Raw genomic sequence first — 72089 nt, 5'->3', positions numbered from 1 at the left:
TTAACAGGAATATATTAAGTTTAAATTCATGAAATTCCAGGTGTTGAGTAAAGTGTTGGATTTAGATTTATTGAGACTCAGGCCATAATGAGCTCAGTGCTTTAGAGGCCCAAATCTGGGAAAGAAAAGAACCTCTGGATTCCTGAGGAATGATGTCTAGAGGCTGACCCAGGTAGAGACAGGATCCAGGGTGAAGGGACTGTTGTGGGCTGAACTGTGTCACCCAACCCCAGAATTCATGGGTTGAAGTCCTGATCTCCATTGCCTCAGATGTGACTGTATTTGGAAATAGGTTCTTCAAGGAGGTAATTAAGATTAAAGAAAGTCATAGGGGTGGGCCTTAATCCAATATGACTCGTGTCCTTATAGGAAGGGGCCATTTGGACACAGATATGCACAGAGGAAAGACCATGTGTAGACCCTGCAAGATGATGATCATCTACAAGCCAAGGAAAGAGGGCTCAGAAGAAACCAATGCTGCTGGCACCTTGGTATTGGATTGCCAGCCTCCAGGACTGTGAGAAAATTAATTTATGCTGTCCAAGCCTCCCAGCCTGTGGTATTTGCTCTGGCAGCCGTAGCGGATGGATACAGGGGCCAAGGAGCGTGAATGGAAGCTGATCCTGAGTCCTTTGGCGTCATCACAGGTGTTGATAAATTCACTCAGTGTGGTCCATAGTAACCACGTTTTTGCAAAAGATCTTCAGTTCTTTAGGTGACGTCTTCAGCCACAGAAGTTTTCTCACATCTATCTCAGCCATGTTATTCAGTTGGAACTACATTCATTGCATGGAAAAGTGCTGGCAAGACTTACTAAATGAAGATCCCGTGGACCTGAACTAGCTGGCAGTGATTGATTCTCATCTCAAGGCAGAAGCTGACACACACGGCTCTTCCCTGAAAATAGGAAGGTTATCATTGAGGCGCCCAACTCGGCCCCCAATAATGCATGAAACAGGAAGCTCTTTTTTCTGTGTTACAGACCCCAATCGTCTACCTTTGGTTCAATACATGTTGGGTAGAGGCTCCAAGCTGAAAGTTCAGGTGGCATCCATGTCCTTTACTAAACCGAGTCTTAGGCAATTGCAGTGAACGCCTTGACGTTTCCTCAGTCGTTGGCGGCTCCTCGGATTCAGCACATCCGGTGCAGTTTCACCCAGCCCAGATTCCATTTGCGGCAGGGATTCCGTTTCCTCGGTTTCCGCCCTCAGGGCGCCCTCCCGCGTCTTCCGGCTGCCACCATACTGCTCACTCAGCTCTGACCTTGTCTGGGCCTGACCAGCCCGCCCCTCCTCTCTGCTCCACTGTAAAAATCGGCTCACAACCTCTAAATGTAAAACCAGCCTGCAGATGAGTCAGCCCAGGTGGAAATGTCAGCAGGAGTAAAGGGATGTTTTTCGTTTTACAATTATGGGGGTAAAATATATTGTCTCCCTCTCAAAAGTAAAAGAAACCCCGACCACAAAACCCCTAAATTACACATTTTAACCTACAACCGAGGAAGAGGCCTTTTTTTTTTTTTTTTTTTAAACCCATAAAAGCACTGTGTAATAGAAATGCTATGGAAGTTACGGGAACAGCATGGGTTCTGTCTGGGACTTCCAGAAGGCTTCCAAGATCAGGAAACCCAGGAGCTGAGCATGTGAAGACATATTTCAGGTGGGGAGAGGGACATATGTGCACATGTGTGTGTGTGTGCTGCAGAAGTGGCTGGAGATGAGGGTAGATGAGGCAGTGGTCACATTAAGACATGAGAATCCAACAAAGGGATTCCAGCAAGGAGTGACATGGTCAGACCAAGCTGACTCCTCTCTGAGATAGGCTGCCTCTCTTCTTGCTACTACTCCCATTTCCTTATATCTGCTTTGCTTCATTTTTAAATCCCACACAGTCCTCTAATTTCTTGATTCCTCCCTTTTCTTTCCATCTGTCTTCAGGCTCCGATTATTTCCCCAGCCAGCCTAAACCCCATAATGTGTCACCAAAACAATTCTCCTGCTGAGGTCCTTGTCCTTTTGCTTCCTTGTGCCACATCCAAGCTATAACACACCACATGGGGTTCAGTCCAGCCCTTCTTCGTAATTTGCAGATGGCCAAGGATTGATGGCAGAGTTCCACCATCTGTGGTCTGGTGCTATTGCAAATTCAATGGTTTTCCAAATCAACCGGGCTTTCACTATGACTGTCAAAGCAAAAATGGCTCTGGACAAAGTTAAATAAGCAAAGACAACTTTGTTCAGGGCTATTGCAACGGGGGAGAAAGGCCAGAATTCAAGTCTGGGACTGAGTCCACTGAAACAAAGGGCAGGAGTGTATTTAAGAGGTGGGGTAGGTTACTATTGTCCATCTGTGTCTGCTAATTGGCTTAACCCCGCCACCCCCCTCACCCCAAAAAAGTAAATTTCTTGTATGGTCATTGCATAAAGGAGTTTTGTAACTTGGTGTAAGGTACTCACTGAAGTTAGACTTCCATTCTTCCACAGATGCTGGGAGGTAAGGGCACTATTGTCTTTTATGAGTATCTTTCACAGGGATGGTTCCCAGGTGCTTGAGAAGGACATCCTGACAAACTGACAAAAGGCTTTTGAAAATGATTTACATTTCAAAGGGCCAGAGAAAGAATTTACACTGACAGTTTTCTGTGGTAGATGTTCTAAGGAAAGGGAGGTCAGGGGCCTAGAGGGAGGAAGACACAGCTCTAAAGTTTAGTCAAACTGGGGTTGTGGGGGAATGGTAAGGCCATCTTAGGTCAAGGCCAAGTTCTCCCTTCTAGGTGAACTTAGCAGCTTCTCCTTGGTGTGGACTCCAGGCTGGGGCTTGTTTTAGAGCTGCCACAGGGCCTTCATTCTCACTGCCCTCACCTTCTTTCTGCTGCTTTCACCACCTAAGAGGTTTTCCAGCTTCTAATCCCTTCCTGTTTGAACATGCCTTGCATATCATTGCCATATTTTTCCTCAAGAATTTATTTTTACCATTATAATTGGGTTATAAATTGCTCCTGGGTTCCCATTACCTATCAAGTCCCCAACCTGGGAAGCAGGGCCCTCCATGATCCAGTCCCTTCCTGCCTCTTGGGGTAACTTGTGTTCTACACACTGCAGGCACATTGACTTCCCTTCCATGGCTTAGGCAAACTTTACCATTTTCTGTTTTCACATCTCTCTCTACTGCTTCATTTAGAATGGTGCCCTTATCCCCATCGAGATCAAGACCCACTTCATGTGCTTCCTCCTACATGGACCATTCTCAGATCAGTCTAGTCCAAGCTATGCCCTCCTCTGTCTGAGCATCCGTAGCATGTTGTGTCTCTCCCAGTGGTGGAGTGTGCACCTTGTTCCCCCGTGAATTGTACTTACCACATGTGCTTCATCTTTGCACAATGCTGGCTTCTCCTTTAGGAAAAAATCAGCACATTGCTTCTACCCTTTGAATTTTTTGCAGTACCTGACATAGAACTTTGCATCTAGAAGGTATTCTCTGGATAACTTTGAATGGCTAAGATCTATGTCAAACTCTGAGATCCTGATACCCTATTTATCAGATACAAAATCTATATGAAGTTGTTAACCAGGAACTTACTTCTAAACAGACCCAGACGAATCTCATGTTTGTTTATTTACTAATGTAAATTCTCTACCCTAAAGCTCAGAACAGACCCTTGCTGTGATTATTTAACTATCATTTAGCCACTTAGATTTACAATTTTCAGATAATGATGTAGTGGATACCTAAAAGAGGGATTAAAAGGAATTTTTGGGTACAGCTGTAGTCTACATCTGTCATCAACTGAAAGTAATAGTCAGTGTCACTATTGCTAATTGGCTTTACCTGCATACCCCCCCACCCCCCGCAACACACACACAAAAGTAAACTTTCTTGTATCTTCATTGCATAAAGCAGTTTTGTAACTTGATACAAGGTGCTCACTGGAGTTAGGCTTCCATCCTTCCACAGAGGCTGGGAGGTAGGGGTCAGAATCTTGGAGTGGTTGGGCTTCCATTCCCAATTATTTCTCAGGCTCTCACAGGTGATGTTGGAAGAAATTTTGCCCCTCCACATTTGTTTTCCAATTTATGTTCATTGTATACATGTCCATAATCACTGGTCTCTTTCAAAATTACAGATATTTATTATTTTTGTTTGTTTGTTTTGGTCTATTTTCTTGTCTATCTTTAGTCAACTCTCTAAGTGTTTATGTTAGAATTGGATCCACAGAAGGGGTGAACTTAATAAGCATCTGGAGGTAAAACCCCAGTGAAAGTTAAGTCATGATTAAGTAGGGAAGGGAACATAAATTGCCATTTATTTGAAAAGAATCCTGAAGGCTATGTTAAATACATTGCTCTTTGCTTGGCCAACAACTGAGTAAAAGACCAAGGTCAGAGCCTCTGGAGTCTCTTTTTTCCAATGTCATTATTTTTAAGTTGTGCCTCCCTCTCTAGGTCCCTGTTTTAAAACAATTATCTTTAAGATTGCTTCTAATCTTGTATCTGCAATTCCATGATTCTGGGAGATACTACTTTGAGATCCTGGTCTGGCATATTAACCATATCTAGGATGTGCTTTAAGTTGATAAAAATATGTTTAAAGAGCTTAGCAGTATATCATACACTATTAAAGTTTAATATACATTCTTTAAGGTAAAAAGTGGATTCTTCTTAAGTTACAATTTAACTTGGGCATTTCCTTTATTGCCTAGTTTTGTTTTGCCTAGTTTTGGAAGAAGTTATTTCGTTCTTTCTTAATAGAGAGTTTCTGCTACCTTAGTGAATTACTGCAGACAATAATGTACTCTGTAAGAGAGGAAGATTGGGAAATATCAAAATGTCAGCATTGAGATTCTTGCATCACATGGCAGATTGAGTCTCATGACATCTACAAGCCTTGACACCTTAAAATCCTGGACTTCCATCCCAGGCAGATTGCATCATAATTACCTGAGGAGATTTAAAAAATATATCCTAGGCTCCACCTAGGGAGATTTTTATCCTGTAGGTTTGGGGTGGAGTCAGGTAATCTATTTTTTTCTCAAGCATTCAAGGTGGGTTGATTTTCCAGAGTCTGGAATCCCTGTCCAAGTATAACTTCCGGTTATTTCAAAATCTCTTCCTTCTTAAAATACTTATTTCTCAGATTCATGCAACTTTATCAGAGTCCAGTATGAACAATGAAAACCACTCTAGGCACTTTAATCAAAAAAAAGGTTTTCATACAGGAAATTAGGTCTTAGAAAATTATTGGAAGGGCTGACAATGGGTTCAAAGTTGGGCCTCCAGGGATAATTCTAGAACCAACTAGAACTGACCCACCATGGGAGCTATGCTAGGACCAAAAATATTGATTGAAATCACCAACTGCTAGTGGTGGCACTGTTGCCACCACTTCAGCCACCTCTGGACTATCCAGAAACGGGAAAAGAGCAGCCTATAGCTGCTACCTAGGGATTAGAAAGACTCATCCAGAGGCCCCAATAACGCATTACCCCTTGAAGCTAGAGATGGATGTAGAGTGCTAGCAGAAAAACCTCATGTATTCGTGGCTTTGCCAGCTAGCAAAAACCAGAAAGAAGACATGTAAAGATGACCTTGTCTTATTTCTACTCTCCAAATCTTGAACAAAAACATCCAGTAGGTGGGTCACATCACATCCAGCACCCTAGCTGAATGGGAGTTTGCAAAATGTTGCTTTTGCTTTCCAGCCTCTTCAATTAGAAGAAGGAAGGTAGAGCGGGGGTTGAGTCAGCCATCTCTAGCTTCTATCACATTGGGAGAACAAACGAGCCTTTGGTATAGAGGGTGTTTCTATAAGTAGAACAGAGTCATTTGTCTGAGTGTTGTGCGGAATATAAATAGGAGTCTGTCAGAAGGTGTGCAGACTTAGGATTTGATTCTAAACCATGGAAGGATGAAAGACATGACCTGATCTTTTTTGAACCTCACTTTGGCTTCAGGGGATGAGATGGATTAGAGGTGACCAGGAGTAGAAGAAACCAAGTACACTAGTGTTACTCACTGTGACTAGAACCATAGTTTTGTTTATATCTTCAAATAACATTTTATATGTATATTGGTTTGATACTGTCATTTAAATTATCTATTTATTTATTTATTGACTTTATTGGGTCCTCATTGCAGCACACAGGCTTTCTCTAGTTGTGGTGAGCGGGGGCTACTCTTCATTGTGGTACGTGGGCTCCTCATTGTGGTGGCTTCTCTTGTTGTGGAGCACGGGCTCTAGGCTCGAGGGCTTCAGTAGTTGCGGCACACAGGCTCAATAGTTGTGGCTCTCGGGCTCTAGGGCACAGGCTCAGTAATTGTGGTGCACAGGATTAGTTGCTAAGCGGCATGTGGAATCTTCCCAGCCCAGGGATCAAACCCAAATCCCCTGCATTGGTAGGTGGATTCTTAACCACTGTGCCACCAGGGTCATTTAAATTTAAATTTTATTTTTTTTGGCTGCACCATGACATGCAGAATCTTAGTACTCCTACCAGGGATTGAACCTGTGCCCCCCCAGTGGAAGCACAGAGTCTTAACCACTGGACCACCAGGGAAGCCCCCAGTACTGTCATTTTTAAATTATACTCTTATGAGTTTTAACATTATATTATTCATTACTGTTCATTCTTTTTGTTAAAATTTTTACTGTAAAAGTTTTCAAACATGCAGAAAAGTTGAAAGGCTAGTATGATGAACACTATGCACCTAACAATTAGTTTTAACACTCCTAAACATTTTGCTGTGTTGTTCTCTTGTGTTCTCTCTCTCTCTGATTTATTTTGATGATTTATTCAAAGTAATTTGCAAACATAATGCTACTTTACCCTAAGAATTCAGCAATCATCTCCTAAAGCAATGAAATTCTCCTCCATAATAAATAGGTCAATATCACACCTGATAAAATAAACAATCATTTTCTAATATATCTAGTGCCTAAAATCCACATTATACATCCTCAAATTGTACTCCACATCTCTTTTTTTTTTGGCTATATTTTCTTCCAAATTAATTTCTGACAGTGGTTTACACATTGCACTTGATTGATATCTCTTTTAGGAGAGAAATTGTGCCAGACCTCCCCCATTTATTTTTTTCATCATGCGGACTGAATAATTGTTTTATCAAATTGTACATTCTGAATTTGATGATTGTTTCTTTTAATTTCACTTGCTCTCTGTCTTCTATATTTCCATTAGACTGGAAGTTAAGTCTATAAATTGATTAGATTCAGGTAATATTTTCTGACATAATTTCATAGTTGAGGTTTACATGCTTCCCTTTACCATGCACACAATGTCAGTTTGTTCCATAATTAGTGATGCTAATTTGGTCACTTGGCTAGGGTGGTGACAGACATCTCTGGTATTTACCTTTGAAAACAGTAAACAACCTGTGCGGTAATGCTTCAACATCATGCCAATATTCACATTATAATTTACCTAGTAGGTTTATATCCACTGAAGATCTTTCATGAATCAATTATTTCTTTTGTGGTTGTAAGTATCTTATTATTCTTTCTATGTTATTAGCTGGAATTCTGTTGTAAAGAGCTTTCCCTCAGCACCTGGCATGATGTATAATTCTTCCCCCAAAGTTATTCATTTTCAGAGCAGGGATTTGGTGTAATAGACACTGCCAGTGATAGCAAATGTGTCCTTTTCTCTTTCTGTGAGTAGCAGTGTGGATTTCTATTTATTCAATGTGTCACAATCACTTACTTTTTGAGGTACCCATATTTTCCTAAAATTTGACACATGTCCACTCATCTGTGAGCATTCCTTGCTTTCTGTAACAAGATGTCCCAGGCTTGTCTTGCTCTTTCTCTTCCTCAGACCTGGAATCAGCTATTTCTCCAAGAAGCCATAGTTATGTTTGGGAGGCAAGTATGGTATGTAGAAACGAAGATCTTCATTCTCTAAGGTACTGACTCATTGTAACTAAGTGCACTGCTTCTAACACCTTTCAGAGAAGAAGAACTAGAAAATGTAATTCTAAAAATGTATGAGTTCATACTGATATTTCCCATTAAAGTGTAGTATTACAGAAATTTTACTCAGCCTCTTGGATTTTAGTTTTGATCTCTTATCTTTTCACACTATCTAGAATGTGCACCATCAGAGCCCCAGCCCAGTGTTCTTTCTGTTCTACAAAGTCTCTGCCATTTAATCATGCATTTTCCCCCTTAGTGATGACATTCTCTTCTTCCAAAAAGTTGCTTATTGCTGACTTTTAAAAAATAGCATGGCTCACCAGATGGGCAAACGTGTGCATTCTGAGTGACATCTTAATCTCTTTTTTGTTCAACTGACTCATAACTATAATTCACTAAGAAGTACTCCTTCATCAATTAGGAAAGACTTTTATGAGGGTTGTAGGGACCGATAACTGGACAGATTGAAGCATGGAGCATCTTTCTTTTTTCATATCTCAAACACTTTTTGAGAGTGTTAGAACAATTTACAAAATTTTTCTGCTGACAAATATTCTTTCTTTCTATCAACTTTTGCGGAATTTCTTCTTAAAGGGAATAACTTCTCTGATAGACATGTACTTCATATTGAATCTGAAGAACGCTTTCTAATACACTTTATCTAAAAGAGGAAATATTAAAGATGAAAGTTTAAAGATGATAATTTTAAACCAGCTTAGCACAGAGGCCTTAACCAATGGCATTTATAGAGTGCTAACACATACATTCAGTTAACATCTGAATTAAGGGAAACATTTGTTTGTAGGTGGGGAAATTTTTATTAGGAATACTTCACTGGTATTAAAAAAAAATCCTTGAACATGAGTTTATAAGTGGCAGTTCTTTTATACTTTATAACTTCACTCCATATCACTTTTACTACCACTCTAGTAAATGATCTCCAGAGAAGTATAAAGACTCAGTGTTAGGTCTGTCCAAAACTTTCCTTTTTCACATCTTTTAATTAAAAGAAATCAATCTGTGAAGACTTGTAGTTTTAGAAACTTTTACTGGTGGACATCTATTAATATACTGGGGTGAGTATAAGGGGGGGTGCTCCACAAGATAGGTAGGGATGCACTGTGTGTAACCTGTCTCCAGAGTAGGAGAATTCCATACAGTCACCTGGTAAGTTCAAGTCTCCTGAATCCAGAGCTGCTTTATGAGGCCGAGATGGAAAGTCCCCTCCTGAGCTCAGGAATGTGGACGCTAAGTGGGCACCCTTCATCCTCATCTTGGGGTTGAAGGCATTGGCTGGGTGATGTACTGCAGTCTACCTCACTCTGCTCTGTACAAACCTTGCCCTTTACACCAGCAGTATTAATGGAGTAAATCTTTTTCCATATTAAAGAAAAAGAAAATTTCAGAGTAAATGTCGTCCACGCACACTTGACCAAAGTCCTCCTAAGGTAGATCCTTGGAAAATTTTCAGATGTGGGATGAATCTGTAATGATTCATAAGCAGAAGGGAATTTTAAGAATTAACAAATGCTTGGGAATGTCTTTTAAAAGCCAGTCAACTGGGTAGTTTCAGGCATACAGAGATGAAGATGCCCAACCCTGCCCAGAGGATGGGCCAAGTTTGGCAAAGCTGTGGAACAAAGGAATTCCTGTAGATGGCGAGTGGGAATATAAATTGTCACCACCTCTTTGGAAAACAGTTTGGCATTTTTTACAAACCCCAAGCATAAGCACACACTGTGACTCAGCAGTGCTGTCCCATTCACACCCTGGGGACATGTGGGCATACCTGTGCCAAGATTCTTGTACAAGAATGTTCTCAGCAGCACTATTTATAGTAGCTCCAAACTGGTTCATCAACTTTAGAATGGATAAATTTGGAATATTGTATGCAATGGAGATCTAAAAGCAACAATAGCCTAGAATTTTTAAAAAATTTTTATTTTGTATTGAAGTGTAGTTGATTTACAATGTTGTGTTAGTTTCGGGTGTACAGCAAAGTGATTCAGTTTTACATACACATATATCTATTCTTTTCCAGATTCTTTTCCCATTTAGGTTATTACAGAATATTGAGTTAAGTTCCCTGTAGGGAACAGTAGGTCCTTGTTGATTATCTATTTTATATATAGTAGTGTGTATATGCTAATCCCAAACTCCTAAATTATCCCCTTCCCCCAGTCTTTCCCCTTTGGTAACCATAAGTTTGTTTTCTAAGTCTGTGAGTCTGCTTCTGCTTTGTAAATAAGATCATTTGTATCACATTGTTTTTTTTTTCTTTTAAATTCCACATATAAGTGATATCATATAATATCTGTCCTTCTCTGTCTAGCTTACTTCACTTAATATGATAATCTCTAGGTCCATCCATGTTGCTGCAAATGGCATTATTTCATTCTTTTTTAATGGAATAGCGTAGAATCTTAAACATAGCATTGAATGAAATGAAAAGGACAAGAGAGTGCAATATACAGGATCTATCTACAGATGATCCCATTTTTATAAATTCAAAAACAGGAAAAAATTAAACTTTATTGTTTAGGTACGCATATGAAGGTGGTAAAACTAAAGAAAATTGAGGAAATGATTAGCATAAAGGCACTTATTTTCAGGAGAGAGTAAGGAGAATGTGACCAGAACAGCATACCATGGGGTTTGGGGGAGTGCTAAGCTGGGTGGAGAGTCTATGAATTTTTAAAAATAATTGTCCAGTACACTACACATTTGTCTTATGCATTCCTTTCATATGTTGTTATATCTGACTTTTTTAAGGTTAAATTTACATTTCTGCTTTGAATTTTGATTGATCAGGAGGTTAAACTCATGAGGTGATAGTAGCAGAGATGTCACTTGACTAACCAGGCTAAGAAGGTGGAGGGGGAAGGTGACAGATAATTCTTCGGTGAACAGTGGAAGTTAAAGAAAGGAGGGAAGCATTTCAGGCCAAGGTAAGACTGGCTCCTGGAGAGTAAGCAAGTGGTCTTGGCGGCCGGACACCAGGTTTGTGTGTGAGAAACAGGCCAGCAAGAAAGTTCAGAGGCCAGAAGATGGTCTGTTCATGTCTAGGAGATTTACTGGAAATTTTTTTTAATTAAAAAATCAAGATTTTATTTGTTACTGGAAGAGGAAAAGGTGATGTAGGTGGGAGAACTGTTGAATTCAATAATGATGGGATTTTTTTTAATTTATTTTATTTTTATTCATTTATTTATTTTTATTGGCATATAGTTGCTTTACAATATTGTGTTAGTTTCTGCTGTACAGTAAAGTGAATCAGCCACACATATACATATATCCCCTCTTCCTTGGATTTCCTTCCCATTTAGGTCACCACAGAGTTCCCTGTGCTATACAGTTGGTTCTCATTAGTTATCTATTTTATACATAGTAGTATATATATGTCAATTCCAATCTCCCAATCCATCCCAAGCCCCTTCTCCTCCAAGGACATTTTTTTTTTAATGAAGCAAAAACAGGAAGACCTTAAAAAAGAAGATGAAACTAAGGAAAACTTAGAATAGGAAACTGAGGCATAGACAGGAGAAGAGAGGAAGAGAATGAGTTAGGAGGAAGACAGAGAAAAGATATTCAAGACACAGAAACTAAAAATACAGGCAAGAGCTAAAGAGTGAAAAAAGGGAAGAAGGAAACAAAGAAGATCCAAGAAGCTGGTTGTTAACACAATATCCCCTGAGGTGAAGGAAGGGGAAAAATAAATGAAAGAGAAGGGAGAAATAAAGTTTTAACAGAAAAAATGAGAGAAATTGATCACAAATGTATAATGGGGATGCGAAAATTAAAAGTTCAAAAGGCAAGAATAAAATGAGGCTTATTTTGAAAAGGACAAACATTTATAGAAAACCAAGAAGGTCCAAATTTCAAAGATCAACAAAACCAAGTAATGGAAAAACCTTTAGAAAAGAAAAAAGAACGCATAAGAGAAAAATCCTAATAGTTTAATTATTTAAAGATGTTAAGGGAAATACTCAGGTGAAAGGATCAAAAAAAAATTTGAGTTATGATGAAAGTGAAAATGTAGAAGAAGAAGGAAAGGTTGAAAACTGTTAGATTTTCTAAATTTCAGGTCTCTTTGCATGTTACTCTACTAAAAATGAAAGAAAAATAGAAGGAGAAGATGAAAAACACCACAAAGCCATCCATTTTGAGTCACTCCAAGTCATTAAAACAGGGGAAAACCAACCATTGCAGGAAGGAATGGGGAACCTGGTAAAAGTTGGGAGAAGAATGGGAAAATAAAAGTAGAGAGATGTCAAAATCATGAGTTCACTTTTCCTCGGGGGTGTGACTCTCCCTTGACTGGAAAGTCAAGTTCCATTCAAGCTAAGGGAGAAGCTAGGAAGTGACTTCATGAAAATCTTCCTCTGCTCTGGGGTAATTTGTGCCTTTCATGATTTAACTCAGTCTACCACATCTTGACCTAGTTGAAAACTGGGTCAGGCCATTTTTTTTGTAGCGGAAGCCTAAAAACCACCCTCCTTTAAACAAATTCATATTTTGCGCTATATTCTATGTTCAGTTTCTTTTCTATCTTTTTGGAGATGTTAACAAAAGCTGCTTGAGCCAGCTGAAAACCCTGGTGTTTTAAATCCAGAGAGAACTGAAAAGAAATCTGGGCTTTCCCAAAGTAGTAGGAAGACTGACTTGCAGCCTCTCCTTGTATGATCGTGGATGTTAATTTATATGACACCCAGCTCATTTTGGTCCTGACATTTGTCCTTCTCTGGGCCATTCCAGAGGTCCAGATGAGTTCCGTTTTGGCTCAAAGATTTATATGAGGTGCTGATGGAAGACAGTGTGGCAGGAGTTGGGAAGTGTGGAGTGAGTCGTAAATGAGGTTGCAGAAATAAGTTAGGGGCAGAGATTCTTAGGCAACGTAAATGTGTTTGGAAGGATTATAAAAAGAGTGGTACTATGCACAGATTAATGTTTTGAAGCAGATTAAGAAGGGGCTAGAGTGGCTGGCAGAGTGATGTGGGAGAATTTGTCCTGCGTGTAGAGCTGGTCAGTGAGTAGACTATCACCCTGGCCTGGACCATAAATGCCCCTTAGAGAATGGTTATTCATGCTCTTTTTCCCATCTGGCTGGTTGGAATGGGTATGACCCCCAAGGAAGCTTGCCAGATAAAATAGAGGCTACCCAGTTAATTGTGAATTTCAGAAAAGCAATACACTTTTTTAGTGTTATTGTGTCACATGCAATACTTGGAGCATACTTATACTAAAAGTATTATGTGCTGTTTATCTGATATTCAAAACTAATGGGGTGTCCTGTATTTTCATTGGCTAAATCTGGCAATTGTATCCCTAAGGCAGTCTTGGCAGCCACAAGTAGAAGAAGATATAATCAAAAGATGGAAAGAGCCTGGATCTCTGAATCAAATGCATCTCTGAATCAAAACCTGCGTGAAAATTGCACAGGAGGGCTGCGTAGATTTTAGGACTTCCAACCTCCAGAAATGTAAGAGAAAAAATTTATGATTTAAGCCAAGAAGTTTGCAGTACTTTGATACAGTGACCATAGTAAGAGAATAGATAGTCTAATATTTTGGAATTAGTGAACTTCTTTTCATCTCTCTTTTCCTTTTTCTCCTTCATTATGTACCCCATACACACAAAGAATGCCAGAGCTGGAAAGGACATGGGAGATAATCAGAATCAATTCGCTTGTTTGCAGAGGAGGAAACTGAAAACAAAATCACTATTTAATTCACTTGCAGAGTAACACTCAGCATTTTTTCCCTCAGTGCTATATACACACTCCCTTATGTTTCTCGTCCTGTTTCTCCTCATCTAATTATTTTCCTCTTTCCAATTCTTTCTAGTCTTCCTATTTCCATCCCCTTCCTTGTCTCCATCAGTTATCCAAACTCTATCCATCCATCCAACATTCTCTTCTCTGCTTTGTTCATTATTCCAAAGAAGCATTTTTCAAATTCATGAATCCCTGCTTCCCCCAAATACTCAGTCATTTTGATGTGTTACTTGTTATAGATCGATTTGAGTAAAGAAACTTGCTTTTTATCTTTAGTTTGTCCAGTTTTCATATGCAAAAAACATCTGGGGCACTGGTTAAGATGCCAGTATTTTGGAGATACTCATTTTTGTATACAAATATTTGAATGTGGTTTAAGTACTTTGTATATTTGTATATTGTTTAAATACAGAGGGTCCATGACTTAACGATGGTTTGACTTGAGATTTTTCAACTTCACCATGGTGCTCTACGCATTCAGTAGAGACTGTACTTTGAGTTGAATTTTGGTCTTTTCCTGGGCAAGTGACCTGCGTGGGACAGTCGTCTCGTGGTCCTGGGCAGCAGCAGTGAGCCTCAGCTCCCCATTGGTCATGCGGTCATGAGGGGAAACAACCGACACACTTACAGCCCTTCTGACCCAGACTACCAACCTGCTTTTCACTTTCAGTACGGTATTCCAGAAACTACATGAGGTATTCAACACTTTAGTATAAAACAGGCTTTGTGTTGGGCAATTTTGTGTTCTAATGTAAGTGTTCTGAGCACGTTTAAGGTAGGAGGCTAAGTTATGATGTTGGCTAGATTAGATGTATTAAAACCATTTTTGACTTCTGATATTTTCAACTTGCAATGGGTTTATGGGGGCATAACCCCATCATAAGTCAAGGATGATCTGTACCCAGAAAAGCACTTTGCAAATGCTGCCTTTTTCCCAGACTCTGGGATTTTACAGATCAATTTTTAAAAAGGCATGTGTGTGGAGGGAGGGATACATTGGGAGATTGTGATTGACATATACACACTACTATATACAAAATAGATAACTAACAAGAACTTGCCGTGTATCACAAGGGGCTCTACTCAATATTCTGTAATGGCCTATATGGGAAAAGAATCTTAAAAAAAAAGAGAGTGGATACATGTATATGTACACCTGAATGTGCAGCATAGTGAATCAGTTATACATATACATGTATGTATAGCATTCACTATGCTAACAAAACATTGTAAATCAACTATACTCCAATAAAAATTTTTAAAAAAGGTGTGGGAGATGCACTGTGAAGGGAGGTTGATGAACAGAGTTACCAATCCTTTATTTTTTCAAAGCAAGGTCATTAAAAACAAATGAGTGAGCAAATACACCATCATTTCATTAAAGAAAGGGTATTTTCGCATCTTAAGTATGGGAAGAACAATTTCAGAGTAATGGGAAATTCATCTTAAGAAGCATAGGAAGTAAAGTTATGTTGATACCTAAATGTCTTTTTTTAAAAAAAGGAATATATTAAAGAATTTAGATAGATAAAAATAGCAACATGGCAGTTTATCTTACTTTATTTGAGTGTACTTTGTTTTATACAAGCTTGTCAATTTGCACATCTATATTTGGTGTGGTGTGAAATGAAGTGACAATATCCTATTTCTTCCTGGGTTTAATCTTTATCAGTATTGTTGAAAATCTGTTCTCACATGCATATATTGACGGAAATAGACACAACTTTCCTAGAGCTATTTTACTGAATCTAAAATGTTTGTGATAAATATAAAAAAGGGACTTCCTGGCTCCAAACATGTCTCCCAGCTTTCTCATTCTCAGTGACAGAAGCTGCTCTGGTTGGTGTTTTTCCTGATTGAGAAGGAAAGAGCCAGAGGCTGTAGGGCTCCCTCTCTTCCTGGTAGCACCTCTTCCAGGGGTGCCCCCTGCCCCTCCCCCCTCTTGGGTGTGGGGAGTTAAGCACCAGCATCTGGGTCCAGATGAGAGGAGTCCGAACAGGGGAAAACATCATCCCTGATAAGATACCACATCTCAGACTACTGTTTGGGAGCCAACTTTTCTTAATCACCTTTGGAAAGGTGATGAAAACTTGCTGTCCAATGGTTTTCCAAAGCACATCAGAATCACTTGTATAGCTTTGGAAACACAGAGGTACTTGGTCCCACTTCAGATCTATGGGATCAGAGTTTCTGGGAGGGACGTCTTGGTACACACACACACACACACACACACACACACAGAACCACGCAAGTGATCTGATGCTCCCCCTCGGTAAGAAACTTGGTCTGTATCATTGGTTCTCACCCATGGGTCCCCATTATACTTATTTGGGGAGCAATTCCTTGGCCCTACCCCAGGCTGTATATACTAGGATATCTGATAGAGGGGGACAGCCTCGGCATTCGTCCTTTTAAAAAGTTTTGCAGATGATTCTAGTGTGTAGCCAAGGTTGAGATTTCAGGGAAAAAAAAAATTGTATCCATATAATTTTGCATATCATTGCAGGAGCCTGCTATTAAGGATAAGGAATCCTGCCATTGACGCTTTTGGAGTCAGCCACTCTTTGGCGTGATTTTGTAAATCACATGGGCTTTCTTAGGAGGCAGAGGCAGGGTAAGCTTTATAATAGTAGCTAATGCTTCCCGAGTGCCTAGCCCTGTTCTAGGGGTTTACATGCATTGCTGTGTCTCACAAGGGTACCAGGACGTTTGCACTATTATTCTCCTTATTTTACAGGAGAAGGAATGGAGGTGAACTCGGTTGCCTGGATTCATGCAGTTGAGTCTCGATGCAGCCTGGCTTGGCACTGGCCTTCTTCACCAGAATGCTGTGCAAGAGGAAGAAGTTTGCTGGGAAAGGGTTTGGAAGCAGATTGTTAAGGAAGGCAGCTAATGTAGAGGCTTGCAACACGTTGGCAACTGGAGTGAGTCCAGGAAGACCTTTGCAAATGGCAGATGCTGAAGGAAAAAAGCATGGAGAAATCCCTGGTGGGGAGGCAAGTGAAGAGAGCTGAGATTGAGCTACAGACAAACGTCCTTGTCCTGTTCCAACAATGTCCCAGAGCTTTGTATCCAGGGAAGGGGAGGGAAACTGCTTTTCGTGTGAGGCGTGTAACCTGTAAACTGCTCCTCGATGCTGAGCTTTTCCTATTCCCACATGGCTGCCCAAAGAAAAGTCATTTGAATTGAAGGTACAGCATGCCATTTGTGGTCTCTAGAACGAGGGAGATAACAGTCCCTTTCCTTTGCACTATTCAGACCACACCGAGGGAATGAGCCCTACTTCGAAAAGAAGAAGAGCAATGGGTTTTCAGAGGGCAGGGTCATCTTGAAGAGGGGACAGGACAGTGGTGTGAGGAAGCAGTGGGGTTTCAGGGTGGACACATATGGCCAGCTCCTGCAGGGCTGTCCCGTAGAAGACGGATTCGATTTGCCAGGTCCAGTCTCAAGGGCTGAACTGGTGGTGGATGCCTGCTAAGAATTTATCTTATTAGAAGAAAGCGCTCCCTAACTGCCAAAATAAGCTGAACAATGACTGGGGAGGCGGGTACCTGTCAATGTCTTTGCACCTGTGGTTGCAAAGAAGAACCAACTGCTGTGGTTCTGTGATGTTTCCCTACCCTCATTCAATGATTGAACAGGGCTTATTGTCCTTGAGCTAGGCACGAGAGGTACAGTGGTGAATACAGTCTTGGAAAACAGAGAAGAAAGAGAAATAAACAGTTTCACTCCTACACTTATGATCACTTGCTCCCGAAACCTAGAATTAGAATTTAGCTTATTTAGCACTGTTTCCTATTATATTTTAGACTTACCATCTCTCTCTCTCCCTCTCTCTCTCTGGCTTTGTTCATATGCCCTATATTTTTCTCTTCCTCTTTGTCTACTTTTAGTGCCTCTTTCCTCCTTCTTGACCATATGTCTTAGTTATTTTTTTCTCTCTTTTATCCTCCATTCTCCCCTTTACCTCCTTCTTATCCTCCATTAATAAATAGGTGAAATTAATAGATTTATTAAACAATAGCTAAGTACTGTACTTATACAGGTATATACCTAAATATCAGTTCATTGTTTTAATATTCCTCGTTATATTAGAAGAATCAAATGAACGTAGTCTGCAAATATTTAAATATGACACACAACTTTCTTTAAGCTCATGAAATATTTTAATAAAAGAGAAGATAAGTTCCTTGTCTCCTCGAAACCAGTTCTCAAACGTGAACTTCCTCCCCTCACCTTGGGCATGGGAAGTACTAAGCAGTTTATAACAGAAAATTCATTGTATATTTTGTTACCTGATACTGAATAGATTCTTGTTCTCCTCTGGATTATCAGATACCAAAGATTTACAGAACAATAGCCTCCGCAAGATTGCCAGTCCAGAAAGCTGACTTCACTTTATTGTTTCAAAAGTGGTGGTTTCCACTGTGAAGAAACACAGTTTGAATTTTTATTCTTTTCACCTCTGCAGGTTCAAGCCATGAGTGAATTCTGAGAACAAGCAATTCAAATAGTTCTGCGTTAGCATGAAAGTGAAGAGCATGTAACAACATATTTTAGGAACTTTAACTTGGAAAGTACGAAAATAAAATCACTCTAGGCAATTGCTATGCATTAAATAGCACTTCCTGCTCCGAGAAAGAGAGAGAGAGAGAGAGAGAGAGAGAAGTCAAGATGTTAGAGGAATTGGGGCAGGGGGGGCGGGGCTACTCCAAAACACAGTTCTATGACCTGTAAAGTACTTAACTAACACATCTGGTTAAACAGTGACGTGCTCTAACGTTTAAATGTGATATTGGCCCTAGATTCTAATGGGGGCTTTAGTCCGGATAACTTTCTACTTCTAAAAAGAAATTGGATCCTAGTTGGAGTGATATCTTTCCTGGCTTTATGCCCAGTTAGATAATGTCATTAATGTTTTTTGTTTCCTTCCTGCAGTGTTGCACATTTTTCACTTGATGTATCTGAGGAAAAGACATGACTAGTTGCCAAACTGCCAAACAGATCCGTCAATTGTTGGGGGATGAGGAACCAAGCTTTGGTAGTGTGTGCCAGGTACTATACCAGGTGGTTTACACTCATGATCTCTCATATTTCTCACGCTAATTTTCCCAGGGAGGGGTTATCATGATATGCATGGGATGCCGAGAAAGTCAGGAAATCGCCCACATTCTCATAGGATTTGGTAGCAGCATAGGGATTCAAACTCCCATCTTTCTGACTCTAACATGTCTGCACTTTCTCTTGTAGCTGAGAACACAGCCAAGCCTGCGTTTAAACACTTCTTCCCCCATTCTTTTTTACAGACGGCTAGGGTGGCAAGGTCATCTGGGAAACCTGAGCTAGAAAGATGTCTGGGAAATGTAGTCTTAAGTTTCTCAGCCCCCAGCTTGCAGTAAGGCTTCCTACAATCAATACAAGGGTCTTGGAATGCCCTTGCTGGAGCCAGTATCCAATTCTTGCCATAGATGACATCTTTGGCTATTGGCAACACCCATGAATTCCCTTCTTCCCTCACAAGCTTTCAAATCACAACAATTGCAGCAAAAGTGCACCCATTATTGTAATGAAACCATCCCTCATGCAAATGAGAATACATTCAACTTCCCCCCAAAGCAGAGACCTCCAATGTCACCATATGCAGCATTCATCTCTGGGTGTTGGCCTTTCCCCCTTTAGTTTAACCAAGTTTTGATCGTTACACTATAACATGTGGAGAAAATTAAGCCCTGTGTAAAATAGTAGAGAAAAAGGAGAGAAAAAAATAAAAATATGACATAAAATGGAGAGAAGAAATATGTTAGCTACAACAATATTGATTTCTGCAACTGATCATGAGTATTTGATCCTTGTATCTTGCTTGCTGCCCTGCCCATTCTATTTTGCTTCTGCCTTCAACCAGCCTCTCATCAGGTTAGGATTCTTTATTCAGGGGGTAACCCAAACCTTCCCTTCTGAAGGGTATGAATCTTAGGGAGGTCCCTGTTATATTGGGACCTCCCTTATACATCTCGTCATCTTCCATTGTTTTTTACCACTTGACATGGCATGAAGTGGGGTCCCCATAGAATTTCTTGGTTTGAGGACTATTTTCCCATTGTCTGCCTAATTTAACAGGAATTCCCTTTCCCCTTGATAACTGATCTACTCTCCCCAGTAAATGTGGTCACCCTCCTTTCTTACCTGTTTATCTAGGGACACAAGAACCTGAAATGGCCAAAGGGCAGCTCTTAGCTATGGGAACATGATTGTGTCTAATGGAATCATTTCGTCCTGGGAACTCAGACTTCTAAATCAGCAAAACCACAATTGAAAAGATGATAATCAAACTTTTGTGAGTGAATTATTAGGCGGAATGTTAACAGATGCCACTCTAATTTCCATCCCTTGGATTCCAGAACAATGTATTCTAACTATGGGAAAATCAGCACCCAATATGGTTGCTGGTTCAGGGCAAATAACCACATGAGGAACAGACACAACAGTCTAACCAAGTATTGCTTTCCACCTGGCCCTGGAACTAAGAGCTCTGTAGGCCAGTGGCTTCCAGGTTGTGAGGTTGTGGTAAGAAGAGCTGAGAACTCTTTGACCACCTTAATTCTCTCTTTTTTTAAGGGAAATAATAGTCAATTTATTTATTTGTTTATTTATTTTTAATTTTTTCTGGCCATATCATGCAGCTTGTAGTATCTTTGTTCCCCAACCAGGGATCAAACCCCAGGCCCAAGGTAGTGAAATCACGGAGTCCTAACCACTGGACCACCAGGGAATTCTGACCGCCTTAATTCTTCAGCATGTACATGGTGTTGTGCTCAGTAGCAACATTGTTAGGACATCACGATGATGCAAATCTTAGTCTGTGCTGCTATAACAAATACCACCGACTGGGCGGCTTATAAACAACAGAAATTTATTTCTTACTGAGCTGGAAGCCTGAGACTAGGGTGCCAGCATGGTTGGATGAGGGCCTTCTTCCAGCTTTTTGCTGTGTCCTCACATGGGAGAAGGGGCTAGGGACCTCTCTCTCTCCCTGACCTCTTTTTAAAGGGCATTAATCTCATTCATAAGGGCTCACTCTCATGATCTAATCATCTCCCAAAGTTCCCACCTCCTAATACCATCACACTTGGCATATACATTTTGCGGGGACACACATATTCAGCTTACAGCAATGCATGAGGCAGACTGTGCGGCAGGAGGGAGCATGGTAGGAAGAGAGGGAAAAATCTTATCCAGCATCAGGGTCTTTTCCACTGAGGGCAATTTTCTGTCCCCTCCATCCTACCAGGAAGAAAAAACAGAACTGAGTGAGCCAAGCTGTCAGCTCTGCCAAAGTGGCCAAGTAAGAGTTTCGGAAACAAAAGGACTTATCAGCTGATTAAATATGAGAAAAAAGAGAATGGAAATTCTTTGAAGAGGAACTGGTTTTGGAAGAGGATGCTGTCACGTAGGTTGAGTTGGAGATGGCAACGTGGGACTGAAACACCAGAAAGAGAGAAATAGATCAGAAGGGCAGGAGGAAGCCAATGAAGCTTTGAGAAGGAAGTGCCAATGGGGTCAGAGAAAGAGAAAGGAGAAAAGATGTGGAACCCCACCTACGGCAGATCAGCTACATCTTCTCGGAATTACCCACAATTATTGCTACTCTGAGATGCTGGAAAGGGGATTTAAGTCCTGGGGAAAAAGATAACAGCAACGACAGCAATAATAATAGCACTATAGGTCTCAAAAGTTTTTATTTTTAAAAGTGTTTTTGTATATATTCCTATGGAAAACAAAACAAAATAAGAGCAGTTTGATTTTCTTTCTGTTTTAAAATACTACTTTTTTTAGCAACCGTATATTCAATACAGTAGGCACATGTGAAGTTAAAATCCTGGTTGAGAGGTAGCCAAGCTCTCATGGTCTTAGAGTTTGTTAGATATTATACAGTGAGTCCTGCAGGGACCATGGCTCTTGAGTTGGCACAGACTCACCTCAGGACAGTGGTATTATAAGAAGTTCTTCATTCATGATGAAAGCACTACATTCTTAAAAAAAGAGAGGTGGAAGAAAATAGAATTTTATTTTTTTTGTTTTTTTAATATTTATTTATTTATTTTGGCGGCATTGGGTCTTCATTGATGTGCACGGGCTTTCTCTAGTTGTGGCGAGCGGGGGCTACTCTTCATTGCAGTGCACGGACTGCTCAATGTGGTGGCTGCTCTTGTTGCGGAGCATGGGCCCTAGGCGCAAGGGCTTCAGTAGTTGTGGCACGTGGGCTCAGTAGTTGTGGTTCGAGGGCTCTAGAGCGCAGGCTCAATAGTTGTGGCGCACAGGCTTAGTTGCTCTGTGGCGTGTGGGATCTTCCCATGGATCGAACCCGTGTCCTCTGGATTGGCAGGCAGATTCTAAACCACTGTGCCACCAGGGAAGTCCCTAATTTTTTTTAAAACAATAAAAATTTTAGACTAAAAGGCCAGCAAAAAGTTGGTTAAACAAAAGAACTATTTTAAAAGTCCATAACAGGCAGAGGGAGTCTCAAACTATCGTATCCTCTCAAAACCTCAGTTTCTCATCTGTAAAATGAGCATCATCCTTACTTGATAGAGGTTTTGTGAATATTAAATCAGGTGATAAATTGTGCGATGCACTTAACCCAGTGCCTGGCACAAAATAGGCACTCAGTAAATGTTAACTAGTATTGTTGCCATTGCTATCATATTTGCATGTCATTAGCAAGGCTATTCAAGTCACATGTTTTGATTTCTTATAGCTACGTCACCTATAATTATCATTATTTTATTATACATTCAAAAATTGACAGTTTTTTTCACTCAAATTATGATTAAGGATACAGCAAAATAACACATAAGGAAAGTTAAATGCAATAGAAAACAACAACACAAAAATCTACCTCACCAATCTTGAATAGCCTTTCCAAAAAACAAGAACACTTTCAAATCACAAAACCTTAACAAATAAGTACAAAATTATAAAGATAAAAGAAATAAGAATCTGTTTTCTGGACTGTTTTGGTATATCCAGGGAATGACTCTCAAAGATAGGTTTTGGGAAGCCAGAAGAAAGGTGTGTTCTCGGCACACATCTTACACTCCTTTGTTGGACCCTGGCTCTGAACTTTGAAAGGAAACAAGCATTACAGTTCATCTAGAACATATGCATACTGCTGCCCCCTGATGCCAACAGGTTGCTTAGCAGCTAAGTAACCATAACTGGATCTTGAAAAATCCCTCAAAGTGATATTTTATTTTGAACAGATGGTTGGATAAATTGTGCATGTATGTATTCCAGAGTTAGATAATTCAGTTATAGAGGCAGATAACTGCAGCATAAAGTTTACAATAATTTAGGTGCCTACAAATTTAAAGGGGTACACAAGTGCACTGCATATAATTGCGTCACTGAATCTCTAGAAGAAACCCACGAGGCGGATACTATTAACATCCCCTCTGTAAGTGGAGGAAACTGAGGTTTGAAAATTTACTTGGCTAATAAGTGGCAGAACTGCCATTCAGTCTTCAAAATCCTCTGACTCCTATTCGCATCCTTTCTAGGCCACGATGTCTCCCTGAAGAGAACATAGTCACCCACTTTGTCCATAGAAAGTGTGACTCTTGGCAAGTCTAACCGAATTGTGTGGTATGCTACTTTCCCTCACTTTCTTTTGCTTTGAAAAGGAGCTTGAAGGCAAATGCACTGCAGTAGAGTACGTGCCAAATAGGGAGGTGTAGAGGGGTCGAGGCTTCTGTGTGAGCAGATTGTAAGGATGAACAATCTCCTGGACGTGAGTGGAGGACTGCTGCGGCTGATGGGTTCGGCAGGCAGTCTGGTCAGCCCGCTGAGCCCTGCCAGGGAGGATGCGTTGGGGGAAAACCTGGCTCGTGCTCATCTTGGGTTGACCAGCCGTGGGAGTGCCCCCTTTAAGCCTGGCCCTAGAGGCCCAGGATGGGTAAAGAGATACCTTTGTAATCCTTCAACCCAGAGGTGACACCGTTTTATAATTTGTCCAAAGGCATGGCTTTTGTTGTTGGTGGCACTAAATAAAGCCCTGCTGGATATATTTACCTGCCTGCCCATAATTCACAAGACTAACAGGGGCCTTTTTTCTCAGGCAGGCAGAGGGCATCAGCAAACTGATTTTAAGCCAATCCCATCCCCCAACCTCAGCACCGCTATCACTAGCATATTTAGAAAATGACCCTTTCATCTGGGTAAAGAGAGGAAGGATGGAGAGAGTTCATTATGGGAGAGATGAGGGAGGGTGGGGGAGAGCATCTTTGGAGTTTTGGGATCCAAAAAGAAAAGAGGAATGATACCAAGCTTCCCTGAAATGATACTGGAATCCAGCAAGCCTGACTAAGGAGCTTTCATGATTCACAGAAATGGGTGGAAATCGGGTAGAAATGGTCTTTCAATGTAGACTGGAAAGAGCCACCTAGCTTCTCCTGGTCAATCTGGCAAGTTTAGATACTTGAAAGATTGCAAGACCCCCTAGTAAGGCATGGAAATTAACAAAGAGCTAGAGGGCCTTCCAGGTCTCCTGGCCTAGAGGAGGAAATCCAGAGGTGATATGCAGTGGACCGTCCAGCTGGGACCCAAAGCAGGACATAGTTACATCTCGGCAGTTGGCTCCATCAAGATGGCAGGGAGCACCCTGACAAGCGGAGGGAGGGTTATAAATGCAAGTAGGAGCCCAGGACCAAGGATAATCAAGACTGAGAATTTCAGGCTTTTTCTCCATCAGTCCATAAGAAGTGGCTATTGTGTAAGACCCCTCAGGAGTTTAGAATAAATTCCATTGGAGGAAGAAAAAACAGTATCTCTGAAGGTAATGTGGTTTTAAAGATGAAATGACTGAGGAATCATTGGGTTCACGTGAATTTACCTGAGAGTGGCCAGATGCAGCCTTCCACATGGTGGCTTGAGACAGGAATTGCCTGGTAGGAATAATTCAAAGTCTGTATTGTGAAACCCCGCCCACCGCACATTGTTGTATTGAATTGAATCAAGCCTGTGGAGAAGGTGATTCTAGCCTGGTAAGACTTCGGAACAGATGAAGTGGGAGGCTTATCAGGTGGAAAGAACGACAAGAATAAAAGCTCAGAGCGTGAATAAGCTAGTTGTGGTATGCTGAAGCTGCATGGAATGAAAGAGAGTGATTTACAGATGAGTAACCGAGGTTTGGAAGCACAGATGACTTTCTTAAAGATCATTGATGAGACAGCCAAGGTTGGAACTTCTGTCTTCCAACTAGCAATCTACCATTGTTCACCTTTCCACATTTATTCTCTTATAAAAACACAGACAGCATAAAATCACGGAATCATAGCATCAAAAGGGGATTCAGACCTCTCTTATCTAGCCCTGTCCCTCAGCCAATTTAATAGCACTGTGTTCTACAGTAATCCTGGCAGCTGGGCAAACTGGCTCAGCTAGAACATTTCCTGTGCTGGGAAATTCTCAGTGCTTTTTGAGACATTACTGGACACAGTGGCACAAAATTCTTTATATTGAGCAAAAATCTGTTTCCGTGCATCTAGCTCTCTTAGCCCTGCCCTCTAGCTGTACACAATCAGCTCCTTCCTCTTCCAAATGTATCCTCCAAATTGCAGAGCATCAAGCATTCATGGAGGACCTACTCTGTGACAGTCAAGGAAGGTAGAATCATGCCCACCCCAGGTCTCCTTGTTCATGTTATGGACATTCTCAGGTCCTTTAACATCTATTGTTCTTTTCTGGACTATCTCCTGGGTCCTTAAGGTATAGAACCCTCTCCATGCTTCTACTGAATCCCCACCAGCCACTTCTTTAAGAAGACAAATCTATTTGGATCCACAGAGAAAGTAGTTATGTCTTAAGAAATGTAAGCTAGTTTTAATATTTATACTAACTATACTGATACTGGATTAACATAGTTAGTAAGGGACACCTGTTGTTAAGTATCATACATGGGACTCCAAGTTGAATGTAAGTGATTAGCAGAGGAATTGTTGATCCCAGTGATTGGTTTCAGTAGGAACACTATGAACACACCCTTTCCCCGATTTGAAACAAACAATCGCAGGATAATAAATGCTTATAGTTAACATCACCATCCTTGATACTCATGGAGTGTTTCCGATTGAGCCAGACTCAGCGAGAACAACTCTATTATTTGGATACTGTGATCATTCCTGCCTTTCCAATGAGGAAACTGAAGCCATCGGGGTTATGGACTTTGCCCAAGAGAACACACCTGGTAGATGGCACTGCCAGGCTACCAGTCAGGCAGTCTGCTCTAAGGAATTACAACAAACAGCAAATCTATGTTAATCAGCCCTGCTGGTGTGACCTGCATGTCTCACTAGTAGCCCTTCTGTGAATGTAAATGTGGTCTCACCTAGAGAGGTACCCCCTCTCAGAAACGCAATAGTTTCAAACTCACCTGAACTCTGATTCCTTCTATGAACGAGTCCCCTGAAATGTTTTTTCACAATTAGATCCCTTGTACTTGAAACATGCCTAGGACTCATAGGTCCTCAATACATACTGATTGAATGATTCAATTAGTAGACCTTGGTCCTGCCACTTTTCTGGTCCCAGATAAGATCAGATGCTTTGAGAGTCCTTCAGTGGGAAGGAGGCAGGATGGGAAGAAAATAAAAGGGATGTGCCATCAGTGTGTCTCTGCCCTGATGCAGCTCCTTGCCTCGCGGCCTGCTGGGGTGGGGCCACTGTTAACCGGGCTGCACAGCTGACCTCTACTGCCAGGTCCCGATCTGCTTTCTGTCTTTCTCTTCAGGAGAGAACTACACCTCTCTTTTTCATCTACAGCTGTCAATGAGGGCCTGAAGGACTAGTGATACAGTTTCTCACTGATGCCATGACTCTGTCAAAGAAAAGCTGGGTCAAATGGAAATCAGCAAGTCCTCCTGTAATTGGAACCCCTCTTGCCTGACCTGTCCCTTATCAGTCTTGACACTGAGTCCCCCAGAATGACTCCTGCCTCCCTCCCTCCTTCTCGCCCTGCTTCTCTCCCTCTCGCATTTGTAGTGATCACCCTTGCTCCCCACCTTCCTTCCCAGGGGCCTTCTTCTCCTCCCTCAGTCTGATGTCCACTGGTCTCCCTCAGTGCGCTGGAGCATCTGAAACCCAAGTATGCAAAGAATTCCAGTCTCTTCCCATGTTGTTTCTGGGTCTTATTCACATGTTCTGAGCAACCAGTTTACTGTCCCTGACAATCAGGGAAGACTGTTCAGAATACACAAAGGGCTTAATTCCAGGGGGAGGGTGTCCAATTTCACTCAGGCCTGGGCAAGCCAATGTAACCTATTACACTAGGGCAGTGGTTTTCAAACTTCATCACTCATCAGCATCACCAGGAAAGCTTATCCAAACATGAACTGTTGAGCTTCACCTCCAGAACTTCTGATTCTGTAGGTGGTATGGGGTAGGGCAAGAATTTGCATTTCCAGCAAGTTCGCAGGTAATGCTGATGTTGCTGGTTCAGGGGCACACTGTGCAAACTGAAGTTCAGGGTGGCATTGAAATGCATTGGACTGAAGTGATTTGGGGGAATAAAATTAATGCTAACTTTCCAGTTTCTGATTATTCAAGGCAGGTGTTAGTGGGAAGAAACCCAAAGTTAAATATTACATTTATATGTACAAATCCATATGAATTGCAGTTGTTGATCTAGTGAGTCAATGTTCAAATCAACACAAAATGCCATGAACTGATTAAAAGTATTTCACAACTTTTAGGGAGGTCTCTAAAACCCTTTGAGAAAGTCCTGCCAAGTCCTCCACACACCAGGATAAGCTCCCATCACTAGGATAATGTAGGAGTTTTGTTTTTGCAAATTTTTATACATCATTCGCAACTAATGGCTCTCCACTGTGGGTGATTTAAAGTGAAACAGTTGTTTTCTCAGGCTGAAAAATTCATTCCAGGAATGGATAGACCATGAGTCAGTTAAGTACAGCTTTAACCCCAACTTCAGCCAAGGCCAAAAGTGAAATCTGCCTGCACTCAGGAACTTTGCTGCCTTCTCTTAGGAGCACCACTTCATTTGCATATAACCCTACTGCCTTCCTAGAAAGGAGAATGGGGACATATTGGTTACCAGGATTCTGGGCTGTCAAGTCAGAATACTAGGAGTCTTATTAGCAGAGAGGTCCTTGGGAGAAATTGTGAGAAGAATTTTGGAAACTGAATGGACAGTCAGGGTGCTTGGACATCCAGATAAATGACACTCGAGCAAAGATGGAGGTGACAGTTGCTGACCCCTGGTGGGCATGGGCTATGGGAAGAATGGACCTCATCTCCAAGAAACTGTGCTCTGAGCTCTGGATATGATGGGGCGGGGGCGGGTGGTGGTGGTGGTGATTAGGAGGTTCTCTAACCTCTTAGGTGGGAGAACTTGGCTTATGCTCTTTGAGCCAAGGGAGAGATGTCAGAAGCTGCAGAGCCAGGATTCTTTTTCTAAAAAGCAAAAGGAAAACCCTTAAAAGTTTGGCTCAAGGAAGAAGGAAAAGTCCTTCACCTGGAACAGGAAGAAAAGAGCCACTTAGGAAGGACAGGAACTCATGGAAATGGAGGGAGTGGTGAAAGGTAGGCAACAATGATGGAAGCTTTGGGTCTTATAACTACAGGAAGATGGAGATGGAATTAGGGGTGAAACAGGGAGTATACTTGAACTTGGGGCTCTCTTAGCAAAACAAAAGTGGAGCCAAATAGTTCTGCGATTGTCATTGATATCCCAGAATATTCTGAAATATTGGCCTGTGGGAAACAAAGGCCTCTTTTTATTTTGTAATAATTTCAAACTTATGGAGAAGTTGCAAGAGTAGTCAAGGAATTCCCCAAAAGGAATCCTCTGCCTAGATTCAACATTAGCTCATTGGCTTTATCATTTCTTATTGATCTACTTACCAAATACACACACACACACACGTCTATACTTATACATAATTTTTCAAAACCATTTGAGAATTGATTGCAGGTATCATACCCCTTTATCCCTAAATAAGTCAGTGAGTTTTTCCTAAGAACAAGGATATTCTCTTCCATAACCCCAGTACAATGATCAAAATTAGGAAATAATATTGATATAATGTTAATAAAATATACTCTAAACCTCAATCTCTATTCAAATTTCATCCAGTTGTCCCAATCATGTCCTTTATAACTATTTTTTTTTTTTCTGGTCCAGGATCTAGGATCACTCAGTGCATTTAGTTGTTCAATTTCTTCAGTGTTCATTAATCTGGAGTAGTTTTTCAGTCTACCTTTTTTCTTTTGTGACCAGTTATTTTGTACAATTTGTTCAGTTTTTGGTGGTTCTGATGTTTCTCCTTGATTAGAGGCAGGTAATACATTGTGGGCAGGAATTTCAGAGAATTACTGTGTCCTTTTCAGTGCACTGTAACAGGAGGTACAGATGTCAGTTTTTCCCAATATTGGTGATGTTAGCTTTGATCACGTAGTTAAATGGTGTCTACCAGACTTCTCCATGGTAAAGTTATGATTTTTTCAAAGGTCTTATTTTAAATGGCTCAAATATTAGCAATGACATAGGTGAACAAAAGCTATGGAAGAATCCCTCGTTTCTACACATGAGCTCTTTGCCTCTTCCTACTTAAACCCTTTTCAGTGACTTAATCATGAGGGGAAAGTTTGAGCTAGAAGGTGTCTTAGATTTCATCTGGTTCCCTGTTTCCCAAGTGTGGGATGTTTACTGCTGGCTGGATGTGGTGATTTTTATGTGCTGCTCATTTGTGGTAGGTTTAATTGTATCATTTAGCAGCAAAGGCTTTCCTATTTTAATGATCTCTCCAACCCTCTGAGTATATGAAGTAAAAAGGTTCAGTTGGGTGCTAGACTGTCTAGAAAATTTCAAATAAGTCCTAATTTTTCCCTTAAAGAAAAAAAAAGAAAAAAAAATAAAGGAAAGGCTTTTGTTTTGCAGTCTGGCAGGTAAGAGTATAGAGTAATTCAATAGCATTTTTAAAAATTGCATTTATTTTTATAGTTACCTGCTGCTCCTCATTGAAAATTATACACAATTTTAATTCACAGTATTAACAACAATTTTCTTTTAAATTACATTAAAAAATGTGAAGTAAAACACGTGAGTCAATTTAGAGAAATTGTAAGAGCTTAAAAAAAACCCTTAGGTGTGCTCTTGATAAGGAGCTGTGAAGATAACTCAGGAATTGCTTAAGTTTGGGAAATTCCAATTTAGGAACTTAGGCCAAATTCCTTATAGGAAATTGACAGTCTGGCTGGCTGACTCTTCTCCTCCACAGTCTTCCTGATGGAACCTTGACTTGGCAGGCAAAGCACCCATGATGGCAAGAGAGAGAACAAGTCAAAAGAAGGCCTCCAAAGCCTTAAACCCGGGGTTAGGAGCACAAATGGAGGCTTCCAGCGTAGACTTCTGACGCGCCTGCCTTCCCACCTGCCTCTCTGTGACCTTGAGTGGTTCTGCACTTTCTCTGACTGTCAGCGGTCTCATCCTTGAGAACGGGTGGAAGTGAATGGTGCATAACTCACACCTTTGTGTGGACTGTGAGTATAGGGTATAGAGGGCTCGGCGCAGTGTACGGCAGACCCACAGAAAATGACGGCGATTACGTTGAGGTCATTTTGTCTTCTGTGGGGACAAGGACAGACACAGGCCACGAGGGGCCGGGAATGGCAACCGTGAGCGGGAATTTTCTCCCACTCCTCGCTATTGGAAATCCTATGGGTTAAAGTGCGCGTGGCCCAGACTGTATCTGAGACCCTCGGTCCCCGGCTGTGCCTCGCCCCTGGTGAGGTCACCCTTACTGGAGACATGAGGGGCCCTGGTCCCATTCGCCCCAGATACCGAGGGGTGCAGATTCGGGTGGCGGCGGCGCGGGCAGGAGCGCTCTCCCTGCGCGGCAACCTGGGCCCCCCGCCCACCCTGGGGAACCGCGAGGCAGATGGAGGCGGCGGTGGGGCCGGGGCGCGCTCGGCGCCGGAGTACCTCCCGGACCGCGCCTTCACCCCAGTCCCGAGACGCCTCAGCTGCACCATGAGCCCCAAGAGTTCGGACTCCAAGCCCAGCCCCTGGGAACGTACCGCGGCGCCCGCGCATGCGCGCCGGCGCCCTCCGCTGTTTGGCCGTTTCCATAGCGACCAAATCGGTTGGCTGGTGGTCCCCCAGCGAGAAAATGAAGCTCAAGAGCCTCCTGCTCCGGTATTACCCGCCAGGTACAGCCTGGGCCCCCTCTGCCCTCATGTGGGGACCTGCACCAGGAGGGTCTGGGGCAGAGGATGGTGCGGGGACCCGAGCGGTGGGGTCTAGAGCGGGTGATCCCTGTGGGATGGGAAGCCTGGTGCTTCCTAACTTGGGGCCCTCACTGCTTCAGATGCTGGATTCTGTTGCTCCAAACTTTTAAAAAGACTCTTTTAGGAAGTCTTTAAACTTTAAGTTGCTGAGTTATAATTCTTTCTGGTTACTTAGGAATGAAGTGGATGGGGAGGGAGAGGAGGTGATTAGTGATGTCGTGGAATGTTGGTTTCTGGAAGGGAAGACACTGACAAAAACCACACTGCTTTTTACTTTAAATGCATCAGAATGAGCAAGTCAAGCTTTGTTGAGTATGGGAAGGAAAATGCATACTTAAAAAGCACATTACCTTAGTGACTGAATTCCAGACTGTACATATCAATCGAAATGTTTACTGAAGGCCTACTGCTTACACTTTTTTGCTCCTTGCCATGGGGCTCTAAAAAAGTTCCAGTGAATTAAGGATTATGAGATAAATCCAGAGGATGCTAGAATGCTCTAGTTTTAGAGAGGATACCCTTGCCTAGTCCTCTTGTTTTATAGGTGAGGACATGGTGACCTTTAGAGAGTAAGTGAAGTCCACTGGTCACACAGGTTGTCAGGGACACAAATAGGAGCAGAATTCTTGGCTTGTAATTTGGAACTCACATTAAAAATAAGAATATAAAGTAAGAAGTCTGCAAAACTTGCCACAAGGCAGTAGATGACAAAATACACTTGCCCAATGAAAAGTTTGGACAAGAACTGTCATTAAGATGTCAAAGGGGTGTGAGATCACTTTGGACTGGTTTGATTTTGGGTAACTTTGTGAGGGGTGGGACTTGAAGAATCTAAAACTGAATGTCTCACTGTTCACAGCAGTGCATCCATTTACTTAGTCAACACCTCCACTGAGATGTCTAATAGGTAGAGACCTCATGATTCCTTTTCTCCAGCCCCATCCTAGTCATGTAGCTGCTTCATGCTGTGTCCAGTCCATAGATGGTATCACCACCAATCCACTTTTTCTGGCAGAAACCTCAGTCATCCTTTATTTTTCTCTTGTGATCATTCACTGCCCCTCTCTGCCTTCCCCTATCCAGTCCATCAGTGCATTCTGTCAGCTCAACTTCCAAAGTATTCTGTGCCTCCATCACATTCTCTCCATTTCCTTGGCACAGGTTTCTTGACCCAACCCTTCTTCCAGCTATCACCTGTGCCCACATCTCCATCTCACCAACATCACCTGTACTTCAACCATCCCTGGGCTTGTCAACTGGATCCCTGGTTTAACTTCATCCTCTAAAGTCTGTATGTCACTAACAGCCAGTGGAATCTGGACTAAACATCTCCAATAGTTTCCCATCACTTTCAGAATAAAATTGACACTTTGCAGGATTTGGCTTAGGCTATTCTGCTGACTTCCAGAACCCTACTTCTTTACCTTCACTACAATTTAGATGTTCTTCCAAGACTTAACGGAGAGTGTTTCATTCATCATTCTCTCTTTCTGGACTCAGCTGTCCCAAGACTTTGGCTTCTTTACTTCATTTGGTCCAGTGTCGTCTGCTCCGAGAACTTACTTTATCACCATTCAAAGAAGCACCTCCCTGCACTGATTTTACTCTCTGCCGTTTTGTTTTATTGTCTTTATTATATCTATCATCATCCAAAAGTGTATTTATTATGTTTTATTTAAAAAGAATTTTTAAAGTTAATTGATTTCTTAGAAAAAAAAAACTATTTCTTTTATTTATTTATTTGGTTGTCCTGGGTCTTAGTTGTAGCAGGCAGGCTCCTTAGTTGCGGCATGCATGTGGGATCTAGTTCCCTGACTAGGGATTGAACCTGGGCCCCCTGCATTGGCAGCATGGAGTCTTATCCACTGCACCACCAGGGAAGTCCTGTTTATGTTTGTGTGTGTGTGTGTGTGTGTGCGCGCGTGTGTGTGTTTTAATTAATTAATTTATTTATTGCCTGCATTGGGTCTTCATTGCTGCACGTGGGCTTTCTCTAGTTGGGGCAAGTGGGCGCTACTTTTCACTGCAGTGTGCGGTCTTCTCATTGCAGTGGCCTCTCTTGTTGTGGAGCTCAGGCTCTAAGCGTGCAGGCTTCAGTAGTTGTGGATCCTGGGCTCTAGAGCACAGGCTCAGTAGTTGTGGTGCATGGGCTTAGTTGCTCCGAGGCATGTGGGATCTTCCCAGACCAGGGATCGAACTCATGTCCCCTGCATTGGCAGGTGGATTCTTAACCATTGCACCACCAGGGAAGTCCCCCATTTACATTTTAAATGTCTGTCTCTTTCCATTAAAATGTAAGCTCCATGGGATCTGAGACCTTATCTCTTCTTCACTGCTGTAGTCTCAGCTCTAGGAGAGACTCTGAGATATAGGAGGCCCTCAATGTTTATTGAGTGACTGCATACGTAAATGAATGTGTATGATGAAACAAATTGACCCAAGCATGGAAACTGTTGTGAATAAATGTTTAAAAACTCAAGGGATCCTGCTTTTACCTCCCTGTCAGAGTGCAACTTTCTCTGACTTGAAGTTAGCATTTGTAGTAAGGATACTCATTTTCTCCCCCTTAAAATTCCAATTAAAATAACACGAAAAGGCAAATTTTAAATTAAGATGAATAGTTTGTTCTCTAGGCATTTTACAACTTTACTTTGGCTGTGCTTGTAGGTAGGCTGGTGCTGATTCCCATAAGCAGACTGATAAATGAATGCCTCGCTTTCGTCCATTTGCTGTAGAGTGTAGGCTAAGAACATGGACTCTGGGTTAAGAATAACTGGCTCTCACTATGTAAAAATGTGGAACTTGGGCAACTTGTTTTGATCTGTTAAGCTGTCAGTCAGATGGTGATAACAGCCCCCATCCCACAGGTCTCCTGATTCCCTCCAGCTACTCTGCCAAGTCTCCCTTTCCTTTTAGAGTAAACCTCCTTGAAATAATGTTGCCTCTGATTTCTCTTTTCCCTTCTGTCTTGAACTCACTCCTTTCATGTTTTCACCCTCACTGCTCCACTGAAAGGGCTCTTTTCAAGATCCCCAAAGACCACCTCCAACGATGCTGAATCCAATGGCCACATTGCATCTCAGTCTTTGCCTTTCTTGAGCAAGCAGCAGCATTCAACGTATTTGATCACTGCCCTCCATCCAGGACACACACTGTGTTTTTCCCTTCTGCCTCATTGTCACTCCTTGGTCCATCTTGTTATCTTGTCCTCTTCTTCCTGATCTTAATATTAGAGTATCCCTGAGATCTGTCCTTGGACTTCTCTAGCTATACTCATTTGGTAGGTAATTTCATTTATTCTCAAAGCTTAAGAGCCACCCTGAGTAGTCCTGAGTACCTGCCTGCCTGCCTGGTTCTTCACTCGGATATCCAACATGCATCTCACATGGGGCTTCCCATGGTCTCCCTCATCTCAGTTAATGGAAGCGCCATTCCTCCACTTGCTTATGCCAAAACCTTGGACTCATCTTTTTCTCTTCTCTTGCCCACTTGACATTTGGCCCAGGAACAAACTCTGCCAACTCACCTTCAAATATATACAGATTTCAAGAACTGCTCTCCAGAACCATGGCCACCATTCTCTTTATTGCTAGAGCCTCCGCACTTGCCACACTTCGGTGGGGTAACTCTGTTAGAGCATAAATTTTTGTCACTCTTGCGCTCCAGCCCTTCAATGGCTTTTCATTTCATTTAAAGTGAAAGGACCATGATGTCCAAGGCTGTGAAGGATCTTCCCCTTTTGCCTTTCTGGCTTTACCCTATCTCCCCACTCCAGTAGCACTTCTCTTCCTGGTGTTCCTCAGATAGGTCAGGCATGCATCCACTCCAGGTCTCTGCAGTTGATGGCCTTTTTGCCTGGAATAATCTTCCCCTGGACACTGGCACTTTTACATTTTTTAGCTCTTAAGAGTAAAGTGAATAGAGTGAAACCCCCCTTTCTAGAATTTGCAACTTCTCAGAGTATTTCAGAACCCCGTTCCTTGCTTTGTCTTTCCTTAGCATTATCTCAATTCAACTTACCATAATTTTACTTATTTATCTAGCTTAGTCTTCCCTACTAGAATAAAAGCTTTGTGAAGACAGGAACTTTGTCAATTTCGTTCACTACAGTATCTCTAGCACCTAGAGTAGAGCCTTTAGGTGAGTGAAGTCTCTAGTAGAGACCCCACGGTTCTAATAGCAATCTTTTTTTTTTTTTACTTTTATTTTATATTGGAGTATAGTTGATTTACAGCGTTGTGTTCATTTCAGGTGTACAGCAAAGTGATTCAACCATACATATACATATATCCATTCTTTTTCAGATTCTTTTCCATATATGTTTTTGTTTGGTTGTTTGTTTTTGTTTGTTTTTTGCTTTTTTTGGCGGCACTGTGCAGCATGAGGGATCTTAGTTCCCGGACCAAGATAGAACTCTGACTTCCTGCAGTGGAAACACAGAGTCTTAACCACTGCACCACCAGGGAAGTCCCTCTAATAGCAATCTTAAACTCAAAAGTAAAGCTTTAGACTCATGGCTGTGATTATTGCCTTAATGGTTATCTTACAATAAGATTATTTTAGCATGTTGTGATACTCAGTCTTTGGTAAGCCATATAATATGCAAGTTGCCAAGGTACTATTGAGTAGTAGGTGGGTGTTACAATAACATTATCCAATAGGAAAAAGTAATCACTTACCACCGAATCCGTCTCATGTTACCTTTATCCCTTCTGCCTGCAAAGCAATTATATTTCACCTCCTAATCCTTTAATTTCAGTCCTCCCATTTTCTTTTGAATAACATATAGGTCAGGAGCATTCTTTTGTTGGCATCCAATGGATTATTCCTCTCCCCACCTAGATTCCTGAAGACTAAAGGAATGTAGCAGTAGTATGGCTAATAAAACGGGGTCTTCCTTTTTTATCTTGGTTACCTTCATTAATTCAGAAGCCCTTCACTTTGTGAAGGATAGGTGTTGAATACATGCCTTTCAATGGACTCAGTTATGACAATCTTTGTCTTTTATTTATTGCATATGGGCCCCTTGTTCTTTGACCAGAAGAAAAATTTAAATAAGCATTAATTGAGCTGGTTGGTGTTTTGAACTCTTTAAAGGTTTCTGTTGATTGAATATGAGCTGGGTAAGGAATACTGCTCTCTTTTGAAGCTTAGCCTTTCAGTACATTGCAGAATTTTGGGGGTAGCGGCTTCTTACCTAAGTGTTCTGGGGATCATACCTATTGCATATAGTTCACGGCCAGGGGAAGAGCAAGAATATTAAGATATTGTGGGAAGTAATCACTGGAGAGCAACGTGTATTCCTGGGAGCATCTTTGTCTATTTTCTGCTTGTATTTTTCACTGCACACCTGACAACCTCTTGCTCATACTGGAGTTCAGTGAACATATTGCCTCGATGTCCTGTACCGTGAGGCAGTCAAATAAATGCATGTTTCAGATTTGGCACTTTATTTTCTAGGTCCATTTGTACAACAACCCACCTAATTTTTAATGGCAGATGTAGAGACTTTAACATTTTTCATCTTATTGAGAATAAGGTAGTCATGAATAAGGAAAGCAGAATTTTGTTAATTTCTTTGTTAGACTTTTTTTTTTTATTGAAGTATAGTTGATTTTCAGTGTTGTGCCAATCTCTGCTATACAGCACAATGGCTCAGTTATACACATATATACATTCTTTTTTTAATATTCTTTCCCTTGTGGTTTATCACAGGATATTGAATATAGTTCCCTGTGCTATACATTAGGACCTTGTTGTTTATCCATTCTAAATGTAAGAGTTTGCATCTACCCACCCCACACTCCCAGTCCATCCCTCTCTCTGCCCTCTGCCCCCTTGGCAACAACAAGTCTATTCTCTATGTCTAAGAGTCTGTCTCTGTTTTACAAATAGGTTCATTTGCACCATATTTTAGATTCCACATATAAGTGATATCATATGGTATTTGTCTTTCTCTTTCTGACTTACCTCACTTAGTGTGATAATCTCTAGTTGCATCCATGTTGCTGCAAATGGCATTATTTCATTCTTTTTTGTGGCTGAGTAGTATTCCATTGTATATATGTACCACATCTTCTTCATGCATTCCTCTATCAGTGGACATTTAAGTTGTTTCCATGTTTTGGCTGTGGTGAACAGTTGCTTGCTAGACTTTTGAAATGCATCTATTTAGGAATTCAATCATGCTGTGTGGGCTGTCAAGGGCTAATCCTTTCCAGCCTTTCTCTGAGTTTTGGATTTTGACTACGTTACTTAATGTTTATGTTATTTATTTACTCAACTATTTATTGAGTGTCTACTTTCCTCAGTAATACATAGTGCATGAACACCCTTATATGCAGTGCAGAATGCTTGATGATGACAATACCTTAAGCTGATAGAAATTTGTACTGTTCAAAGTACTGAAAAAGTAGTTGACAATACTTGAGTTCTCAAATAACCTCATGGGGGATCTTGATCTTCAAGAGTTTATATTCTGATAATGTTGATCCCTATCATTTTTCTTCCTTTTTCTCCATGTTCTTTTTTTTTTTATTATAAAAGGAACATTTACTTATAACTAATTTTGAAAAATATGTCAAAGGATACCTAAGAACACCCTCAACCCACTGAAGGTGTGATTGCCCCTTGAAAAGACCTCCACCTCAAAGTATCTACCAACAGGGTTTGAGAATGCCTTTTTTCTCAACCTGGCTGTTACTGAGTATTATTGGTCTTTGTAATCTTTGCTAATCTGATGGGTAAAAGTCATATCTGTTATTTTATTTTGCATTTTTTATTAATGACATTGGGAACATTTTATTTTGGTCTGTTTATTGATCCTTGTCTTTCTTTGTCTGCAAATTGGCTATTTATGCCTTTCGTTCATTTTTTAAAATAATTTTAAGATTATTAATCTAATTAAGTTCTTTAAACTTTGTATTTATAGCTGAAATTTTTTTGCTGATTATCATTTGCCTTTAAATTTGTGGCATCTTTCACTGTGCAGAAAAAATTTATTTCAGACAAATTCATCAATTTTTTCTTTTTTTAGCTGTTGAGTTTCATATCATGCTTAAAATGCTGATCACAGACACTAAGATATAAATATTCTCTATTATTTAGACCATTTTATATTTTATTTTAAATATTAAAATGTCTAATCAACCTAGAATGTATTTTTGTACACTGTGTGGTTTAATTCCAATTTTGTTAATATTCCCCAAATCCAACTTGTTACATCATTATTTATTGAATAATAATCCATTCTTTCCCCACTAATTGGAACTATTACCATCACATTATTTTAAAATTTCCATAGATAGGTGATTCTATTACATTGATTTAATTTTGTATTGCAGCCACACTTTATTGTCTTTAGTTTGTTATAATATTTGGTAAATTTTCAAATTCTAAAAAAGAAAATTATTGTAATTACTTTAACTCCATAGATTAACTTGGTATCTTTACAACATTGAGTTTTCATCCAGAAATGTGTCTCTCCACTTATGACAATTTTCTTTTATATCCAATAGTACATCTAGGTCTTACACATTTCTTGTTAATTTTATATTTAGGGGCTCAGTGTAATTATAAATGTGATCTTTCCTTTATTTGCATCTTCCCTTGTTAACGTATCTATTTCTTATCTACTTCCAGTCTTAGCTTTTTGTATTCTATATATCTTTTTAGACGCCTTAAATCGTTTCTACAATGTGTGGCATGTAAAATAAAAAAAAATATTTTAACAATGTAATAATATCCATATTTTGCTAAAAAACGTAATGTGGCACAAGAAGCCTATTATCACTCTTAGGAAATAAACGATCAGTATTTGCAGTGGTTGGCTCTTCAAGCCTTTTCCCTTTTCTTTGGAAGTTTGATTCTTAGACTAGAGCTTGGTTTCAAGTCTTTGATGTAAAATAATTACTTCTGGGGGAAAAAACAAAACAAAACTATGCCGTACTAGCCTCTTGATTACAGTTGTTTGCAGGCTGTGCCATTGCATTCCGGCAGTTTTTTGAGTCTTTAAAAACATTTAGAATCCTTTTCTGTCCCAAAGTATTGCATTTGATTACACAACTGCTGCTTGGGTTACCAGCTTAGGTTGTGTCAAATCAGTGCAGCAAGACTGTGATGAGATGAATTATTTCTGAGATTGTAGCTGTGTAGCTGGGTGAGTGGTGGTGTCCAACACTGGGAAAGAAACTGGAGGGATTAAGGGAAAGATTTGGAACTGGTTTGAGGTGCAGGAGAGACATCTACATGCCTGGAACTCAGAGGAAGTCCAGTCTGAAGAATTAACAGTTGGTAATTGTTGGCATATTGATGGTAATTGAAGCCATGGGTATGGGTGTATTTATACAGAGAAAAATGTAAAGTGAGAAGAGAAGAATTCCTAGACCTGCACTCTAAAGACCATCAGTATTTAAAGATCAGGCAGAAGAGGAGGAGCCAGTAAAGGAGAATGAAAAGTGACAAAGTGGAGAAGAAGACAGAAATTTCATGAAAGCCTATTGAGGGTAGAGTTTGAGAAAGGAGGGAGTTGTTCACGGTGTTGGTTATTTCTGAAGGCCATGTGCTATCAAGACAGGGAATGTCAGTTGCACTAAGCAATCTGGGGGCACTCATCCAATCATCTACCAGTTGGTTCACATAGTCAGTGAGCACTGTTTGAACATTTCCTGTGTACCAAATTTTGTGGTAGATGCTAGGGTTAAAGACAAAACAGACCCAGGAGCACAGTCTATTCAACAGATGTTGCTAGGAGAGAAAATAGAAAGATCCTGAAGGCCTTGGGGAGGAGCAGGCACCACTGAAGGAGAAATAGAAGCCAGAGAGGCTTAAGTCTCATCCATTTGACAGTGTAGCTGGCACTTGAACTTGTCCAAATCATGTCCCCATTATGCATAAATCATCATAACTCCTTCTGAGGAGGAGCCTCCTGCGAGTATAAAGAAACATGTTTTCTTCTGTCAAGTATGTTACAGTCTTACGGGGGACAGGGGAGAGAAGGCATAAATGCAATTTAAGTCATACCAGGTGACCATGTAGACTGTGTCACAAGGTAGCATTTGATTAATAGCTAAACAATAAGCACTATTCAATAAGATTTTATATGTGCCAGGTGCTTTACATACAGGTTATTTAATCTTAACCAGAATACTGAAGGTATTATCAACAGATGAGAAAACTGAGATAGAAACAAATTATTAGTATCATGAAATGAGTGAAGAGTTGAGCTGAAACTCAGACTTGGATCTGTTTGATGCCAAGTACATGCCTTTTCAACTCTGCCACATTCTGTTTCAATATTTCAATGCCTTCGAAAAGTAAATACAGTGTTTTGACAGAATTTCCTATTCTCCCTTGATCTAAAATGCTGCTGGAATCATATCTGTTATATCAAATTATGGTCTGTTGCAGTGATTCTCAAAGTGTAAGGGACTCTGTGGGCCCTCAGATCCTTTCATATCTATGCATGACCTCATTTTTTTCTTATACTTTATCTACAGCAACCTATAGGAACAGCTTACATACAGCAGCAGAGATGAGACTCTAGCTGTCTTTAGTTAAGCCAGATATTGCAGAGATTTGCAAAAGTGTAAAACAATGCTACTCTTCTTACATTTTTTGGGACGAGGGGAATAAATATAGTTATTTCTATAAAATATGCTATCTTTATTAACATGCTGTGAATTTATTATTGCTATTTTAAAACAATTTAATAAATATTTAAAAAAAATCTCTATTTTAATGTGGAAAATATTAGAAAAACCAAAATTCTCACTAATAGAAAAAGTATAAATTGGTCCTGAGGCCAAAAGTTTTCAGTTCCACTAGTCTGTATCCATAGAGGTGGTACAATAAAGGCTCTGTTCAAATTTTTTTCAGTCAATTATCTCTCTGTTGTTCAGCTTGAACATATTCTTTTGATTTGTCTTCAAGTTCACCGATTCTATGCTTTGTCGTCTTTGCTCTGCTACTGAGCCTGTTCAGCAAGTTTTTCATTTTGGTTCTTGTATTTTTCATAATTCCGTCATTCCCATTTGACTTGTTTTAATAACTTCTATTTGTTTTCTGAGATTTTGCATTTATTCATTTGTTTCAAGTGAATCTGTAAATGACTGCTGAAGCATTCATTTTTTTTTCTGGCTGTGCCATGTGGCATGTGGGATCTTACTTCCCTGAACAGGGATGGAACTGTGCACCCGGCGTTGGTAGCGTGAAGCCTTAACCACTGGACCACCAGGGAAGCCCCTGAAGCATTTTTACGATACCTCCTTTAAAATCCTCATCATTAGTTCCAGCATCTGATTCATATCCATGTTGACAGTTATTTATTGTCTTTCTCTGGTTCTTATTGCGACGGGTGATTTTCATTGTATCCTGAATATTGGGGTTTATTAACTATCTTTTCTCAGGTGTTGGTATGATGAGTGACTTTTTATTGCATCCTGGAGATACAATAAAATGCCACCCACATCTATTTTGGCATGCCATCACCACGTTTAGGTTTAGCACATAGGTTCTGGTCTGCTTTTGTGGGCTTTTAGTTACAGTAATACTTTAGTTTTCTGAGCCTTTGCAATGTTACTCTGGTCTGATTTGTTTTTCTGGTGTAAGACTTGTGCTTTGCTTTGTCTTAGCAAGACTCCTGCTCAGTCTCTGCTGGTGCCACCTACAGGGGCAGAAGGTATGTCCCCAGTGTGCCTGTTCTCACTGTGTGACCCTTCTGGGAGTGGAGGACAAGCCCCTGGGCCTGGTTGTGCCACAGGTTGAAAGGCAGGGAGACACTGCTTCAGTACCTCATTGTGGAGTGGAGTCTGGGAAGTCCTGGGACTTTGCTGATGCTGCTGTAGGCAGATCGGATGGTCTCCTTGGGCACCAGCTGAGGAGCAGGGATTGAGAAGGTCTGAGGCTTTGCTGCTTCGGCTGCTGCAAGCAGATGAGACTGCGCTGGGACCCAGCTTTGCAGTGCAGACTGGAACAGTCCAGGGCTTCCACTGGTGGGTAGAACTGCCTGCAGGGGCCTCAGTGATGAAGCAGAATTTAGGGCTCCCCATGAGTACTTTGTCTGACTTCTCTTTTCCTGGTTCTTTGGCCACAGAGAGCAAGCTTTTTTGTTGTTTCTTGATTTTTTGTTATCTATGCTTCTTGGTGGTTCCAGGCTGCAAGTCCTTCTGGTCCCCACTGTTGGGATATATGTGAAATGAAAAGAAAACCCAGGGAACTCACCATGTTGTCAGTCCTCAAAGTCTGAGGCCTGTATCCATCCACCTTCTTCTATCCAACTTTCCATTATTTTAGCATTGTCTGCTGAATGATTTCAAGTGTATTTAGAGGATGGACCAAGGAAGAGTGGGTCTATACAATCTTGTTTTGAAATCAGACATCACTGCATGTATTGAAAAATTTCAAAAATGGAAAAACAAAAATGAAAAACATTATGTCAAAGTAAGTTAACTTGTGGCATAGGCAGTCATCGTAAGTGTTTTATACCATATTTGTTTCTTTCTTAGGAATTATGTTGGAATATGAAAAAAGTGGACAATTAAAGACCAAATCCATAGATCTGCTTGACCTTGAGCCCAGGTAAGCTAGCTATATAATGCAACGTGTATTTCATATCCACAGTTATTACTGGGAAACCCTGACATAGGAGTGTGTGGATGAGTTGCATAAACTACAGACAATGTGTTACTAACAAAATTGCTCCAGGGTATATTCTTTCCTGTTTGTTTGGGTGAATTTTATTTTAATGTCTTGCTGAATGAGGAGGAGGTGGAAAAAGGAACATCCGTCTTTTCTTTTCTTCTTCCCAAACCAACCTTATTGAAAAAAAAAATAGACCTTTTAGTTTGGAAATCTGTTTTGATTCATAATATTAGTTGGAAACCTTTCCAAGAGGCATTATTATCTTTTTAATTCTCATGAAAGTATAACTCTTTTGACACCAGATTTTTTCAGTCATTGTTATGAACTATCTCTGATTCATTTCCACTCCAAGTATTTACTCTTATTCTGAAGGACTGTATTTCTTGAGAGCTGGGATCATATCTTTGACACTCCCAGGGCCCAAGCTATGGTAGGTAATAAATGTTAATTAACTGAATGGGCTCCCAGCTCAGCGCCTTGCACAGAACTGGGGCTCAGGATATGTTTATTTATGAAGAGGAGGAATATGCTTGTCAGATTTCACATTTCGGGGAGGCAGATGCTAAGAGAGAAGTAGGTGGGTACAAGGTTACTGGGAGGTGACCAGTGAGGCAGGGTTGGGAAGGAGGACATCAACCTTGATGATAATGCAGATTTGACAAGAGTCTCTCCAGCCCACGGGGGAGCTCAGAACAAAGCTTGTGGGTTTGAGGAGCTCCTCACGGGGCAGAAACAGCCAGGCTCTTGCGCGGCCCCCTTGCTCAGCCAGGGACCAAGGGCTGCCGAGAAGAGCAAGCCCTGGTCTCAAACGCAGACGTGGACCCTGAAGGACCTGCAGCTGGAAGCCGTCAGCCAACTACTACCTCCTTCGCAGCAGCTGGGCCATGAGTCATTTGTCATTATGCATTTGTGACATGTTTTGCAAAATGACCCATTTTGGCTGTTTTGTGGTACACAGACATTAATATTTGTCTTGAATTAATATTATTCTGGACTAGAAAACTTACCATAATTGTTGTAGATTATTTGAATACTGGGGAAAACTTGCATCTGTACTTTTCACACCAGTTCTCTCTCAGGGAAATAATGTTAGAGCCCATAAGAAATTTAATAACATAATAATAATAATTCTTTAAATGTTTGTTTTTGGTTAGGTACTTTCTCTAAAAATATTGCAAATCTAGGCTTTTTGAACCTCAGTTTCTTCATCACTAAACTAGTTATGAAAAGGCGTTAAATTAGAGGGTGGTTATGGGGATTAAATGAGAGAATACATGTAAGGTGCAAAGTATAGTAGGATCAGGCATGTTTAATATATGTTCACTTACAAGAAAAAAGAAATAGGAAAAAAGGAAGTTAAAAGAGCCCTTGTTCAGAAGCAGGATGCACTTGGCCTTCTTTGGTAAGCAAATGAGACTCTGCACACCTTCCTTGGGAAATGTCTCAGTTAATGGAGAGGCATTGGAGAGAACCCAAGCAGCTTTCATCTGTGACACAGTGCTCTTTATTGATATATGTGACTCCTTCCCCCCCAAAATTTCTTGGTAAAGATGATGGTGTTGTTGACATTATAAATCTTGTGCTTCATAAAGCTATACAATCCTTCACGTAATGAATGTATATGCAATTTTTGACAGATGAAAATAATTTTTTTTTTGGTGAATTTCAGTACAGATGTCAATGCCTTAGTAGAAGAGATACAGAAAGCAGAACCTCTAATCACAGCTTCACGATCAGACCAGGTCAAACTTTTAATACAGAGATTACAAAATAAACTCGAACAGCACAGCAACCACAAATTCTATCTTTTTAAGGTAATGAATGTTTTAAAGTTTCTAAGTAGAAGAACTTCAATGAATTAATTGATGTTGTACTAATCTGAGGTAAAATGCAAATCATGTTTTCTCTTTCCCTTTGTGTCCCACACATTTTTGCTAAGATGAAGTTTATTTCTTGACAGGTTCAATAAAGATTTGTACTAGTAACTTTAACTTTTCTTTATAATGATAAATCTAAGGGATTACCATTAAAGTAGTTATAAGTTATTGAATAGTTAAAATTTTTTCCAGTTAGAATAATATTAAGACGTTTCATGTGTATCAATATTTCAAATTTTCTGCTTCCATGTGAAGCCAACTGTATTTCAGTAAATTATTTATTGATATGGATTGCATAACAATTTTAATTCAGTGTAAATACGCTTATTTTCCTCTATAATTTTTGTGACTAAATTAAAACAAATGTCATGTTACTTCAAAAACAGCTTTTGTTTTTTTCTTTATTATTTAGCAAAATTTAATGCTTTATTCTAGAATTGCCTTATATTACACTGATTTTATTTCTTATGATCTAAATTTACTTATTATTTATATACTTATAATATTTTGTCTGATGTAAAATATGCAGGCAATCTTCTGTATTCATCCATTCACTTTACTGAAAGAGGATGGTTATTCTTGTAATATTTCTTTTTCCAGCAGGTGGCACTATTTAACTTCAAATATGAGCTCTGTAACTAGCATGACCTTATCCACCAAATGGAACTTTTTTGATAGTGAAAGAGGATGCTGTTAATAGTTACACTCCAGCAGTAGACAAAACTGTACTGTCCCAGTCTAACTAGTCACTCTATCTGTAAACAAATGATCCAATTGAAGTATATTCATTCAATAAATATCAAGCACCCACTATGTGCTAGACAATGTAGTGATGGAAAAATACAAAACAGGATGTATCCTGACTCTAAAGGAGCTTTAGGATTCCAAAAGTAATGATACATTGTAAATGTGTATTTAAAACATGTTTAGTTTATTTCCTATATACACTGTTTATGCATGTATACAAAACCTTGTGCAATATGGGAACAAAAATATAACTTAGTGCTATTTGGTATCTTATAGCCATGATTTATCTAAAGGCAAATTGATGGAAAATATAGATCCAATTATGTTTCTGTAATTATTTGTAACCACCAAATGTGTTATTGGTCTTAATAAAAGAAGGTCCAATGTGTTTTTCTCATTTGTTCAGATATTGGATATTGTCCATTTATTGCATATAATTAAGACGCATTTGAATGTCTTCATTAGTTTGAAGTTAAAAGGAATGAGTTGAACAATTTTGTCTGAGTTTAAAATAAGTGGTGTTTTCTTTCCTTGTAGGTTCTCCGAGCACATATACTGCCATTGACTAACGTTGCACTTAATAAATCAGGCTCATGGTAAGGTTCTGTGTTTATTTAAAAAAAAATTATTAGATTTCATTTCAGAGCAGTTTTAGGTTAACAGCAAAACTGAGCGGAAGGTACAGAGATTTCCTAGATAGCTTCTGCCTTGCACCCCTACACACAGCTTCCCTCACTATCAACATCCCCCACAGAGACCTACATCTGATACAGTTGTTGAACCGATATTGACACATCACCATCACTAAAAGTTCACAGTTTACATTAGGGTTCACGCTTGGTTTTATACATTCTACAGGTTGGCTACAGGTTGGCGAATGCATAATGACATATACCCACTGTCATGGTATCACTCAGAGCAGTTTCACTGCCCTAAAGTCCTCGGTGCTCTGCTTATTTATTTCTATGTGTATGTCCATGTCTATGTCTATTCTTTATTTCTAAATTTTAATAATCACGAGATAAATTTTTTAAAAAAATAGAAATTGTGTGCATGTAAGGAATACAGCATGATGTGATATACATATACATAGTGAAATGATTACTACAATCAAGCTAAATAACATCTCATCTCCATAGTTACCATCCGTTTTATGTGTGATGAGAGCACCTCAAATCTATTCTCTCAGCCTGTTTCCAGTATTCAATACAGTATTATTAACTGCAGTCATTGTGCCTGTACATTAGATCTCTTATTCATCCTACACAACTGCAGCTTTGTAACCTTTGACTAATGTTTCCCCATTTCTCCCACCTCCCCAGTCCCTGGTAACTCCTATTCTACTCTGTGCTTCTGTGAGTTCAACTTGGTTGCTGTTGTTCTTTAGATTCCACACATAAGTGAGATCATACGGTACTTGTCCTTCTGTGTCTGGCTTATTTCACTTAGCATCATGTCCTTCAGGTCCATCCATGTAGTAGCAAATGGCAGAATGTCCTTCTTTCTCATGGCCGAATAATATTTCATTGTAAATATATATGCACCACATTTTCTTCACCTATTCATCCTTTGACACATACTCAGGTTGTTTTCATATCTTGGCTATAGTGAACAATGCTACAATGAACATGGGAGTGCAGGTATCTCCACAAGATCCTGATTTCCTTTCCTTTGGATATATACCCCGAAATGGGATTGCTGGATCATATGGTAGTTCTATTTTTAATTTTTTTGGTAACTACCATACTATCTTCCATAATGATTGTACCAATTTTCATTCCCCAGAAGCTAGGAGGAAAATGCCTAGAAGAGAACCAAAAATACACTACCTTGTCAACCTACCTGTTTGATTGATTTTATATATCAGAATTTATTTCACCTTTTATCATCACCACTTGACATTAAGACTGGCTTTTCAAGTTTTTGCATTTTTTCCCCTGTGTTTGGGAAATATCTTTCTTAATGGAAAATTTAAGGAATAACTAAGATGCTATTATTTTACTTTAAACTATTAGAGGTCAATGCACCAACAATACCTGTAATAGAATAGTCATGTTAAAGCATTGTTAAATATTAAATAAATATTTATTGAACACTTCTCAGTGTGCCCGTCATGTTCCAGGCCCTGAGGATAATGGTGGTAAACCAGAGGGGTAGAAGGATGAGCTTGTATGAAAGAAACAATCCAGTTCTCCAGAGACTAGCAGGAAGGGAAATGTGGCTGAGCAGGGTATGCTCTTGTGAGAAGCTGAGGTCCCAGGGATAGCCAGAGCTGCTGGCCTTATGGACCCTGAGCAGAGTCTGAATTTTCCTCTGGATCACTGGGAAGCAATTTGAGGAAGGTTAAAAAAATAAATCCAATTTTGATGACGAAAATGGATTTGTAAGGACCATGTGTGAGTCAAGCGCTATTAGAAGATGATTTTGTTTATTTAGGCAAGAGAGGAAGGCAATGGAGCTAGTGAGAAGTGACCATACTAGGGATGTATTCTGAGATGCAGCTAGCAGAATTTACTAATAGATTGTATGTGGGATGTGAAGGGAAGAGAGGAATCAAAGGTGATGCTAAGATATTATGGTCTGGCCAACTGGAAGAACGATGCTATTTATTGAGATATATTAGAGTTTCAGAAAAGTTTACAGATTATTAACATTATTTAATTATATGCTTATTTATATTATAAGAATGATTATTGAAATACTCTTTATCTTATTTAGTAACTCCTTTTTGCGTTTGGGATAAAATTGGAAAGTTTCTAAATCAAAAGGTTTAGATGTATTGTTCCCAATTTAACGGTTTGTTTTGCATACTCAATTTCCATTGTTAAAAGCAAGACAAATGGGGTTATAACTTTGCAGGCAAAAAAAATGAGGTCTTTATTAACACACTGCTAGTCTCACCTAGTGATGTATTTATATTGCTCGTGTTAGCTTTATCACAGGAAGCTATGATCGGACCTGCAAGCTCTGGGACACTGCCTCCGGAGAGGAACTTCACACCCTGGAGGGTCATAGGAATGTGGTTTATGCCATAGCGTTCAACAATCCTTATGGGTAAAAAGACATTCACTCGTTCACTTATTCCTTATGAATCCATTTGTTCTTTTGTTTATCTCTCCATCCATCTATCGGGGGAGGAAAAGCGGAAGACAGAGAACTAAAAGTTATTGGGCGCCTGACGTGTGCTTTGAAAACCTTTTAAATACCTTCTTCAGTGCTTAAAGGAGCTTTGGGATCGGTATTACTGTTTTCATATAACATATATAAAGTTCAAGTACCCTTCCCAGGATCACACGGTAGTAAAGAGGTGAGCAAGAGTTCAAGCTCATGCAGGGCTGACTCTCTGCCCTTGGGAGTTCTCTGACAGGAAGTTCCTGCTGATGTTTATAGCACTGGACTGATGCCACGGGAGGATGCATGTACGTGCATAACATGGTTTACTTTGTTTAGAAGTTAGTTTATAGTCTTACCAGGTACAAAAAAAATGTCTATAGTGATATGCTAAATAACAGTACTTCTAGTTAACCCATTCGATAGATTAGCCGAGGTTCTCTATTCTTCTGAATAACATACTACTGGTCCTCATAGCTGTCTGAATGCCTGCAGCAACTAGGCTACCCACTGATACACTTAACTTCTCTTACCGCTGGTTAGGTCCTCAGCTTACCAAGCATTAGTTGTATTCGTCCACAAACCTGCTTGTGTGGGTAGTGCTTTCAATTCATAATTACCAAATTTAATTAAATATTGCTTAAACTAGTGAACTATTAGTGTGAAAACAAAGCTGTTATTTCCTATGAAAACATAAAGTAAATATTTGAAAAAAAATTGTTACTAAATGAAGTTGTAGATGAGATCATTATAAAAATTAGAGAAAACATTGTAGAAAGGGCCCTGCTTTCCTTTAGTATTAGAGACTGCAGAAAACTATGTGCAGGGACTGAGAACAGAGGAGAGAAGCAAGGCCTTGGTGTTAGTCTGGATAATTATAATTTCTGCAGCTGTGCTGAGCACTTATAATTTACTTTGGAATATGTATTTTGGGCCATAAGACCCTTACACTTTTAAACAGTGAGCTTGCACTGTAAATGATGGCCTAGCTGCGTGAAATTTTGATGACTTGCTACAAAAGACAGACAGGGATTTGGAGTAAAGGAAAAGATTTTAGTTCCCTGGTCAAGGGTTGAACAGGCTAGTCTACTCTTATCCCTTGGGTGTTGACGGTAGCCCTGATCCACAGTAAATATGGGAAGCCTCTTGTTTGAAAGAGACTGCAGTCTTTATCATATTTCCTCTCTAAATCCTCTGTCTTCTTTAAAGAATAGATTAGAATAATATAGGTATTATTGTCTCAGGAGACCCTTACTAAATTCTCAAAAGCTTATCTAGCCATATGTTTAACTCGGTTTATAACTTTCCATTTTCCTTCTTTTAAATTCGATGTTGTCCTTTTCAGTAGATCTACTAACAGAATTTTTCCATATTCCTACAACTCATACTACACATTGCTAATTTGCATTTGTTAGTAATTTTCTAAAGTAAATCTTTTACCGTATTTGTTGTGCTAATTAAAAAATTATTACAATCTCAAACATAATTTATACCTTTAATGTAAAATATTTAGGATTAAACATATAAACTGATACTATTCAACAATTAGAACTTTATTTTATTATCCACTGAAACAGATATAGGATTGCTTAATATTTTATTTTTATTTTATATTGGAATATAGTTGATTTACTGGATTGCTTATTATTTTAAGAGTGAAATAAAATGTTTTTTTCGTGGGTGTGGGGTAGTGAGGGGCACCTGCCAGCCTCAGGACTCCTGGCAAGGATATCCTTGTTCATTTTTATTTATTTATTTGTTTTTAAATTAATTTTTATTGAGGTATAAAAAGTAAAATAAATTTCTGGGTAGATAGAGATCCCTGTATTACTATGTCTTGTCTTAATTCAGTGTATCAAGTACTGTGGTTGAATTTGTTTTCAAATTCCATATATCTGTTTTTTAAATCTTAGCGACAAAATTGCCACTGGGTCCTTTGATAAGACTTGTAAACTGTGGAGTGTAGAAACCGGAAAGTGTTACCATACCTTTAGAGGTCATACAGCAGAAATAGTGAGTATATTTTGTTATTTTTTTTTATGTTGTCATTACTTTTATTTTTGTTTTATTTTACTTTCCTCTTTCTTTTATTATTTTTTTTCAGTAGAACTTATTTTTTAGAGCAGTTTGAAGTTCACGGAAAAATTGAGTGAAAAGTACAAAGATTCCCTCCCCCCACCCCCCACACACAGCATGTCCCGTTATCAGCATCCCCACCAGGATGGTACATATACTAGAACTGATGAACCTACATTGTCACATCACATCCTCGTTATTTGTTTTTAGAATTCCATTGCAAAAGTAGTGGTTATACCTTTATAATTCGTTTTAAAATTTATCTGATAGTTTCAGTTTCTATATATCATGTATGGTGGTACTGAGGTAATTTACAAACTACTCTAGTTTTAATATCTTGCAGATACTGTCAAAAACCCATATCCTGCATTGACTAAGCAGACAAATAATGGGATAAGTATATGAGTACAATATCGAACCTGACTTTTTCATTTTCATTGACTTATCTTTAAAGGACTGACTTGATGAGGGTTGACGAAGTTCTTAAAATAGCTTTTAAGATAACTTTTTCATATCATGTAAAATATCTAAGCTGATTGTTTTCTGTATATAATTAGAACTCAAATTTGCATAAATAGTTGGATACTCTAAAGAGCTTTCACTATTGGGAAGCCCTTGTCCTTGGCCTGTTGTGTGTTACATCTTATAACAATTAGTGAGATAATTGGCACCCTATGGAACAAGAGATAGCTTTTAAAAATAAACAGCCTGCTTATTTTAGGAGTAAAAATTTATTTATATTCACCCTTCAAATTCATTGTATGTTCATCTAGCAAGAGCTTGTGCTGTGTTCAAGGTGCTTTGCTAGACACTGGGGATACTGCAGTGAGAAACTGTAATTGACGCTTTAGTGGCACTCAACATGCCTGAAGCACTGTCCTAAGCCCTTTACATATATTAGCTTATTCGTTCCTAATAACAACCCTAAGGGGTAGATATCTCCCCATTTTACAGATGAGGATGCTGAGGCATAGAGAGCTTAAGTAACTTGCACAGGGTCATGAGAAAGACACAGTCCTCATTCTCATAGCATGGCCAAGTTTTCATACTCCTTTGGAATTTTGAAGAGTTTCCTATTTATAGTTCCCAGGAAGGCATTCGTATTTTTCATAGTCAACAACATCAATCCAATGAATATTTACTAAGTATTGACTGTTTGAAGCCCTGGCCTGTGTGTGGGGGGTACCAAATAGAATCAGATGTAGTTCTTGGCCCCCAGGGACTTTGCAGTTTTGTAGGGGGAGTAGGGGTGCCCATGGATAAGTTCAGTGATGTGTTGAAGGTGGGCTAGAAGTTGGCAGGGAGTTCAGTGAAGGCACAGAGGGAGCAGCCAAGCCTCCTTGGCCAGGAGAGGTGTTCAGGAAGGACTCTGCAGGGAGGTGGCAGGCGCATTCCAGGCAGAGGGAGCTGCACCAACAAGGGCCCAAAGGAAGTGTGTAACTATGGTATGTGCTGGAGAACTCAAGTGGCTCTGAATGTCCAGAGCAATGCTTCCCAGCCTTCCCTGCACAGAAGGTGCTCGTATGGAGATGCTAACACTGGAAAGAGCTGTCTCCCCACAGTCAGAGGTGACAGATGGGGATCCCTGGTGTTGCCCAGCTGTCCGGGCTAAAGGTGTCAGTGCCTGGCACACCTGTGATCTGCAAAGCCACATCTCAGCCTTTGTGTGATTGAAGTGGGGGAAGCAGGAGAGGCCTTAATGAAGATTTAGAGAGGGTCTTAAATGCTCTGCCAAGGAATTGGGACTTTATCCTGGCGATATTGCCATACTGTTGAGACTTTTCAGCTGGGAGGGGGCGTCATCTGTTTTGCATTTTGGGAAGATCATTCTTTTGCCATTGTGAAGGAGAAATGGGTGGTGGGTAATAGCAGAAGTATGGGTCAATGGGGACCCTGTAGCCATCCAAGCCAAGGTGACAAAGCCCTGTCGTGAGGCTGGTGAGGAGAATGTGAGAGAGGTTAGGGGTGGGAGGAGCGGGACTGCTTACCAAGTAGACAGAAGGCATGAAGGAAACAAAGTGTTTAGGGTGATTCCCTGATTTCAGACTCGGGCAACTGGCGGTGCCATTCACCAAGTCTGTATGTAAGGGAGAAGCGGGTTTCTTCATGTGACTTGCATATCTTAGACAGAGCGATAAAATCTACCTGTGTGATGTCCAAACAGAGGCATTCATTTGGCAGCTGGCTCTTTGGGGCTGAACAGGGCAATGAGGTCTGGGTAAAAGATGTGGATGTGTGAGTCACTGGCATCTGGGTGGCAGTAGAAACCACTTAACAACTGAAATTTCCCAAAGGGAAAGGTAGACTATGGGGAGAAAACTGGTGGGATCTTGGGAAGATGGAGAAGAGGCACTTAAAAGATACAATAAAAGAAATAAGAAGTAAGATAAGAAAAGCAGAGCACGATCAAAACAGTCAAGAAGGAATAAAATATTGAGAACCTCAGGGAGGTTGAGATGACTCACCAAACCTCTTGGCAGGACATTTATTTAGAGTGGTCCCAGTAGAGTTGAAGAGTGGAAGTTGGGCAGTAAGTGATGGTAGACTATTTTCCCAAGGAATTTGGTTGTAAAGGGAAATAAAGGTAGTTAAAAAAGGGATGCACAGAGTCAAGGGAGGATTTGTTTCCATGTGGGAAAAGCTCGAGCATAGTTATAGACCACTGGGAAGGAGATCTAGTTCCTTCTAGAGGGAAGGGAAAGTTGGTGGGCCTATCTGCCCTAAGAGTGCAGGGAATGTGGTGTCTTAAAATGGCAAAGAGATCCCTCTGAATCTGAGATTGGAGGAAAGGAAAATGAGGGCCAGGGAGGACGTTTCCACCAGATAGGTAAGTTCTTCCAGGGAAGTGTTAGGAGGCCAAGTTATCTGCTGAGAAGGAACAAGGATGGGAGGGGAGGCAAGGATGGGGAATGGGAGAATGCCTGGAGTCAGAGGCATGTTAGACGAAGTAGGGAAAGGCACTGAGGACACAGCTGAGGACGGAAGGCACAAATGAGCAGCACTAGTATCTGCCACACTGTTTTCTTAAACTGCCTTGGTTGAGGGATGAGGTAGGGCAGGCAAATGAGTGGATAAAATCCCAGACTGATACAAGTTGCTAGGAGATATATGCGGGGTGCAGGTCAAAGACAGGGACTAGGAGTTTGGGGGATGCTGGCAGGAGTGATGCTGCCAGGTGTCAGTTGAATGGGGAATGAGAGACCAGGAGAAAAGAGAGGGGTTTACATGAGATGGAAGGTATCCTACAGTGGGTGGGGGTCAGGGATTGGTAAGGAAGAGAGAAACAGGAAGTATTGGGAAGCTGTAACTAGAGACTGGTGTATTGGTAGTGAATCTTCTAGAGAGGGTGACACCAAGGTCAAGTTGTTGCCATAGGAATGATTATGAAAAGGAGTCCAGGATCATGGGTCTGGGGGTATTGGGTGGATGGCCCACACGAAGGCCACCTGAGACTCAGAACTGAGAATGTGAGCCAATAGCCGAAGTCCTAGGCAAGTGAGGGGGTGTGACTGACAGAACAATGAAGACAGCAACAAGGAAGATGGGAGCCAGAGGGACTTCCCTGGTGGTCCAGTGGTTAAGAGTCCGCACTTCCACTGCAGGGGGCTCGGGTTTGATCCCTGGTTGGGGAACTAAGATCCCATATGCCCTGTAGTGTGCCCAAAAAGTAAAAAAAAAAAAAAGGATCCAGATAGCATGAATCTCAAAGGAGATGGGCTTTGGGCTTTGCTTTGGTTCTTGTTCTCCTGTGGTTTGGAAGTGACTGAGGGGAGCCAGTGCCCCTCCAAGCCTGAGCTGGGTGGCATGGGAGAACAGCCACCTCTTCTCAAGAGGATGGGGCCTCAGGATGAACCTGCAGGTGGATGACTACTCATATCTGGTATTTTGCTGCATGTCTGTACAAAGAATTAGGCTGAACCTGCTGAGGGAGTTGCATCTTCGAGTTTTTCTATATTACAATTAATTTAAAACTCTATCTTTCTAAAAATCTCTCTCATTTCATGTAATTCAGGTGTGTTTATCGTTTAATCCTCAAAGCACATTGGTGGCTACTGGAAGTATGGACACAATGGCCAAACTGTGGGATATTCAGAACGGAGAGGAAGTGTTCACTCTCACAGTATGTTACTAATGTTAGTAACTTCAAGGGTTTTACATTTTCATTAGCTGTTCCTTTGGATAAGCCTTTCATTTGTGTTTGTGTTTATTTGTATTTTTATTACAAAATGAACTCTAAGTTAGATGATGTTTTTGAGCAATTGTTTTTCAGACTGTAGTAAGAGTGTTCCAGTTGGTTTGCTGGCTATTCTCCAAGACTTAAATGGACATGCTGAGGAAGCCAGATGGGCTTTTTATTTCGACTAGCTTCAGTCTGTAAGCCATACTGACTATTGTTTAAACCCTGTGGTCATCTACCTGCTAAAAGCAAAGGATGTGGAGGCTGGCACCTTTTGGAGGCGGCAGAGCTGGAGAAGCCTGCCAGAAGAGTTCTTCTTTTCTTTTTTTTTCTTCATATTTTTATTGAAGTGTAATTGCTTTACACTGTTGTGCCAGTTTCCTCTGTACAACAAAGTGAATCAGCTGTATTTATACATATATCCCCATATTGCCTCGCTCATATGTGTACTACCAAATGTAAAACAGCTTTCTTAATGGGATGACCATTACCTCTCTTCTCCTCTAATCTCCAGGCTTAGAAGCCTCCTGTATTACAAAGTCTAAAGAATAAGGGCCAAGTGGCAGGGGGTGACAAGGTCAAAGGGCACCTCCCACAGAGTGGATGCTGGTGGTGTATCTCGGCAGGGGCCCTTGTCTGTCACCACCACACGTCCGTCCTGCACTGTCCTGTGACTGCTACCCTCCACTTCTTCCTGCCTCAGCCAAAACTACCAAACAAAAAGGCGTGATTCTCTGTGGCAATCAGTGGGAACTGTTGGATGAGAAATCATGTTATCTTATTCTTTCAAGTTATAAATGGATTTAAAAAATAGGACCCATTTTCTAGGAGGGCTTTTTCTAAGAAAGTTAAAGAAAAATAGACTAGAAAAAGAGAGGAAAAGCAGTGTTTTTAACTAACACCAAGAGTTTTTCTTTCTTAAGTCAGAGTGCCTCGTTTCATTCACGTAAGTGTACTTTTCCTGATCTTCGAGGTCATCAATTCTGTGATGACTTCGCTGCCTCTTCTTTCAGACAAATGCCTAAGAGCATTGGAAGGCATGTGTCCTGCTCTGCACACCTGTCTGACACCAGGGAATGTGTTTGTGTGCTCAGAATTTTAATGTTCCGTTCCATTTAATTTTTGTCATTTGGAATCAACCAGAAATTTAGTTTGTAAATGAAGTTTTGTACTATGAAAAAAAAGTAATCATGTGAATTTGCCTAAAAGAGTTAGGAAAATGAGGGCTATATCCAAGCAGAATCTGCAGCAGCAAGGGACTCATTCTTCTCACTGTCTCCTACAGATTGAGTCATCCACCCCAGACAGTGTCCAGATGAAAGTCTGGCCAATGGCCAGATATTTATTAATCTATTTCATGTTAAGTCATCGTAAGAATTTTATTTTTTAAAACATTAACTTTATTTCACAAGCTTTTTGTCCTTTGGCCGTCACCTATTATTAGCCCATAAAGCGTACAGTCCTTCTTAGAGTTTCCAAGACGGTGCAAAAGAAGCCCTTTGATTTCCCAGCACATCTTTTTTTTTTTTTTCTTATAAAACAGCCTTATTGAGTTAAAATAGACTTGCTTCAAGTGTATAAGCCAAATTTCAGTAAATTTACAGAATGGCATATCCATCACCAAAATCTACTTTTAGAACATTTCCATTACTCCCAGGAGAAAACTTGTGTCCATCGTTTGCATCTCTCCCTTCAGCCAGCCACTGGTCTCTCGTCTCCCTATAGAGCTTTGCCTTTTTTAGCATTTTCTTTTAGACTATTATGTTATGCATTTGTAGAAATTGTTTCACCTACAGGTATGCCCTTTTTCTAGGGACACTCAGCCGAAATCATCTCCTTGTCCTTTAACACTTCAGGAAACAGAATCATCACGGGGTCTTTTGATCATACAGTTATAGTGTGGGATGCTGATACTGGAAGGTATTCTTGATTTTTAAGAATTTTTTTTTAACCTGGATCAGAAGATTAAGAAGACAGTCTTTGTTATTTATCAGCTTAATGTTAAATCTATTAACTGTGCCTTGGATTCCATAGGAATAGGACACATTGAAAAATTAATTCATTCTTTAATGATATTTTTGATTAACCCATAATATATATTTCCTTGGAATTCTGAGCAGAAAATGCCAAACAGCAACATAAAAGGAGAATGTTAGCAATAGCCTGGTTATATAGCTATTATTTATCCCGTGTACTATGTAATCAGATTTCAATGGCTTGTCATTACGTTAGGCATGGATATCATGAATAAATAAAATCACAGCTAACGACCCAAATTTAATTTAGGCCAAAAACTTCAATTTCCTTCCTAATTATTTTTGGTTCTAGTTGCTAAGAAGTTAACTAAGTTAGCCTATTTGTATTGTAAAACTCCGCTTTTGGACTTGTCTACATTTTGAAAGACGGACCAATTATCAGGGGTACCGATCAAGATGGATGCAACAAGAAATGAGAGAGAAGGAAGGGTCCTCTGACGACTGATGGGTAGTTTCTGAACTACCACCCATCTGGTGTAAAAAGAGTTCTAGGGTTTCAGGTTACCTTTATTATTGTTTATCCATGCCTTTCTGAAGTGTTGTCGCAAGTAATGTTGTTATCTTGGGTTGTTTAAATTTTAAGCATATTTTTGTTGAAATGAAATTAGTAGCCTAGTTGACTCTTTTTGAGCTACAGTTAAGCCATCTTTGGTCATCACAGATATTATTTTGTGAAAAATAAAATTCAGACACTTACACCAATGGACTTGACATCATTTTGTGCACATTCTTGAATTAAGGCATCTTTCACTAGTCTGAACCGTTTCCATTTTGTAGGAAGGTGTATACCTTAATTGGGCATTGTGCTGAGATCAGCAGTGCCTTATTCAACTGGGATTGCTCTCTGATATTAACTGGCTCGATGGACAAAACCTGCATGGTGAGCTCAAGAAATATCTTTGCTTTGTAATTCTTGTGTTTTTACTTTATACTGTGTCAGATATTTATTGCAATGTTAACAAATTTTAAAGGTGCTATAAAATTATTAGTTTATCTACAATAATTGGTAATTCTTAATTTTCAAGTTTCTGATCCTCCAAGTTTGAGGGAATTATGATGTAAAATAGTTTTAATTGATTCAAATCTATTAAATGATCTTATTTTTTTAAGGAACATTACTTTTGTTTATTGCCCTTCCATTTATTAAACTTTTATTAGAGTGAACCTGAAGAAGTCTCAACAAGTCTCCCTGCCTTTAGGTTTCTGTTGCTAAAAACTTATGCTCTAGAATTATTATTAGATATATAGACTATATACCAAATGTATTATAATCTTAATGTACTTTTCACTTTCTAGCATTGTAATTTTAGATCAAGCTCTTTATCATTTGGTGACCTTTGTGTGAAAAGAGGATGCTTCTACTCCAATCAGTGAAGCATGCACTTTGAGATTTTTTCTTAATGTAGTGGCAGATTTGTATTCTAAATGTCTATCTTTTGGTCTTCTCTGTGTCCAAAGTGTGCCTTGTTAGATGGTTGACTGCAGTCTTTGGTCATGAATCAAGGTAAAATGAACAAAAGTGAAAATTATACACATGATTTTGGCACAGTTATTTAATCAGCCATAAATGTCATAAAGACTACTTCTGGCCATCTTTACACATTAGATAGGAAGTCATAGTCTTCATCTTCCTTTTTTTTTTTTTAATTGCAGCTGTGGGATGCTACAAATGGAAAATGTGTGGCAACATTAACAGGGCATGATGATGAAATACTAGACAGCTGTTTTGATTACACTGGAAAGCTTATTGCAACTGCTTCAGCTGATGGTAGGTAACCTGTTTGTTTATTTAATTTACGGAGGGATTTACGTTTTGTTTGATAAACACATGTGATTCTACATTATAGGTCATCTCCCTGAGGACCAGCTATGATAGAAACCACATGTGCCTCATCTCTATGATGTCCATGTATGTCAGTACACTATGTCTGTATCATCTTGATAATCACATGCAATGCTATAGAATGTCTGCATCACCTCCTTGACAACCACATATGATGTTAAACTAGATCTTCATCTCCTTGATAACTGTATATATTGGTATATCTTGGGTCATCACCCCCTAATGATCATGCATTATGCTACACTATGTTGTTCTCATCAGCTCGACCACCATTGATGGTTCTATAATGAATCTGCATTGTCTCTTGTATAACCACATGTGCTGCTCTACCATGTCTAGTGAATCATTATGATGAACATATACAGTGTTGTGTTATACATCATTTTCTTGAATACCACTTATGATTCTACACTATGTCTGTCTGGTCTTTTTTTTTTTTTTTTAAGTTCCTTATTGGAATATAATTGCTTTACACTGTTGTGCCAATTTTTGAGGTATATCAAAGTGAATCAGCTGTATTTATACATATATGTCTTGTCTTATTGATAACCACGGTCTGATGCTATACTATGTCTAATCATTTCCTTGACAATATATAGTTGTATACTTTGCATCATTTTCTTGACAATAACAAATGAAGTTATGCTATATCTACATCCTTTTAAAATAAATATGTATGCTGTTATGCTATTGGTTATCTCACTGATGGCTATATGATGCCATGAGATGTCTGTGTTGTCACCTTGACGACCATATATGATGCAATGCTATATGTGCAAAGTCTGTTTGGCAAGCACATGTGATGCTATATTATGACTACGTTATCTCTTTGATAACTATATATGATATTTAAAATGTTTTTTTGCTTTAATAATCCCATATTATGAATGTCTGTGTGCAAGTAATCTCCTTGAAAACTAAATGTAATGCTATATCATGTCTATGTCATTTCCCTCACAATCGTGTGGAGTGCTACCCTACTTTGCATTATCTCCTAGACAACTGTGTGTTATGATATAGTTTGTTTCATATCCATGATGGCCATGTATGGTGCTACAATATATCTGTGCCATCTGTTGATAACCATATATGTTGCTACACTGCGTATGTGCTGTCTCCCTGTAGTCCACAGATGACTGTACACTATGTCTCCATTATCTGCTTGCTGGCATGTATTGTATGATGTTACAGTATGTCTTTTCATCTTCTTGAGAACCACGTATCATGCTATACTATGGCCGCATTATCTCTTTGATATCCTCATACAATACACCCTATGTCTACATCAACATTCTGACTACCATGTACAATCCCACATTGCATCTGGATCATCTTATCAATGGCCATGTGTCATGCGGCACTATGTCTGTCTCATTGCCTCATCACCTCATCCATGTCATCTTCTCATCAATAATGTAAGACACTGTGCTGTGTCTAGGTCATCTCCCTGATGAATACATATGATGCTACACTCTATCTTCATCATCTTTCTGATGACCGCATTGATCCTAGACTATGTCTGCACTATCTCCCTCATGACCACGCTTGATGCCAACCTATGTCTACATCACTCTATCTGTTTCATCCCCTGTGAATGCATATCATGCTACTGTATGACCGTGTCATTGCCCTGACAACATGAGCAAGGCTCCACTCTGTGTCACCTCTCTGATAATCACACACGATGCTAAACATATGTTTGATTCTCTTAACAACCACATGTGACTCTACATCATGCTTGTGTAAATTCCTTAATAGCTCTTTAAGAAATTCTGGCAAAAATGGAATGCTTTTTCCAGCATGATTTGTTCACTTGTTCTTTGCCTATGTTTGCTCCTGGTGACTAACATACTTTTAAGTAGTTGCTTTGTGTTATAATCACCTGTAGAATTTTGCCAGTGATTCATTTTAATTACATCTTTATTATTGACCCCCTTTTCAAAATTATATTTGCATGCTTGTTCTCTTAGTCACTAGGACTTCTCAGAGATTATCCTTTGATCATACATACATGTCCTTTTTACATCCTGAAATATAAACACCCTGAATCTGGAGAATTTTATTTTTTAAACTAACTACTTACTTAATCATCTTCTCACAGAACTTGGCTTTTAAAAATCATTTAACTATAATTAACCTGCCCTTTTAATTTTAAATATCATTCTCATTTATACAAAAATCTATTCATTAAATATATATGGAGTACCTACTCTGTGCCAGGAATTGTTTTGGGAACATATGATTTATCAATGAACAAAAGAGATGGGAATCTCTTTCCTCCTGGAGCTATGGTGTGGAGGGGGAGACAGTGAATGATGCATACATGTGTTTTACATAGAAGATTAGATTGCATAGAATGTCAGGAGTCGGTCAGTGCTCTGGGGGCAGAAACAAGCAGGGACAAGGGATCAGGATGCTGAGGATGGATGTGAATAATATATAAGTTCGATTCTTTTAGTTTTGCACTTTCTATCATCTGCTATTTCCCCAGCAGTGATTCTATTCTTTCCTTATTCAATAACACATTACTTCCAAAAAACTCTTTTTATTTTTATTTTCTTTTGTTTTGTAAACCTCTTCTCATTTTGTCCCTCCTAAGAAGTCTTGATGTTTAGAGCAATTTTTTTTTTATCTGTGGTCTTCGCGTCTCATTCCCTTCTTTTTTTTTTTTTTTAATTAATTCATTTGTATTTTATTGGCTGTGTTGGGTCTTCGTTGCTGCACACGGGCTTTCTCCAGTTGCAGCGAGCGGGGGCTACTCTTTGTTGTGGTGCGCGGGCTTCTCACTGCGGTGGCCTCTCCTGCTGCAGAGCACAGGCTCCAGGCGCGTGGGCTTCAGTAGTTGCGGCACATGGGCTCAATAGTTGTGGCTCACGGGCTCTAGAGCACAGGCTCAACAGCTGTGGCGCACGGGCTTAGTTGCTCCGCGGCATGTGGTATCCTCCTGGGGCAGGGATCGAACCTGTGTCTCCTGCATTGGCAGGCGGATTCCTACCCACTGCGCCACCTAGGAAGTCCTCATTCCCTTCTTAAAATTAGATCTCATTCAACAGAGTTAGTTGCCTTTGCAGTTACAATCTGTTTCTTTATATTTATCGCCTTTTTCATCTTCATTGGAATTACTCTCAAGGCTGAATTTTTTTTGGTGTCTTATTCGTATTTCTATATTATAAAAAACTACAATTTCAGGCTATGTTATTTTTGTGTTTTCTGAAGTTTAAAAATGCTTTTATAAAATTTAATGTACTGATCTATACTGGATATTTTTGTCTTATTAACAAACTCTGAAAACAATTGGATCACTTTTCTTTAAGGCTTTTGAAATGTCCAACTAAGTTGCAAGTTTTCTGTCTTACTCATAATAATTCTAAAGTAGCAATTTTTGTCTACTTCCTCCTGAAGTTGACATTGTCAGAAAGATAAATAAAAAAATTTATTAAGATATTTTGCTTTTCTCCAAATGAAAATTAAGTAACCAAAATTCCCTATCCTTGATGTAATGTTATAATTTATGATGAGATGGCATCCTTCACCTGGCCAGATAAATGTTAATTTTTTTTCTGACAACAATTTCACTACTTCTGTTTTGCTCCTTCTATGTTTAACTCCTCTATTCCTTAATTCTAAGGAAATGTATATGCTACGTCATCTATCTGTCCATCCACCCATCCACCCATCCACCCATTCATCCACCCATCCCTCCATCCATCCATCCATCCATCCATCCATCCATCCATCTACATCCATACTACATCCATTTACTGAGTGTTTACTCTTAGCTTGGCACTTCTGGGCACTGGGAATACAATAGGGAACAAACCATTCTATTAACCTTTTCTATTGAAAACAGTTTTATAGTGTCTCTTCTTTGTTCATTGAGTAATGACTGCTGTGCTTTCTCAGGAAGGCCTCTCAGATCTTCTGTAACCTTAGACTCATATCTGGCGTATGATGTTAGTCTTGTTGTTAATGTCATCACCAGCCTCTCAAACCTTGTTTTAATTCCCACTGTTTTCTCTTTAAAATTTTACTCTTTTTGGATTCCCGTCTCCCTATCCCCATCTACCTTGGAACCCAGTGTCTCTTCCACTATGCCCGGGACTAGAGAAATACTCCTTTTCACCCTCTTCTGTAGTAGAACCAGCTTGCATTTATAGTGTCAAGTGGCTGGCTCTCACTGCAGGCAAGAAGACAAACAGCACAAAGTGTGTGTGTCAGAGAGATGGATATGTGGTCAAAGTTCTGTATTTCAGATGAATTTCTATGTATCTCCTCTCCTCTCAAAAAGGAACAGCAAGAGTTTTCAGTGCAGCCACACGAAAATGTATTACCAAATTGGAAGGCCATGAAGGTGAAATTTCAAAGGTGAGTTGCTTTCTCATTTGGAGAAATTTATTTATTTAAAAAAAATAGGCAACAGGGTTAGTATAAATAGGTCTATTGGCACTGAGGGTACTAAGGTTTGTCCAGGTATCATGTTCTTTCTAGAAATCAGTTACCTAAAGACTTTATTTTAAAATGTGTCCTCAACTCAGTGCTATAAATGATTTCTAAAACCTTTCACAAAGTATAAAACAGCATCCTCCTCAGCCATGAGCAAAAGATTCAGTTAGCGAAAAATACTTATTAAAGCTATTAAGAAGCTTATAAAGTGCTTTTTCTGGTTCTAGTAAACACATGAGTTTATATTATGCAAAAAACATGCTGCGCAGCAAACATCGTGTCCTGTAGGTTAGATGCAATCGTGGAAGTATTTCCTGGACATATTTAACTCTTAACAAATTTAAAAATGACCTATTTTGAAACTTGAGAGCTGTGGTTTAGGATTTTATATCAGCTCCTCCCAAAAGCTTATCCACAGAGCAGGGCCATCCAATCAGTGATCTGAGGTTTACATGTGTCCTCAGAAAATTGTAGAGAAGGCTGGAACTCTCACCTCCCAGCCTGGCCCAATTCTTTGGTTTCATACCTGAGATCAGACTTCTGATTCCTTGTAAATTATCAGCTTGATGGCTTTGGGGCTCTGTAGGCTCCCGCTGGACCCTGGGGCCGCCCCCTGCTGTGTTCTCCATCCCCCCCAACCCCTCGCCTCTGCACCTGCTGCTGATGGCCATTGCCCTCCTGCCCATCAGGGCTGGTCTCTGAGACACTGCCGAGCACATCCTCTTCACAGGCCGGGAGGCCTGGGACATTGGCAGGAAGAGGGATGGGATGTGTGGCTGTGGGAGACAGGCTGAGGAGAGAGCCTGGGCCACGTTTCTGTGTGTCTGGTGTGTCACATTCAACAAGCGCACATTTTGTGTGTGTGTGTGTGTGTGTGAATAGAAAGAGTTCTCAAACTATATTACTGCATTTTATGCTTGTTAAGTCTACATTACTTATTGCACTGCCATCTAGTAATGGCATTTCTATGGGGTGCCAAGCTAAGGTATTCATTCATTCATTCATTTAGCAAACACTATTTGAGAGCTCCCACTGTGCTAGGAGATACCTTGGTGAAAAAAGCCATGGCCTGAGGACTTGGCCCTCATCACACCTTCAGTCACAGAGGAAGTGGCCCAAATTGTCATCCTCTGATGACTGAGAAAATATCGTCCAGAGGAACTGAGGACTAACAGTTTTTTTCTGCTGCTCGGATACCATGTGACAATGCCTGGCACGTAGGGGCTCTCAGAACACATTGATGGAAAATGATGTACTTTAAGTAGCAACAGACAGAAAGTCCTCTCTGAGGGGCCCTGACATTCTGTGCCACAGACTGAAGGACGATCTCTATGCTTGTGATGACAGAAAATGGGTTTGCAGAAGTGACCTCAAGGTTTGGGTATGAAGATGCCTGGCTTGTGTTCTCATCCACACCAGGGCCCTGCCTCTTGGTTTCCACGGAGAGACTAGCATCAAGAGCATTTGGAAAGAAGCCGGGTGGGGAACACTCAAAGTATAAGAGAGATTTGGTCTTTATCCTTAGAACTGTGTGTGAGGGGTGGGGAATCAAACTTCGCTGTTTAGATTTTAATTTTCATTTACTAGTCCCTGCAGTTTTTTTTCCCATCCTGAAGGAACTGTTCTATGTAAGAATAAATACCAGGCTGAGAAGGTGATGGGTACTTAGTAATGTCCCCTTTTTAATGATTAAAAATATACTGGGAATCAAATTACACAAACCCGTGGTCATTTTTTTTTTTTTTTTTTTGCTTGCTTGCTTGTAGATTTCTTTCAACCCCCAAGGAAACCGTCTTCTCACTGGCAGCTCTGATAAAACAGCTAGAATCTGGGATGCTCAGACTGGTCAGTGCCTCCAGGTTCTTGAGGGACACACGGATGAGATCTTCTCATGTGCTTTCAACTATAAAGGCGACATAATCATTACAGGTAGTGGAGAAATAAACACGATTGACTCAGTTGTCCTTTCAAATTGGCTATCAGAGTTCCTAAGCTGGATACCAAAATGAGCCCATCCCCAACCCCACCGTTCTTCCAGGGGCCCTAGCTCATCTTGGTGCCTGTTATGTCCATTATTTAACTTTAGTTGCCTTGCAGAACCACAAGAGTGAGCTCTGCCACTGACCATAATGGTTTGTGAATTCTGAATTTCAGCTGCTCCAGATAAAGTAAGAATTTGGTATCCTGCCTTACTGTTTATGACATTTCCCCAGGCATCGCCCATTAAATGGCCAACATTCAGTTGATGTCAGTAGGTGTTAGTTACTAAAATAAGTCAGGACCGGAGTTCTCCACAGTGGGATTTATAGCCCATTAGAGATTTATTCTTTGAGTGAAATTGTTTTCTCCTTGGATATCCCCTCATAACATATTAATGTTTGAGGAAAAGAACACATATTGAACATCTCTTCAACCATTAACAATTTATTGTGAATTAATTATATTGGCAATATTTTATAAGAACTGGATAGAGATCAGGGGGATTTAGATTGTGGAAAGTGGAGAAAATGACAAGAATGTGGCATAATGTTAGTGTGGTGTCTCTGGAGGAACCCTTGGCAGGGAGTGAGATGCTGCAATAGTGTGGAGTAGGGATGACCTCAAAGGGCACAGAGGAACCAATCTACCTAACTCAGTGATTCTCACTGTGTTGAGAAAAAACTTTAATTGCTTAACTGATCTAATAAGTTAAATGTCTCATACACGAAATTGGCTTTATATACTGGCTGATTAGGTAGCTTCTTAATCATTTAACTTCAGAGGTGCTAAGCGTAATCTCCCTCTTTGCCCTGAAATACCACACCTTTCTACCTAATTATGGGTAATTGCTAAAATCAAAGATTACTTTCTTTGGGCTTACGGTTTGCAAGTGTTACTAAAATGTAGGTACTCCTAAGACAATATCATAATAAATAATGTCAAATCCTTTCTCACGTTCAGGAAAGAGGTGGGAGGTTGTGACAGAAAGCACAGAAGCTGAGGACCAGCCTTTCTTAGACCATGCCATTCGTGTTAAGCCAGGCCAGCTCTGCAATACCTCTTCCCTCAACCACAGAAGACTCTGGAGAGTTGGGGAGGGAATATTAGCTGTTTGTGCCTTGTTTTTAATGCTGGCCCTCAAATGCCTGAACTCTTTTAAGACATTATCAATTTGTTTAGTATTTCCCAAAGCACCAATGTGCTAAATACTGGCCCACTAGAGGACAGCGCTTCTGAGAATGGGGAGGTGACATGTCTGCCGGGCCATCAGCAGAGCACTGTTTTTGAACTGATCTGCCCTATTTTCTTGGCAGACCCTGGTGTGATTAACTGCATGCATTTTTTAGTGGGCCACCTGAGGGTTTAGAATCTCAGAATGGAAGGAAACTGTCCAGTGTGGTCACGACACTTTTGAAAATATGAGATGCCTTTGGGTGGAATGTGCAGTTTTCACAGGCTTTCCCAATCTGTGCAGCCCCCACACTTCTTATGTCGATGGTACAGGCCCAGCCCCTGATGTTGAGAGAAGCCGCAGCGCCCAGCCCAGCGCCGCTCCATGCCAGGGTTGTCGTTCCCACGGAGAGAATATGAAAAGCGTCCCTGGGGGAGGAGTGTATCACGGCTGCTTTGGAAGAGTGTCTATCAGAGTCATGGGACAGGCGGGAAAAGGGATGCAAATCTCACATTTTGATTGACGCTGAGAAAAATTTACTGACATTTTGAAACGTTTCAACGTGGAGTGGGCTGCCTCCTCGTAAACAAATCCCTCAAAGCCGGAGATGTTCAGAGTCACCATTTTTCCACTTGGTGGTGATGTGGGTGGGGGAGGATAAGTAAAGGGATGGCTGGTGTGGGTTGCATTCTCAGGTCCTCTCCAGTTCTTAAGATGCTGTGAATTTGCTGAGGTGAGTAGAATGTGAACTTGCCCAATTTACGACTGACATGCAAAAAAAAAAAAAAAGAAAAAAAAAGAAAAAAAAGAAAAAAAAGAAAAAAGAAAGAAAAAAGATTCCCACTCCCCAAACACCTGAGCTGCTGCGGGGCTCTGCAGCTGCACACTGAGGATCTCGCACATTGAGCACATACAGTGATCATCGACAGTGTCCCAGAAGATGTCAACCCGTAAAAACAGAGTTAAGGGAATAAAATAAAGAAAAATAACTTTGTGAAATTTGCTTTGTCAGGCAGCAAGGATAATACCTGTAGGATATGGCGCTGATAGAAGAAAGCCAGTCGATGAGGAGACTTGCCAACCACCGTGAACAAGAGCTGGGGCGTCACAGCCAGCCAGCAAACTGTTTTGATGTTTCATATGTTTTCTATTTATCCATAAGTCAACCATTTATCCACTGTCCCTAGCTTCACAGATATGACCATTAAAGCTGATGAAGTCATATCATTCCTTGATACTATTTGATGGAGATGACTGGGATGAGCATAGTGTTTGGCAAATGTCACTGGTTGTTTCAATTTTTTTGTTGATAGCATCACAATACTGATAACTGAAACCGGAGTAATGTAACAATGTGTCTCCTCGATTCTACTTTAAAGGCTATTATTATAATTTCTGTTGAATAAAGTTTTTGGAGAGAAGTTTTTGTGAATTTCATGTCTATGTTTACAATGTATGTTTTCTTCCTTGTGGTGGAACTTTTAACATCTACTCTTTCAGCAGCTTTCAGGTATGCAGTACAGTTTTATTAACTATAGTCACCATGCTGTACATTACATCCCCATAAGTGATTTATTTTATAACTGGAACTTTGTACCTTTTGACCCCCTTCACCCATTTTGCCTCTGTTCTCTGTATGAGTGGAGTGTTTTTCAGTTGTTTGTTTTAGATGACACATATAAGTAACAGCACATGGCATTTATCTTTCTCTGCCTGACTTATTTTAGTCTAATGCCCTCAAAGCTCATCCATGTTGTGGCAAATGGCAAGATTTTTTTCTTTCTTATGGCTAAATAGCACTCCATCGTTTGTGTGTGTAAACATATATATATGGCTATTATAGATAATGTTGCAATGAACATAGGGGTGTGTATATCTTTTCAGTTAGTGTTTTTGTTTTCTTCAGATAAATAGCCAGAATTTGTCTGAATTGCTGAATTGTATGGTAATTCTAATTTTAATTTTTTGAGAAATCGCCATATAGCCAGAAATCCATACTGGCTATATCAATTTACATTCCAACATTTTTAGGGGGACAAGTAAGTTTGGAATTTGATTAGAAGTTTTATTATTTATTTAGTTATTTTACTTTTTGCAGCTCAGAGAGGCAAATTGGAGTAGGAGTTTAATCTTCCTTCCCTCATATTCAAGAGTACACCTCCCTCTCCTTCCTCCAGAGAAAAAGTTGAGAACATACACTGAATAAGATTAGGGCAGTGTGTAGGGAAAGTAAAATGGATTTCATATAATAGCAAATATATTCTGGATTCACAGTGGGCTATAAAAAATATGGATAGGTTTTTCTCTGAGGAAAAGTTAAACAGAATATACATTCAGACTATTGAATTTAAAAATTTGGATGCACAACAATTGAAGTACCAGGGAAATCATCAAACACCAATCTGATTGATGCTGAAACACTAAAAAATGTTTTTAAAAAGGCTTTTCTATGTAAAAGTGTCACAATGCATTTAAAAAATTAATGTTAAAAGGTAAAGCACAAGATAAAACCAGTGATGCCTGAATCCAGAGCAAGAGAATGCATGAGAAGCTCATAGAATCACTTTCTGAATATTAAAATAGTAGTCAGTGTGGCTGAGAGCTTATTGTGGAGACGTTGCCACCAATCATATACGTAGATCATCTCATTTAATACTCCAGCAACTGTGACAATGCAGGTAACAGTCCTGATTTTAAATTGAGGAAGGTGCTTCACAGCAAAGTTAAATACTTTACCAAGCACATCGGCTATTATGCGGTAAAGTGGGATTTAGAAGCCAAGGATTATACTCCATTAGACTGCGTTCTTAAGTGAACAAGGCTTAAGTATGGGAGAAGACTATCAGATGTATCAGTAGAAACGTTTGGGGTGAGAATTACCTCTCGGATTATCTATGATATCTAGCCCTCAAGAAGAAAAAAATAAAAGCAAAACAAAAATATACAAAAACGTTAATGTTGAAAGGGAGTAATTTCAGAGATGGTGCAACCAGGGAGAGCTTGGATTAGAGGAAACTGGACCGAAATTTAGCCGCTACCCTGAAAACTTGAAAGCACCAGCGGACACTCATTTTTCTCCCTAACCCTTTGATGGCTTTGGGAAGATGGTGATAAATGGAATATTTCCTTCCATATCATTAAACAAAGGATGTCACAGACATTAGTGATTGCAGCCACCACTGATGGTGAGCTGGTGAGCTCTGAGGGAACTCAGGAAGGAAAAGAATACCTGCTATCTAGCAGCCATCAAACTGCAGCCACTCCCTATGGTGAACCCTGAGTAAATTCAGGATATGAAAACACAGGATACTGGCCCTAGATAGCTAAGGTGCATATCAAGGAATGATTTCAGTGAGTCCGGACTCTTGCAGCTTCCCATATACAGAAAAGCACTAAATTCTTTAATTTGAGATTTCTAGTTTTCTTTAATTAAGAGTAATCTTTTGTTCCTACTACCTGCCTTTTGTTGCAAAATTCCTAGCTCCCCCCATCATGTCCTCAGAGCAGTTCTCTCAGAGTTACTTGAGATACTGTCTCCTGGGCTTGAAGTCCTAAAAATTCCCACCAAGTAAAACATAACTCTCAACTTGTAGGCTGTGAATACATTCTTTTAGTTGACAGTGGTGATGCTATTTTGTTACATCATTCAAAAGAATCAGCCAACATATGGTCATGGAGATTATCATGTCTTACAGACCAAGGTAAAGCCCTTGGCCAAAAAATGACTTACTCCCCCGATTTTTAGGTTTTGAGGAATTCTTTCTTTATAGAGTATTTATGAAGGGTCTCAGATATCCCAATCTACTTAAAAAATAAATAAGTGTTTACTTAAGGTCATGGGAAAAGTGATAGTATACTGCTGGGTATTGGTTTCAGCCTATTGATGGTGATGCTGTTGGTCAGGAGTGCCTGGGGCACTCACCTGGGCCCCTGTTACTTGTGGTGAGTCCCCAAAGACATTTCCTCACCCAGAGACAGTGTTGTGACTGGATAGGCCCTTGTGGTTCTTATTATGACTGTAACAGGGAAGAACACATCGGATTCCATATTAGATCTGTTTCTTTTACTTTACCCTTTTCTTTCTGTTGCTTTTGTCACAAGTTAATCACTAAAAGATTGATGCCCATAGTTATAAGCACGCATAATGGCCCATCTCAGGGAACCCTGCTCCCTCTGTCTGAGTGTTAAACTGAAATACCTTTGTTCAGCTCACAGAGAAACATCCTGACCCTGCTCACCTGTGAATGGCTGCAGGAAAGAAATGAACACATTCCCCTCCCAGACTCTGGTGAAACCAGGAGATATTTGCAAACCTTATGACCCCTTCTACTTTACCTCTCTCTGTTCTATAAAAGAAACCAGCATCCAGACCCTGGTGAGATGATCCTCTAGGACTCTAGTCCACCATCTTCTCAGACTCCTGGCTTTCCGAATAAAGTTGTTATTCCTTGCCCCAATGAAGTCTCCCAATTTATTGGCCTGTCACACAGCAAGCAGAATGAGCTTGGACTCAGTAACATGATTGTAAGGTGCACTTCAGCAACAACCATTAGGGAACTTTGAAAAGAACAAGGTCTATTACATACAAGTCCTGGAGGGTACAACTCACACCCGAGGGCCACACAGAAGGTCTGGTGGAAGGAGGGAAGCCTGGGATTTCATGGGTTCACACTTCATTGGTGAATTTAAAACATAAGGGTGGGGAAGGGAAGAATCAGGGTCACTCAGGGGATAAGTTATATAGGTCACTCAGGGTGAAGTTCATAGGTGAAGTGGCCTTGCTCCTTGTCTCGTCGTTTAGTTAGTATATGTGTCGTACAGCTGGCAGGCAATACATTTATTTGAGATGGATATCTTTGAAATGGATACTTTGGCAATCAAAAGCTAATTTTCTGGCACTTTCACTACATATACCAGCTTTATTTTCATCTGGAGTATTGTAGGATACAGTGAAGTGTGTGTGAGGTTTGGAGTCAGATTGTCTCTGTATATATTCTCATTCCAACTCTTAATACTTGGACAAATTACTTACCACTCTGTCTGAGCTTTCTCATCTGGAAACTGGTGACAATCATAGTTCTTGTTTTGATGATTAGGAATACCTATCACATAACAAGCATGAGGATAATGTTTGCTATTATTAGGATCAATAACTTAGCAGTCATATTTTAAAAACTGTGCTTTACATATGAACACATTTTTCAGGAAAGAACAGTGTTGTTTACTCAAAATCATAGTTGAAATATAGCTTATTTAATGTATTAAAAGTATCTTAGGGAGGATTGTAAATCAAATTTTTATCAATTAAATTAAAAATTGAATCTTGGAATAATTGTCCTTTTCTAACCCATCAGCACCCTATGGGGCCTCTCCAGGACAGGCCTTCCCCCCATTCTCTGCTTTCGTTCCTCTCTGTAGTACCAATCCCTAGATATCGGTATTTGATGCACATTTCCTCAGTTGTTTTATAGACATGAAAATCCCCTACCAAAAGATATGAACTCCTTGATGACCTTGAGTGCATAGCCCCAGGCCTCCTGGAGCCTCAAGACTGATAATATGAACCCCCATGACGCTACCCTGTTACCTCACCATCAGCCAGTCAAAGAATTGTGTACCAGCTGATCACATACCCTGTGATCCCCCCCTCTCACTTGGCTTTTAAAAATGCTTTGCCAAAACCCTTTGGGAAGCTCAGGACTTTTTAGAGCACGAACTTCCGGTCTCCTTGCATGGCTCTGAAATATACCTTGCTCTGCTCCAAACATCAATGTTTTGGTGTGTTTGGCCTCACTGTGTGTCGGTCACACTAACTTGTGCTAACAGGTTTAAAGGTTTTCTTTAAAGGTTTTCTTTTCATTAATATAGATGATTATGGACTAATCTATCTTCATATATTTAAATTTCACATAGAATTTTATCAGTGAATGGTCCTCATAAAAATGGAATATCTTTTATAACAACTTATATCTAAAACTGCAGTAG

General features: G+C 40.0%; 1 protein-coding gene across 1 annotated transcript; it reads left to right on the top strand.

The window, feature by feature from the left end:
* Nucleotides 1-30842: 30842 nt before the first annotated feature.
* DAW1 (dynein assembly factor with WD repeats 1) lies at nt 30843-67536 on the top strand. Its single transcript, XM_057746390.1, has 13 exons — nt 30843-30925; nt 42508-42580; nt 44313-44457; nt 45805-45863; nt 48199-48321; nt 50292-50391; nt 54467-54574; nt 56445-56551; nt 57445-57547; nt 58321-58435; nt 62799-62875; nt 64720-64882; nt 67117-67536. The coding sequence occupies exons 1-13, from the start codon at nt 30886-30888 to the stop codon at nt 67149-67151; spliced, it is 1248 nt and encodes a 415-aa protein (XP_057602373.1). The 5' UTR covers nt 30843-30885; the 3' UTR covers nt 67152-67536.
* Nucleotides 67537-72089: the final 4553 nt, after the last annotated feature.

Source organism: Hippopotamus amphibius, chromosome 8, assembly GCF_030028045.1.
Source record: "Hippopotamus amphibius kiboko isolate mHipAmp2 chromosome 8, mHipAmp2.hap2, whole genome shotgun sequence".
Taxonomy (NCBI): Eukaryota; Metazoa; Chordata; class Mammalia; order Artiodactyla; family Hippopotamidae; genus Hippopotamus; species Hippopotamus amphibius.
Note: the sequence above shows the minus strand (reverse complement) of the source record. Positions and strands in the feature narration are given on the sequence as shown.

Bases quoted from the DNA above. Each gene is read 5' to 3' on its own strand.
- DAW1 (XM_057746390.1), top strand. From the start codon at position 30,886: ATGAAGCTCAAGAGCCTCCTGCTCCGGTATTACCCGCCAG. The intron at 42,581-44,312 runs GTAAGCTAGCTA...GGTGAATTTCAG, and splicing joins CTGCTTGACCTTGAGCCCAG to TACAGATGTCAATGCCTTAG. The intron at 57,548-58,320 runs GTGAGCTCAAGA...TTTTAATTGCAG, and splicing joins CGATGGACAAAACCTGCATG to CTGTGGGATGCTACAAATGG.